Genomic DNA, 71,393 nt, shown 5'->3' on the forward strand with positions numbered 1-71,393 from the left:
TTAGCGTGATAGCACCTATTGATCTTTCATTAGAATGAGAAGAAAGTCTTTTGATCTTTTATCTGCCAATAGAATGCTTAAAATTTGTATTGAATGGTTACAACAGATCAATCCTATTAGAGCTCTGGTTATCAGGTAATTATGACTGCGTGATGAAAGTTGGTGGTAGAGCTATTCATCTCTTTCCTTTGATAGGGGTTTTGGTGTCGGGGAATAAACCACCACCCGCGGCAAGATCAGAAACAATGCCATCGCTAAACACAGTCACAAGGTATTGTGACATTAGTAGCATGTTTGTCATATTCATATTGGCAGAACCTATTATCATATTCATATCGTCCAGTGAGGAAAAACACAACAACCAACCAGCGGCACCCCCTTCTCGCTCCGGTGGTGGCGATGAGTCCTCTTCGAATGAAAATAGAAGGGTTGAGGGGAAAGAGACGAGAGTTTGAAAATGGAGAGAGAGACAGAGGTGGAGGGGGAGGTCTTAAAAGATACAGAGTGGGGGCTCAACGTACAAGGGTAATATTGGGTTTTAAAATTTTGTATAGGTCACATGTGCATAGATTGTGATGGAGCATTAACATTAACAATTGGGGTAGAGTTAGTTAATTTGCAGTTTCTTAAAAGCATACTTAATCAATTAGCTAAACCATAAGAACAATTTAAAAAATTTGACGTTTCTTAAAAGCAAATATTAAGAACATCTCTCCATACAAGTGCAGAAATATTCGTAATGTATGATTAGATGTTATATTCTTAGAGTGTTCATATACTTTTGTGAGTTCAAATACTTTTTTTTTTTGATAGCAAGATTTGTGCTCCATTTGTGCAATGTTTATGAAAACAAAAAAGGGGCTCTATTGATTCTTCCACTTTACTTGAAAGTGGGGAATATATGGATGGGATTTGAAGCAATAGAGATGATCGTGCGTTTAATGTATGACTCCTGATATTCATGATGGATTTCAAACTGTTAACAGTGACAATAAGAAAAGCTTTGCTCCATGTCCCAAATCAGAAAAGTAAACTTATTTGAAAGAAAAGTTGGAGAGACTAGAGAGGGTGGTTGGGTTAAAACCGCAGTTTTCCTTCACTCATCTTCAAATCTCTTTCTCTCATTTCTGCATTGATTTACCATTTAGGGAGCATTCCTTTTTTGGATTTTGAGAGGAAAAAATTTGGTGAATAGGATTTTTGTTTATATTGATTAAAATTTTATATTCATTTTTTTTAGATTTATGTGAAAATCAGGGAAGAAAATTTTATTTTTCTGAGTATCATTTACACATATGTGATAATTAACTTTTATGTTATGAAAAAATTATCAACACTTAAATGAAACAAAAATATATTTTTTAATAATAAAATTTTAATGATTAAAATAATTATTATTTTATTTAACCGAAAAACAAAAGAATATGAATAAATACAGTTATCCGAATAAATATTTCTTTTACCGGAATAAATGAGTTTACTCAAATAAATAATTTATCGAAAAACAAACAGGGACTTAAAATCGGTTGGATCGATCTATAAGCTGATTTCTTATTTCTCCTTGCAGCGTTGTACTGAACTAAGATTCTTCTCTACCTTACAAGCAAAGCCTTTGGTTGGAGGCGAAATCCTTTTGGGTAATTAGTCCAATAAGTGGGACCCAGTAAAAGGTGGCCATGCATATGCATGTGCGCCACTTATAAAGCGCAAATAGGAAATTGGAAGGTCCTGACTCTGACTCTTGATTCCTGACAAGTACTCTCTCTTTCTCTCTCCTAAATTTAACTTCACTGTCAAACAGTAACTGTAAAAGTCTATAACTGTATATGGAACAGATAAAAATCCAAGGTGCCAGCAAGTTCAAGCTATATCGTAGAACTCAGAACTCAGAGCCACACGACGTCGAACACCTTTTGACACTCGGTGTAATATTTATTCCAGCTGTTGAGTTGGTGTTGATTTGATTCAAAGTTGGGTTCTTTCCTCTTTGCGAGCAGCCTTCACTCGCTGCATCATGAGCAGAAATATTATTCTTCAAGTAAGCTATTTTTTGCCTTGTAAAAGAAGCATAGAAGGCTGTAGACGGGAGTGAACGTGACAGGCACCATTAAGCTCCGTCATGATGACGATGATACTTATCTTTTTTTTTTGTTAATATATAAATAAGCAAAATCAAAAGAGAGAGAGAGAGAGAGAGGGAGGGAGACAAATATCGTAGGATTTGATCCTCAAGTCAGTCGGTCGCCTTCAATTTTTTGATCTGAAATAAGTCTGTCAGAGGAATTGGGAACAAATCAAATAAGTTGTTCCAAAATAATTAAGGATGAAATCAGACTTCACCCCTGAAGCCGCAGAGAAGTAAGTTTCCTCTTTTAGGGTCTCAAGTGTGGTGTCAGTGGAGTCTCTCTGTTGGCTTACACCAAGCTAGCTAGGATCCTATACTAAAACGCGGATTGATTAATGATGAATGATGAATGATGAATGGATGGAGCTCTCAACTATGCTACATAACATACATAGACAACTCGCTTTTGGTTTTGGGGTATCTGGAATTCCAGTTCCACCATAGACGACCCGTCCAGCCTTGCAAACTTTTACCTAACCAACACAGTTTTCAGGAATTTTCCAAGAAGGCTAGGCTGGCCCCTCTGCCCTGTCTGGCTTATTAATACAGAATGGGGCCTACACCTCTTAATTAAATTTGTATTTAAGGAGTAAATTACATATCAAACACTCAATAATAATAGCGCCTGGTCTCTTTTTATATGGAGGAGTCCACTTTCCTCTGTCGAGAGAGAGAGAGAATGGCGTCTACTGCGACTGGAGTAGGCATCCAAAGGGATCGCATTGATCCCGACTTTGAGCCGAAGCAACGTTAGGTTTTGATGAATCTGGATCATGCAATCCCTTTAGAATCCTACTCTAGTTGCTCCTGACTTCGGATACGGTGGATACTCTCTTATCCTGCGCCCACATTTATTATGATCCATAACAACACGGCCATCAACGGCAAAGCTCATCGGAATATCATCCGATCGAGGACGGTTTCGCCAGGCCAGCTTAGATCACAAGTACTTGCTCGTTTTCCTTTACCTTGCATATTTTGTTGCTTCGCATTACACTTTCGCGCGGTCTTTCCCTCCACTCCCCCCTTTTTGTAGATTTTTTTTGGTTCATTATCTTCATTGCTATCATCAACAAAAATATTTATTTTCTTCTTCTCCCTCCTCCTCCAACTCCGACTCTGAGAATAATGATCTTTACAATATCCACTCCACTTGCTAGTATGTAAATTTGCTTGGATCGATCTGCATGTTTTGTTATGTTAATCTGACAGAACAAAATGGACTTTTGGCTGGGATTTTCGGATAAACTGCTTATGCCAAGTTTAAAAATTATTCCTACGTTTTGCTTATGCGTGGAAGTTTGGATCAGACTCGTGACCCCAGATGAAGACACATGGGTCCTAATCTCTAGGGCACAACGAAACTCAACCACAGAAGAGGGAGGTAGGTGTAAACAAACTTCAAACTACAGTACACACGCAGAGAGAGAGAGAGAGAGAGAGAGAGAGAGAGAGACTGGTCGTTTCCTTTTTTTGCTTCATGGGGCTACACTCATAGAGACTGTTGTTAACTTGTTATTGTACCCTCACCTCTCTCTCTCTCTCTCGTATGTATTTTATTTCTACTTTTATTTTTATTGGCCTTGCGGCCCTTGCCCGATACATTAGAGTTTTATTTAGATTTTTGGTTTTCCTTTCGTAAGTTGTCGGTTAGGAACTTGAGGAAATTTGCAGTTCTGTCTTCTATTTTTCCCTCTTATGATCTTATCCATTCCATTTGTAGATAGGCGCATAGATTTTCACATTGAGATTGATGAAAGCAATTAAAAACACTCGTATGACGATTTTGATTCACATGTTTGGCGTACTTGTTAAGATGGAAAAGAAATGATAAAGGATTAATTCCCCCCCTTTTATATCCAGATGCAGTATTCTTTCGGGTATCTCATAGACAGTTAACCTTACGAATGGACCATATTAAGCTCCAGCCATGTGGCAAGTTTCAGCCATTCATTCAGAACGTATAAGCACCATACTCGAGCCCAGAATCGGTTTTTTTTTATGGATTCTGGAACGTTGATTTGGAATCTTAACACTATCCATGCCTGAAGGAAACTCATCTAGCTTTTGCCAAGTTGGTGGCGTATATGGTTCAGTCTTCCCTTGGTCTGGCCCAAAGAAAGGAAAAAGTAAAATGACAAAACTGGATTGAGATAACCGTCCCAGAATAAAGGTTTACTATTTACATGAAGCAGATGGAATAAAGGTTTACTGTTTGCATGAGGTAGATGGAATAAAGGTTTACTGTTTACATGGACGATGATGGCAAGTGGCAATAGCATCATGATACATCAATAACTAATGTAATGAGAGGTAGAGCTAGAGCTACAAAAATGCAAAAAGCCATTTTCCAATGTAACAGTGAGTGGCTTTTATTTATCTGACAAGTTGTTAGCTGTAAGTTTCAAATCATTACACATCTTTCAATCAATTTGCTTCCGCTTTTCACATTGAAAAAGAGAAAGCAGAAACAAATCTTCACCCCATGCAATCAATTTGCCTGGTTAAGCTATTCTCCTCTCGCACAGTTCAATTGGACTTGGACTATCGCGTATGAAACAATACAACAGCCCTCGACTTCCCACCCTCTCTCAAGTCTCACCCTTCGCTTTGCCCGAGAAGAGAGGATAGTGAGTTAATTTCTTTTTTGATAATCGGATAGAGAGAGTTGGGAGTTGGGACAACTCAACAGAGACTCGTTTTCTGAAACCAAAGGAATAATAGATCACCTCGATACTCGATATATCTCACCAAACAGTTCTTTTAAAGGTAATGGAATTTTGTGATGATATCAAAACTTAATTCTCACCATCCTATTCCACCTCTCTGCCTCTCACATTCACCTCATTGTTGAGCAGAAGATTGATAATTAATATAGGTAGATTGATTTTGTTGAGAAATGGCAGAGTTTCGTGTTGATCTAGTATATGTTTGGCATCCATGATGCAGATACAGAACTGTTTTATGAAAAAATAGTGTTTTTTTTTTTTTGGAAAAGTTGCTGCGAGGTAGAAAGTTTTTTCAACTAATATTATCATTTTCTGTTTGTAATCAATGCTCTATATCTATTTTCAACATTAGTACCTATTATAGAAAGTTCAAATCACTATTACATCTAGTCTTCAGTGGCAACAATGAGCTGCAATATGAGAAATCGTCAAATTTGGCATTGCTCTAAACCATGCATTTTCGATTTCCAAAACGTGACTTAGAGCAATGTTTTTTATAGAAAAAACGGTTCCAAATATATTGGTGTTTCATGGAGCACCCATTTTCTAGAGGAACGGTAATAACATCGGTAAAGATGGTTGGGCTGTTGAACAGAGCTGTGGTGAGTAAGAAGGTACACTAAAAGGGGAAGGCTTCCTTAGGTGCTGCTTTAATTTGTAGGCAGAGTTGAAAAAAATCATCTGGAGCTCACTATGATTGTGGACTGAATTCAGAAGGGTTGATGTTATCTGTTCCATTCCTCTGATCTTTCTGCTACCATAGATAGGAGAATATATGCTGCAAAATCTGCCTAATTTTCACACAAATTTAGCGATCCAATGGGTTGTTCCCAGCCTAGGGTTCCTCAGAGCATCAACCATTCCTTCAGTTTTTCTTCAATTTCTGGGTTGAAATATATAATTACTTTGAATTCTTATCAATTTTAGTAATTTCTACTTTTTCGTTGAAATATATTTCTTTTAATTTTTACCAACTTGTTTTTGTTCTGCAATTTTTTTGGACAAATTAATGATTCTCCCACCTCCCAATTTTGTCAATGTTTGTAAGACATGTGGGGAATCTGACACAATTCATGGGGTAGGTGGGCGATAAGTGGGGGTTTTACAAAATAAATAAATAAATAAAAATTTTTGAGGTGAGATAGACTATAATTTTCACATTTTTATCAATTTGTATTTTTTTTCTATAAGCTTTTGCGTTTTTTCTACAAATTTATTATTTTCCATGTTTTTATTATTTTTTGTGCGTTTTTAATATTTTTATTCTTTTTATTTGACTGAGATGTTTGTGTTTTCTTAATATTTGCATGGGGTTAGTGTAGTGGGCCATATGTGTGGGTTAGGGTGGGTCAGGATCAAGGTGGGTTGTGACCCACTAACACCAAATTAATATGGGTGGGTTAGTACGCAACCCACATCAACCCAACTCAATCCATCCATTTGCCACCCTTAGGTGTGGAATGGTTCCTATATGTCTTTAGATTCTTTTGTTTTTTCTTTTTATTTTTTCTTTGGGTCGTCGCTGGCAAGCTGATGAGATTTATATAACTTTTGATTCCCATTGATTAGGAAATCTATGTTCTTTTTTTCGATTTATGACGGTCGGGTCTACAGAAATTTTCTTGGATATCTCCTAGGCAGGGGGGGAAGTTGATAATACTTGGGTGGGACAAAATTACCTCTTTTAATAATAGATTTTTATTCTTAAAATGGTTTTTTTATGTATCTAAAAAATAAAAGAGATGGATAAATGCACTTACCCAAATTAGTGTTTCTTAAAAATATTTATCTAAATAAGTATAGGTAAATTTACCCAAATTATACTAAAGCAATAGTAGGTATAACGTAAGAATGAGATCTGGGTTCTGTAGAACAAACTAATCTCGCCAATAAATGAATTCCTGTTGCTCTATTATAGTTAACAGTCAGGTTTGGAAATTGGATCACCCAGTGAGCACTGAGTGTGTAGATGGGTAGGTGGGCTGGAGATGGTGCCAGGTATGGGCCCACAACTGAGTATAAGCCACTAGTGAGGTGGGTGTTGGACTCTAGGTGGGCAATAGAATGAATATATGGACAAGAGTGTACAAGTTAGTCTTGTTTAAATGGGAAGGTATGTAGGAGGGTGTCCCCCTCCTACACTACAAAGGAATTATGAATTCCACAAAAAGGGCCAAGACTCCAGGAATATAATTTTCATTTTTCATATTGGTGTGGTGAGTGTGGATGAAGCCACCACTACTTGCCTTGGCTCCATTTTTTCCACCCAAATCACTAATTCAGTCGTGCTTAATTAAACAACAAACACCAATTAATTAGTACTTGAATCCTTTCTTTTGTTTCTTTGCTTCTGTGACTCAGTTTGGAAGGAATACAAATACAAATGTGTAGAGTGGAAAATCCTATATTTTGTATTGTTTTTATGTATTTGTACTGTAGATATTTGTATTTATTCTTTTTTCCAAATTGAACCTTTGTTTTTTCTTTCATTTTTTTTCTTTTTCCTATGAAATTTATTGAGTTGCATGTGCATTTACACTTAAGAGAAAGAGAATGGACTAAAGTTTTTCCTTTTTGTGTGGGATGATTTTTTTTTTTTTTTTTGAGAATTTAGAGACTCTCTTGTACTTTGGGCTTGGGGCAAGGCCCGCTATGTCTTCCCCTGTATCTTTTTTATAATGATTTGCTTTTAATACAATTTTAAAGTTGCTGCTCCTTCACTTAGAGTTAAGTTTGAGGCTAAAAAAAGAGAGAAAGAATGGACTAAAGTTTTTAGAATTGCCGTCTTAACGTGAGGATGTCTTTCATTATTTATTTAGCTACTTTTTCGAAAATAATAATAATAATAATAATAATAATAATAATAATAATATAAAACAAGGTGTTATACCAACTACATCCACCCAAGTTCTGTTTTGGCTTCCTTACCTCATCTTAAATCCTGAGCTAGCAACTAGCGTTACATCATATTATATCATTCGTGAATAGGTGGTTTAACCACAACAATAAAGATATGGTCTAGTCTATAGAATATAGGGTCAATGAGGCTTGGGACCCGACTTGTGGATATATGAGAAATCAAATGACTGATCCAGATCATCCATCAAGTAGAGCATCCTCAGATGACATGAGTCATCAAATATTGATACATCAGCGTATATTGGAGTTTCTATCAAATCAAATGACATAAGTCATTCAAATCTTCATCTTCAAGACAAAAGGATGGCTTAGAATGATGGCAAGAAATTTGTATAAAACAGAAAATGTACCTGGTGGAATTGTATCCAAGGGCCTGCTTTTAAGTTCCTCATCATGCTCTAGTTTGATTTGGGGCAAATTTCAAGACATATTAAATCCAAGCTATGTGTCTAGCACCTAATTTTTTTTTTTTGAAAAAAAAATGTATATATGATATTTTTTTATATTGGGATATAAATATTTTCAGTAAATTATTAAAAAAAAAAGGTTATTCAATGTGATCTCTTCAATGTAGCATTTAATTTAAACATGTCTCTTAAGTGTATGAATTCGTAAGGTAAACCCCAACTTCAGGCCCAAATTTTGAGTATGAGCATAGGCTAGAGAGGACTCTACTAGAAGGTTTATGTTAAAGAAGAAGAAGCATTACTGGGGATAATCACTATTAACAAATTTGAAATGCTTTACTAGAAAAACTAGTTCATATTATTTTCAAAGGAGAGAACCTGATTTCTTGAGCAAATCACAATCTAATTGGACAATTATAATTTCTAAAAATTGGGACATGCAAGGGAATTTTTTAATTTAGTGCCCAGAATCTGCATGTTATTTTGAATTGATTTTTGAAATCCAAGCAAAAATTCCAGTGTAATCAGACCACCATATTCATCTTTTTTTTAGCTTGGAAAATTATGATAAGGCAGGTCCATTAACAGGCCCATGCATATATCGATGCATGGATGATGCCACAGAGCCCATTTGCAAGAATCTGTGATGGGCCTTCCCGTATAAGAATTTAAGTTAATAGTGTGGGCCGTGGTCATGCAACACAGTTGAATTTTTAAGGCATTAAAAACGGTCTTTTTCTGAATCAATTGAAAGTAAGTATATGTTTGGCACCGGTGCTGCCAACGTGTGAGTTCTTAGCACCATTTTCTAAAAAATAGTGTCTTTTTTTTGTTGTTTGGAATCGTTGATGTTAGATAGGATGTTTTGTGAAGCAACGTCAATTTTTTCTGTTTGATATCAATGCTTCAGAAAACGTTTTTAGCAGTGATACCCATTATCCAGCACCACATCACTGCCACTTCACGTCCCTGTTGGCAGAAACAAGCTGCAGCTCTAGGAAACACCAAATACGGTGTTGCTCCAAGCCACGCCTGGCTTCTTGATTACTAAGGCGTAGCTTGGATCACCATTTCTTTTATGGAGAAACGGTTCCCAACATACGTCTGTTTTCTGGAGAAACGGCAATGATGCCAAACAGACGCTAAATAGATCATGTGATAATTTCAATATGATTGGTTGAAATTTGGGGTTCGACTATGATATGGAAAAGATATGATATCTCCAAAACAACTGATTAATAAATTATAATCATAAACATGATAGCAAATAATACGTTTTTTTTTTTCAAAATTCATAAGTAGATTTTGATTGATTAAAACTCTTTTCATACCATATCTTTCTCGCAATTTTATATTATAAATTGACCAAATAAAACGGTTATAATCAAATATATTGCACTGGATCCATCGATAAAATATGTATGCTCTCTATAAAGTTTTATAGTAAATGAGTTCAGTAAATTCTCGCCGAGCCCAAACAAATCCTTCGTTAACATGCTACTTATTCCCGGATGATGCAGATGCACATAAATTTTAAATAGAGACAACAAGATCTGAAATTCGATTATACTATGGATGGAGCAGGAGCGGGAGAAGCAAAGTCCGTCAAGGAATCAATCAATGGAGCATCTCCATTACTGAGAAGTTCGATCATTTCACGATGCAGGTTGTTACGTTGTGCCTCACATATATCCGGCAAAAATACACCTATTCATATATTGAAAATAAAATAATAAAAGCATTAGATATACAATTTTGCTTGTATTGTATGTATGTATGGTTGGTCCAAAAACACTATCAAAGGTTTTTCCTTCAAGTCTTTTATTTATTTTTTTTAGGTAGGAATTCCTTTGCAGAGAACAATCAGATCCTTTTTCATCTTTTATTTTTTTCTGTAATTTTCTTTTTTCTTTTTAATTTTTATTAAGGTCATTTACTAAAATACCCCTTATAGTTTCTTGATTTAACTAAAACTTACCTTATAGTTTGGGTTTTACTAAAACATCCCTATATTTTACGATCTAATTATTTAATTGACCCTCCATTAAATGACAGTTTTGACCTTGATTTCCATTTGAATAAAATTAATCAAATAAAAAATATCATCTTTTCCCTAATAAGTGTCAAGGTACTCTGAATTAAACAAACATTTTTTAATTAAATAGGCTGCAAACAATAGGGAGTACTGTTTTAGTAAAATGAAAATTATAAGCAATTTTAATTAAATATGTGAAACTATAGAGGTGTTCTAATAAATGACCATTTTTATTACTTTTAAATGCATTTAATAATTTATTCAGGTGACATCTGCCATTAATTATTTGCTTAGAATCAAAGCAAAGAAATCATAACTGATACTTAACAACTCTTTCTTCTCACCCCCTCCCCCTTCTTTTTTTTTTAATTTATTTTATTATTTCTTTGCTTTGAGGATATTGGTATTTGTTAAGTTTGGAGGAAAAGAATAAGTGTTCTCAATCAGCCGCTAGTTGGCGTTGTTGGACTATCACAGAGACCTCAGATCTTTAAATCACAAGAATAGAAAGAATAAACGAGTTTTTTTTTTAATATTTTTTTCTGCAAATACAGAGGAGCTATGGGTTGTTGAATCCTGTACTCTTGTGATATAAAGGTCCCTGACAGCCAAGCATTAATTTGGCCTTTCTTTTAGGGAATTAGTTAAATTAATTTGTAAGAGAACTTAATAAAATCAAGGACATGAAATCTGATGTGTTCATTCTCCTACATGAAGGAATAAAATAAAGAAAAGAATGCATGGGACAATTTTTCCTAGTGGAAGTGTTTATTTTATTTAATTGTTTTCTTCTTTTTATTGGCTGTTTTCTTAAGGTAACGAAAAGTAGTAAAGTAGTGTTTGAGGGTACCTTCTCCTGCAGCCAAATTGAAGTAGAGGTCGACGATGTTGGGGCAGTTATCATAGCAGCCAATAGAGCAAAGCTGAGCAGTGAATTGTGATTCAAGGAGGGCATCCGACGAAATGCCGACGGAGTTCCTATCCAACCCACAAGCCTGGATGCACTCATCCGTCTCAATCCAACCAGCCATATTCTCCACGCTCACGTTGGATGTCCTGCATTGATATTCTACGTTTCCGTCCTGTGCCGCGTACGTCTCCAATGTGCATCTCTGTCCGGAGGATGATATGGAGAAGGCGCAGATGTTTTTCGGCAATTCCTCACATACAATCCCTTCGCCTAAACATCTCAAACACCATGCATGCATCATTCACAATTAATGAGAGAGAGAAAAAACAAAAAGAATATTTTGTAATCAAATAAAAACTATATATATTAATAGAAGATTGAGAAAGGCTTTCAAGTAAAGCTAGATTACGTACCTACACCTCCATGGACATAGGTTGCGAGAGCAAACAAGAAGGTCAATATATTTTCGGAGGCAGAAGCCATGAATGGATCGATCAAAGAAAACTGGTATTCGTTTGGGTTTGTTCTCTGTGTTCGATCGAGAGATGATGAATGAATGGAGGTGAGAAATGAACGTATGCGAAGGGGACGAGGGTGGTGCTGATAGAAATATAACGAAACAGATCGGACCGCCACCTACTCGGGGTCAGGGCTCTGTCTCTTAACACCAAGGGAGATATATTCCAATTTTCCAAGTACCAACGAGACTCGGCCTCTAAATTTGGGCAGGCGTTGCACGGTTGGACGTCCTTTTCTGGATGCCGTCCCCTATGGCGGAGCTGAGCTCACGCGCACCCTCGGTGCTGTAACAAGTAACAACTTGAGACGTGTTCGGATCAAGGTCCCAACTTTGAATCAATCGTGGGACTTGGGGATGGGGATCAGATATTATTCCCAATCCTGCCATGATCATCGCAATCCAACGGTTGATTCGGAGGTAGTATGTATATATGGAATTTACAATACGCACTAATCTACGCAATCTTCGTTCGTGTGCAGCAAGAGTGCAAAACAAATAGGTGGAAGGTGATGGATCAACGTGTCAACCAGAACCGGAAAAGTAGAGTGGTTTCTGGAGACTGGTAAGTTAGTTGACCTCTCAATTGGACACAATTGACCGCTCAGCCAACGGCCCGACGTGTCTATTTATTACACTTCTTTCTCAGCGTAAAACATAAGCTTATAGAGAAATTGTTGAGCCAAAACAAAATGCGTATTAACTAATATTAGACCGGGAGGATTCCGCTCCCTCACAAGTAGTAACATGTGTAAACAATCTACAGTACTGGCTAGGCTGTTTGAACCAGTTGAAGGGTCCCATAGCGCAACTACAATGACCCATACATGCAAGGTTAACAACTTTACCCTAGTGGGGCAGACTCACCCATTGGAGTGCAAATTGGGCGGCCTGAGTTGGGTTTATGGTCAACCCTGGCCTAACCAAATCATGAGCCCGAGGTTAAGTCCATTCTTTCCAACCTGGGCCCAATCCATCCATCTTGAAATTTGATGCATTTGAGGTTGGCCCCAGGCAGCACTCAGATTTGTTAATGAACCCATTTAAAAATTTGACACACCTGTATGCATTTATTCAAATATGTATGCAAATTTGTAAATATACATTTATATAGTCAAGCCAACTCAGGTTGAAATAAAGTCGAACTGAGTTCAGGCTATCTAATGGTTAGGCCCAGGCCCAACCAAAAAATTAAGAAAACAAACAAATGGGCTTGGATTGGACCCGCCCAAGTTAAATCTCTACGCACCCCGACGAGGCGACGACTAAAAGACAAACCATCTTATCACTTATTAGGAGGTTGTTTAGCTGTAGCATATCCTTTTACGCCCCCTAGCGTGTGAGTGGGGGTTTTGAGTTGCGCACCAACTGAACTTGGACTGTTGGACAGGCACAGACACAGCTAGTGGTGGCTCCTAACTTGAAAGAATAATGCCTTTTCAAAAAAACAAAAAAAAAAGAAGAAAGAAAAGAAAGAATAATGCCTTTTGACTTATTCACACCGCAACGGTATACTGAGAATGTTCTAGATATAACTTCCTTTATCCATTCTTTTCGTCTGACTCAATTAAAGCTGATAAAGCCAGACCCGCGTAAAAGGACTATATTTCGTTTCCTGGGCCAGGTTGGGCCTGAGCCTAGATCAAGCCCCTAATGCAAGATGAAATGCCCGGCCCATTCCATGACCCCTAGCGCCCAGTCCATTAGAAATCTGAAATCAACCTGAAGCAGGGATTTAGAGCAAGTCTTATCTTATAGACTTATAATAACTAGTTAAAATCTCTAGTTTAAAAAATTCTCAAGATATGGAAATATCCTCGATGTAGACATGTGGAATGTGGAGCAAGGCTTTGAACAATTCAGGCGTGTTTACAAAGGTTGTTCTGTGCTTTTTCCCCTTGAATGAGGGAATCATGAACATGTGGACGAATCATAATACCATGGGGAATTATGAAGGCAACATTTATATATGCTAGTGTATGACATACGTGGTCTACATTTACATGAGTGATTTAAACAAAACTGCTGCAAAAAAGTGATTTATTTTGCCACTTGTCAACATGAGAGGGTAAAGTGGAAATGCATGGAACCATTTCTGGGTTCACTACTTGAGCACAACATAGAAGATCCCTATGAGGTATTCATTCCCTGCGACTGTGTTGTGTTGGGACCAGTGTGGAAGTGGAGGTGCAAGAGAAAATGAAGCGACCAACGCCCCATGTTTCTAGGATTTTAATATTTGGGTTCATTTCAACAGCAGATCCAGATTCAACAACTGATATATTGTAATTCTGATCCCCCTTTTATCTCTATTTTTCAAACACAGCTTAAATGTCAAGGTCGACTAGTATGTTGGCTAGCATTATTAATAAAACAGCTAAACAACATCTAGGATTTAAAAGAGGCCACTTTGGGCCAGGACAAGATCAACCTGATCTAAATATTTTCTAAAGAGTTATGAATTGGAGTCAGGCCCTAAGTTGGGGTAATTTACTTGGTCTAAGGCTATATAACCTAGTTTGGTTTAGGCATTATGGATTTGGGATGGCCCTTGTTCATGTAAACTTCAAAGAGGAACCGTATAAGTTTTTCTTTTTTTAGGTGGCTTCTACTCTCGTATTTTTTAGAGAGGAAAAACTCTGGCTGTTGGGGGCCTTTTGAGAAAGTTTTTGGGTTGGGCACGTTAGCATGAGAGTGGGCAGAGAAGCCCACTAGATTCCACATGGCAACTTGTTTTTGGACCGTATAGAGTTTGGCTTCAGTCAGGACACACCCTACGCGCACAGCCAACAGAAAAGGCTGTTGGCCCCAGGTTCTCAATTCAACTCCAGACTAGACCGAGCTACACTTGCCATTTTACTTATACCTCCAAGAGATTTCGTTGGTTGTGCTTGTGCAATGAGCACCAGTGATATTTTTACTTGCAAGAGTTTTCATCGATTTGCCTTCATAAAAAAAAAAAAAAGTGTAACGTCAATAAACTTCTCCCAGTAAAGGAGGATCACAAAATGGAACATACAAAGGAGGAAGGAGGATAAGTGGGGGCCCATTAGAATAGAAAATCTTCGCCAGCCTCACAGACGCTACCTAGCTTCAGAATTGGAAAAGAGAGAAAAACATTAATTGAAACTCGGACGAGGACTCGTAGCTAGCTCACAAGAAAAAAAAAATCAGGAAAGAGAACGATAGGGTAGTCATGGTTGCAGCAATCTCAGCAACGTGGTCTCAACTCCTTTTCTCAAGCTCTCGTTCTTCTATCTCTCGTCTCTCTCCTTTCCATTTATGTGTTTCCGAGGCTAAGAAGCTCTTTGCATGTCCCGCCACCAGCAAAAGTCATGGCTGCACCGGGGGATCCACAGCCGGAATCCGGTGCTCGGCTGTTGGAACTGAACCTGCCACAGAGACAAAGAAGAGAGGCGGATACGAAATTCAAACATTAACCAGCTGGTTATTGAAACAGGAACAAACAGGGAACATAGACGCGGAACTCACGATTGTTATCTCTAGCATCTCCATGGCGTGTAAGCAAATAGCGGCGCTAGTGCAGAGGGCTAGCATTTCGAACTTGACAGGAGTCCAGGGTGCCGTTAACGTGTAAGGCGAAGACCAGAAGAAGCTCGACGTCGTCTCCAACGAGGTTCGTAACTCGTAGCTGTGATTTGTGAATGCGTAATCAGAAACCACAAGAAATTACTACCATAAGTAGAACTAACAAACCGTCCTTTGTATTCCATCTAAGTGGCAAAACCAGACAAAGAATAACGCTAGAAGATTGATCGATAGGAGGATACGTAACAGTCAGAACCAGTAGAGAAATAACCATCCTTAATTTGCAGTTGATTGGCCATTAATTTCCTGTTTTCCTTCTTTCTAAGATTATTCTGTTGCCAAGTGTCAACGCGTCTCCTGTTCAATTATTAACATTTGTTTGGTCATTATCGGACAATGGCAAGGAGATTAGGAGTTCACTTTTGGCTCCTTTCGAAAAGGGAGAAAATCCTCCGTTTCACGGTGATAGTAAAACCACATCACTAGTGTTACGATGAAATTTCTAAATTTCTTCTAAAACAAGGGAGACCTGGCTCTGTTATCCACTGTCAAAAACAGGATTTCCTAGCAGAAGTTTTCTTACTAGCGACGATGCTGTATGGGGGACCCATTTATATCATTGACCATTCTCTGTTGTTTTTAATTATTCAGGTGTTCTCTAATTGCTTGAAATCAAGCGGGAGAACGGGGATTATAGCATCAGAGGAAGAGGACGTGCCGGTTGCGGTGGAAGAAAGTTACACCGGCAACTACATTGTCGTATTCGACCCTCTCGACGGATCTTCCAACATCGACGCCGCTGTTTCAACTGGTTCCATCTTCGGCATTTACAGCCCCAACGATGAATGCCTCGCCGACGCCGGTGATGACTCCACGGTTCATACATCTCTCTCCGATATATCACTTGTTAATTTGCATATATATATAACTTTAAGTTAAATTCTCATTTTGACACGTGGCAACAATGCAGCTGGACCAAGTGGAGCAGAGGTGTGTGGTGAGTGTATGCCAACCTGGCAGTAACCTATTGGCAGCAGGGTACTGTATGTACTCGAGCTCGGTGATATTCGTGCTATCGATCGGAAAGGGAGTGTTCGCGTTCACACTGGACCCCATGTACGGGGAGTTCGTTCTAACCCAAGAGAACATCCAGATACCAAAATCGGGGAAGATCTACGCGTTCAACGAAGGGAACTACCAGCTGTGGGATGATAAACTGAAGAAGTATATCGATGACTTAAAGGATCCGGGTCCCACCGGCAAGCCCTACTCCGCCCGATACATCGGCAGCCTCGTCGGCGATTTCCACCGGACGCTTCTCTACGGTGGAATCTACGGATACCCAAGAGACAAGAAGAGCAAGAATGGGAAACTAAGGCTACTGTACGAGTGCGCACCCATGAGCTTTATAGTGGAACAAGCTGGTGGCAAAGGATCAGATGGTCACCAGAGAATACTCGATATTGAACCAGTCGAGGTAACCAACTAACTTAACTACCTAATTAACTAACATTTTGTTTTTGCATGTGCTTATCATTTTATCAATACAATCTCCTTCAAAGTTCAAGTACGAAGCAAGAGCAAATTGACTTGCAGGTCAATTTGGTTATTGACCATATATAGTGTAACTTTGGTGAATTATATAGTTACCAAGATCATATCATTTTTAATCACGATGGTTTCTGGTTTGCTTTGGCAGATTCATCAGCGTGTTCCGCTTTACATTGGAAGCCTAGAAGAAGTTGAGAAGTTAGAGAAGTTTTTGGCTTGATTTGATAATGTCCTCAAAACTTAAGACAGATAATCCTTATTTTGATCATGAAAAGGCTTATCAAGTTTTTGATTGGCTAGATAAGCTTAATAACTTAGAAGAGGCTTATCAAGTTATTATTTATTTATTTATTTTGTATGTATCATATCTTATCATGTAATCTCATATCCAATATACTTCCTATACATTTCCTCCAATTTATTATTCGGTCATGAAAAAAGAGTATAGATTTTAATTTTACAAAATTTATTAACAACTTTCTATCAATATGAATGATTTCAGATTAGTTACCAACACACAGGTGCCAACTGTCCCAACTAGCCATGGCTTTTCCAGGAGATATTCTCAATGTGTGTCTGCAGTGGCCTTTGTTGGTAGCAGATCCCTACCGAATATGGACATGATATAATGCTTTATAATTGCAGAATTATTATAAGAATATCTCGAATAAGATGATTTCAACAGTCAGATGATTCAAAGGGTATGGTTTCTTCTCTCTGCATCGGATTCTCTCAATCAAAATAAATCGGCTAATTAAATCTTAAAAATCATAATATATTAATTGAAAAGCGTAACTAGAGAGCTGAAACATAGCCTTCATATCTGCGAAGAACAAGTTACATCAATCTAAAATCTCTGTTTAAATAATGAAATTTTAAAAGTTGAAGACTAACTCGAGTCTAAAGGAACACTCGATGGTGCTGATAATCTTAAGATTAATGATCAAAATTTTTGTGACAAAACCAAAAGAAAAGAAAATGACAAGAAATTGAGAACGTGGCTTAGCATTTTGCTTGGATTTTAAAAACGACCCGGAGACCGAATCGGTCAGGGGTTCAGTTATTGGGCCAAATGGTCTGAATGGTCGGTCTGTTCAAACAAAAAATAAAAAAATAAAAAATGATCAAAACCGTTTGGACGATTAACCGTTCAGGTCAGCAGTTTACTGATCAAAATCAATGGTTTTAAACAAATTTCTAATTTTGGGGAAAACCGAAACCAATCACCTGACTTTTTCCAATCCGACTGTCCGATCCGATGGATTTTGAAAACCATGAAATTTTATGTATACATTCACAAAAAGATCCTTGTGAAATTCACATCGAATACAGCCCTAACAAACAAAATCATCGAATTAGGGTTTTCGAAGTTTTTCATCGGAATACAGTTGAGAATACAAAAAGTAGATTAAATACCAAAAATTTCGATATGCAGACCGGAACTCACCCCTTTGCCGTTGTTTTAATGTTAAGATGAGATTTTTAAACCATCTACTTTTCCTATGAATGCAGCGCAAAAAAAAATGTATCTGATACCAACAAAATGCTACCAATCCTGTCCCAACAAACCACTGCAGCCTCACATTGGAAACATCTCTTTATCATGCATGCCGAGATGTTCCCGATGGCCCGTTGGGACCCTGTTAGAATCTTCTATTGGTAGTTGATCTGAACTCCTACTTGTATTGTTTTAATTTTTACATTTCACTAAAAGCATTTTGGAACCAAAAACAAATAGGAGGTTGATTGTTTCGATTGGTTTGTATTGTTAATTGAGTTGGGATTTTCTGCCAATAAAATACATTCTAATTCTCTACTAATTTTATCTAATACCACACATCTTATCATGAGACTGGAACTGGAATCAGGCTGATAGAGGGTTGGAACGTGTTTTATTGACAAGTGATCGGCCTCTTGTTAATTTGCTTTAAATATGGGTAAATCATGGTTTTTAAAACCGAACTGGTGACCGAAACAGTTCGGTTATCGGTTCAAACAGTCCAAATGGTTAATCGGTCGGTTCAGCGGTTTGTTGACCAAAATCAACTGTTTTGGGGAAAAAAGCAGTTCAGGCAGAAAATGGAACTGATCAAGTGACCGGTTCCTGGTTTTTCCGGTTCGGCCATCAGGTCCGGTCCAGTTTTGAAAATCATAGGGTAAATTACAAGGAATTACCCTATATTTTGGACAATGTTTTCAATACCAGATTAGACTGGAAGGCCAGATTGGAAAAACAAAAAACCGGTCACCTGATCTGTTTCATTTTACCCCAAAACCATCTTTTGACCAAAAACCATTGATTTAGTCAACAAACCGCTGACTCGAGTGTTCGGACGATTTGTTCAATTCAAAAGTCGGACCGTTAGACCAAAAAACGGAACTTGAAAATCAGGTTCGATTTTAAAAACCTTGATTTTGGGAATGATGACACTTATGTCCTGAGCTCTCACTTCCGAGTCTCGACAACCTACCCAATACTTTTAGATTCCAACGCTCCGCTCCCTCTCTCTTAGCAGGTCTCATGGTAAGGTTAAATTTATCAAAATGCCCATTCAAAATATAGGGTACTCTGTATTTTACCTTTTTCCATTTTTTTATCCAATAAAAACAAAAATAAGAAAAACACTCTGCAACCATTCCTATAAACCCCGAGGCCAAGACCAACCTGGTTTCTCCAAGGTTACAGTATTAGAAATTGAAAAGTCAGTTACAGGAGACCTCTGCCGCTGCACTAGTTATTGGCCCATTAGCTGATGTTTGCAAAAGCTTTGTAGCTGATGTTGATTTAGGGGACCTGGGCCTCAACTGTTTTTGGAGAAAGGATGAGAATAAAGATGAGATATTGAGTAAATTACCCTTCTACGGCCATGGTACTGAAATATGTTCCTTTCCTAAGCTTTTGAAAAGGGAACTTAAGTCCAAATTAGTTTTTGATTTCAATGAGTATTATTGGTACAGTGCTACCAGTATTGAGGAACTTCAGTCTATTGAAAACTGAAGATGGAAACCCGGTAAAACTTGCTGTTGGTAAGGAGCAAAGGAAAGGGGTAGGTTACTATAATAAGGAATTAAGACTCATTTAAAAAAATTACAAATACAAATATATACGATGTAAATATATATAAAATATATGATTTTGCACTCTATATATTTGTATTTATACCCCTTCCAAACTGAGCCTAAACCATTACATTGGGATAGCCCTAAAAGTTGCTAATTAGGTCGCTGAAGTGAGCACTAGAGATGTGCACGTCACCTGTTTGAATAAAGACATTCTGTTAATGTTGTCTTCCCGTTAACCGGGTGAATATGGTTCACCCAGTCAGAAAAAGACAAAAATGATTTAAAATTCTCATTTTGAATCATTCGAATTCCCCTTCCCCTATTTTTTCAATAGACTCCTAGCCCTAGATCAAGAGGCCACCGGCGATTCCGAATACAACTGAACTCCGGCGTGGCAAGAATCAACTGGTGGTAATAAATAACCGGTGATGAGCATCTGTTCGTTTGAGAGAACGAAGTTACTATTTGAATCTTCAAACTGCAAAGATTTTGCTTGCAAGTATCTTCTAAGAATAGTCTCCACCTCCACCATGGAATAACAGAATTAATTCTTTCTACACAAGGGGAAGAAACAAACTAATGATCCATTTTTCAGCAGGGGAAATGATGTATCTGATTCCATTAACAAGAAACAAAGAAAGAAAGAATGTTCTTTCTTCATCAACTTCTTGAAAATTGTACACAGAGACAAGATGATTTTATTCTGCTGAAAGTTGAAATTACATCATCAAATGATAAGGGCCATTATACACAAACTGATAAACGCCAGTGGTTTCGGGTATTAATTTCTCAACTCCACGAAATCAAAATAATAACAAACTAATGATCCCTGTGCAACCGTCACGTGGGCTACCAGAGTAATCGGCCAGGATTCCTTGCAAGAGCGGCTAGAGCTTCCCTTGCTCGTGCAAGCTCACCACATCTTAGGCTCCTCCGATGTATTTCCCCTTTCAAGAGCACCCAAGGGGCACCGAGTCCGAGGGCCTAGAGGGATCCGTGGACTATTGAGGCAGAGGGTTTGAGGAGCGCAGGATGTACTGCAGACGAGGACTGGTGAAGTCTGCTTGAGGTTGGCTGAGGTCGGAAGGGGCCGAGTACTTGCGAGGAAGGGAATATCAGAGGCTCTGGATGATAATCCGATGTGGGGATTCCAATAGTTAAGTTAATGAGGATATAGCAAAGAAGGCGGACACGGCCCAAGGAGCTTGGACGAGATTGCCAAAAAGTTAGAGAAAAAGAGGGTTTGGAGAAAATGAAAAATCTGGCCCCTTATCTTGGGAAAATCATGCCCTACTTGTACTTGAGGTCAATTAAAGGGAGATGGATGCGGACAGTTAGGATGTGATCCGGCCGTGGGTGGGTGGTCATCCCAACCCACCGTGCGTAATTACACCATTGGTCTCGCGCTGGATACTGACTTCTACCCTGCCAAATGCTCTGTTTGGTTTTGCCCTTAACCACGTGTCAGTGTGTCAAATACCTGTTGTCTTTTTTTGACAGGGTGAACCGTATTCACCCGCTTAAGAGGAAAACTAAACAACATAAACATTAACAGAAGTGGCTTCATTCAAATAGGTCACGTGCACGCCTACTGTTGGTGGGTATACGCTCACCCTAAATCGATGGGTTCACTGGATTTGTTCTCTCAATTTGCTGGTTGATGTTTAACCTTGACTTATTCGATAATTTTGCTGGATAGAACTTAAAAAAACTTAACAATCACTATACCAGAAATTGAAAATAGGGTGAAAAGGACTTCAAATGGCGCGTGGGTTCGAGAAAGTAAGGCAAAATGGTGTGAATGGTTGTTGTACTTAGAAGATTGCAGAAATTTAGCGACGGACAAAAACGCAAAGGAATAGATGCGAAAGATAGATGGGACGTGAGAGGCATGAAATAGTTGAAGAGATGATCCAAATTACACAAGTGTAGAACAATAAAAGAAAATAAAAAGAAAGAAAGTAAACCAACCTGGAATCTTAAGGCAAAGATTTAATAGAATAATATTCAACAAAGAGCCCAACTAATCGCAGTAAACACAGATAGGTCCTAATGGAATCAACACCATTAGGTTCCTCTAAGAGTTGTCAGTTATTATAGATGGAGTTAGCACCTTCATAAGTTGGAGTCACAAACTTCATTCAATTCATTCATCATCTCAAAATAGTCTTAATTTACAAAAGTATACATTGATGAGTATTCAATCCTCTTTGTGATTTAAAATATAATTACCTTCATAAAAGGATGTAACTAAACCAGAAAAAAAAATTTAAAGGTAAATTGCTGAAACCTCCCCTTAAGTGTCTGACTATTGTTGAAATCTCCCTTAAACTTTTTACTATAGTTGTAAGTAGATCCTTTCTATTAGAATTTTCAAAATAAAAGCATGAAATATCTAAAATACCTATGCGATTACTATTAAGGTTGGTTTCTATAATATAAAAAAAAAGCAATACATGAATAATAAATATTTTTATTAAAAGTAACTGTATGGGTATTTTAGACACTTTTATGACTTTTTTTAGAAGATTCTATCGGAAGGAATTTACTTACAAGTATGTCAAAAAATTCAAGAAAATGATTGCAATTATCAAACTTGAGGGAAGTTTCAACAATTTACCAAAATTTAATATATCTTTTCAATTTTTTATGGATATGATGTCAAATTAAATATTTAATTGATAGAATTCGCATGAACCTCAAATCTTTGATTGAGATCGAGAATTTATAGGGGCCCAATTTTAGTGGGCCATAAGCCCATAACTGTTGAAATGGACCCAATGCACGGGCTTCGACCCATAGTCTTGAGATTAGATCTTTTTCTTAGTCTGTTCCTTTTCTCCATCACATCTCCCCAGATTGAAAGAGTTCCACTCTATCGAGTGTAAGGATGGTGATGAAGGAAGATTTGGCCCGACCTCACAGTTATGCGATACGTGGCAAAAGCAACAGCTCGGCACAAAAGCAAGCCTAAGGCGCAAGCACCAAGGGGAGAAACCAACGGTTCGAACTCCCTACTAGGGGCCTGAACTCACCTTACCCCAAACCAGAAAGTAATCTGAACTGGCCTGCCTTGTAACAGCTCGGGATACCCCTCGCCGAACTGACCTGCCTTGTAACAGCTCGGGATACACCTCGCCGAACTGGCCTACCTTGTAACAGTTCGGGATGTACCTCGCCGAACTGGCCTACAACAGCTCGGGATACCCCTCGCCGAACTGACCTGCCCTATACATACCTCCGAACTCAAGACTTCGCCTCGCTCATCACTCCACCACATCACCTTCAGGGCACCAAAATCAAACAAACCGTACTATGCCTGACACTCAGGAAGTCATTACCCGAGGGCGCCGCACTTGACTGACTTGGGATTTGACGCCTGACGGCCGCACTCTAAACGGCCACCTACCACCGCCTCCTGACACCGCCATCTCCAGTTGGAGAGACGGTTAGGCAGTGACGGTTCCGTCCCAACAAAAAGGACGACGGTTGAATTGACAGACGCAAGGGTAATCATACCCGACCTGAAAAGGGCCTCGGAGCAAGTGCGCGAAGTGATTATAAAAGCCCCCTGCCCCCAACAAACAAGGTATGTGAACTTTGCATTATCTGGTCTACACTTCGCCTTTGAGAGATTACTGACTTGAGCTTCGGAGCTATCCCACCGGGTTCCCCCCGGAGTTCTCCCATCTTTCCCATTTCAGGCTCCCCGATGCTCCAGCCCAGAGGCGAGTTCGTTGACAGCTAAGACCGGCTGGTTTGCGCTCCATCAATTGGCGCCGTCTGTGGGAAAGCTTCCAAAAGCCTCCCTCTAAATCTCTTTTACCTACCCTTCTTTCAAAAACTCCAACACCCACTCCAACACCGAAATGGCCTCCTCCAACAGTGCTGGACGTGGAACCGAAACAGCCACTACCGGAGAACAACTTCATGTTCCGACAGTGTGCATTGGGCAGTTCACCATCCCCCTTTCAGTGGATGGGATCCCAAGTCTGAATGTGCCACAGGCGGTGGCACCTTTGAACACTCCCTCGCTGAACATTCCCCTTCCACCCCCCATCAAAACGAACTTCGCGGAACCAACTGCTGTCCCACTAGCAGCCCACCAAAACCAATTAGATGACCTCATGCAATGCATGCGGGCAATGCAGGCCCAAATGCAGCAATTCCAGCAGCACCAACTCCAGCAACACCAGGTGTTGCACCACCTCTCCCAACACCATTATCAACAACAGTTCCCTCAGCTACCCTTGAACCAACCACTGCTTCCACCCCAGCACCCTGTTTCAAAGCCAGTCAAGGCCTCCCCTCAAAGTGGACGACCTCACCAAGGAGAGGCTTCCCGACCACAGAACCCCCCTAATATCCAAGCCTCATCCCCGGGCTGAAAGCAAAGAAAGATCACCCCCGCCTCGCAGCCCGCGAGTGGGTCAAGAACCTCGCCAACAAAGTCACCTCGGCCCTCCAAGCCCGAGTTCCCACTCACGGAGAACCGCTTCAACGCCTTAGCAGCAGGCCAGCATTCCGGGCCCATCGAGCTCGGTAACACGGAGGCAAGCAGCACCAGCACCAGGCCCACTCAAAGAAGGCACCGGTGAAGTCGCCGAACTGCTACCCGCATGCTACCCAAGCTCAGAGGCAAGGAAGAAACGAGCTCGGGCGAGGTAAAAACCGTCCCCATTCTCTCAGTTCCTTCCCCCCTTTCAACAGAACTTTTGGCAGTCCCCTTGCCTAGAGATTTCAAACTCCCTTCTCTGGACAAGTATGATGGGTCCTTTGACCCCAACGACCACGTCGATGCGTTTCAGTCGCAAATGCACATCGCTAGGGCAAGTGAGTCGTGCATGTGTGTGGCCTTCACCGCCACCTTCAGAGGGGTGGTCCGCACCTAGTACCAGAACCTAGCTTCCGGGTCAATAAGAAGCTGGCCCCAGTTCGTGCAGATCTTCACTGCGCACTTTGTTACCTGCAAAAGGTGTCCCAGAACCGAGGAAAATATCTTCAGGGTAATCCAAAGAGAGGGAGAACCCATCCGGAGCTACATCAGACGGTTCAATGAGGCATGCTTGCAGATCTCTCGGTTAGACCCTGCGGTACAGCTCGCAGCGGCCAAAAGAGGGGTGACGCACAAAGAGTTCAAGTGGCACATGGTGGCCAGCCAGCCAACAACCGTGGCCGACTTCCTCAAGCTCGCGGACAAGTTTATGAGAACAGAGGAAGAGATAAACCAGAGAAATGAAGGCGGGGTTGAAAAAAGAAAAAGAGAAGGCGAGCCTCCAACCCCAGCGACAGAAGAGGCCAGAACCGAGAGGCGAAGCCAAGCCAGCCGTCCCGAGCCCCCTTAGCAGTTCGAACGGATTACACGCCATTGAACACAAGGCGGACCGAGATCCTGATGACGATCAAGGACGCCCCTTACGTAAAGTGGCCACCTCGCCTGAAGAGCAACCCCAACGAGAGGAACGAAAATTTATATTGTAGTTTTCATAAAGATCACGGTCATAGCATCGAGCAATGTAATAATCTCCGCGACGAGATAGAAGGACTCATCCATCGCGGGTACTTAAGAAATTTTGTACATTATGACAATAGTAATAAAGCAGGTCGGCAAGGGGAACACGGGAAGGATGTCCCCGAGCCGAGCAACAGACCGACCGAAGCCTTGCAGCGACCTCCCCCAGAAGAAAGGCCAGACCGGGGTACCATCCATGTGATAGTGGGCAGTTAGGTGATGGCAGGATGCACTTCGGCGACAGCAAGGACGTCATTTTGCAAAGCAGCCCGAGAGGAGAAGAACCCTCCCAAGAGGCCGAAGAAGGAAGAACCGATCTTTTTTACAGAAGATGACGTGCGAGGTGTTCACTACCTGGTGGACTCAGGTAGTTCGGCGGACATCCTATTCAAATCGGTGTTCGACCAATTGCAGTTGCAGAAAAGCGATTTGAAACCCGCTCACACTCCTCTGGTAGGCTTCAGCGGAGAGGAAGTCAGGCCCTTGGGAAAAATAACAGTACCTGTGGAAGTCGGCACATGGCCATGCGCAGTAAGACTCAACCACGATTTCCTGGTGGTCGCAACCCCCTCCCCATACAATGCCATAATAGGGCGACCAATTTCGCATATTCTACGTGTGGTGGTCTCCACCTATTACCTGGCAATGAAGTTCCCCACGGGCTATGGTGTGGGGGTAGCGCGGGGCGACCAACTTGAGTCCCGCAAGTGCTATGTTGCCGCCCTAAAGGGAAAAACCAAGGTAGCCAACAATCTCGAACTAGAGCAACCTGCAGAGCAGGGCGAGGAACGAGCTTCGCCCACTGAGGAAACAGTCGCAGTCCCGGCCTCGGCTACAGATCCGGCGCGAACACTACAAATCGGTGCCTTCGTCAACGAGCCTTTGCGAACTGAACTAGTGAGTTTCTTACTCCAAATTTTAGATATTTTTGCATGGTCCGTGGCAGATATGCCCGGTATTGACCCTGGTCTTATAACTCACAAGCTTAACACTGACCCAATAGTCAGACCCATTAGACAAAAGAAACACAACTTACCCCCGGAGCGCTGGAGGGCGGTCGACGAAGAAGTCAAAAAGCTCTTCGCAGCGGACTTCATAAGGGAAGTTCATTACCCGAGCTGGGTAGCCAACCCAGTGCTGGTGAAAAAAGCCAACGGCAAGTGAAACATGTGCGTCTACACCGACCTGAACCGAGCTTGCCCAAAAGACTGATTCCCCCTGCTCCGAATTGACTGCCTGGTGGACACAACCTCGGGGCACGAGCTGCTAAGCTTCCTGGACGCCTACTCAGGCTACAACCAGATCAAGATGGACTAGTCCGACCAAGAAAAAACCAGCTTCATTACCGAGTTCGGCCTGTACTATTACAAGGTCATGCCCTTCGGGCTAAAGAATGCTGGTGCGACCTTTCAAAGACTTGTAAATAAACTTTTTCGGCCTTTGATTGGCACGAAAATCAAATGTTATGTAGACAACATGGTCGTCAAAACACAGTTTTCACGAGAATTAATAAAAGACTTGGATTCTGTCTTCCAAATCCTGCATCAATATAACATGAGACTAAACCCAAACAAGTGTGTCTTCGGTGTCACCTCGGGTAAGTTTCTAGGATACATTGTCAATCGGCGCGGTATTGAGGCCAACCCGGACAAAATAAAGGCCATCCTTGATATGAGACCTCCTAGGAAAGTAAAAGAAGTTCAAAGGCTAAACGGCCGCATAGCCGCTCTGAGCTGCTTCATGTCCACGTCGGCAGACCGTTGCCTACCTTTCTTCAAGGCAATCAAAGGCAAAGGGTTCGAATGGACCCGAGATTGCCAGCTCGCGTTCGATGAGCTAAAAACTTACCCCGCCACCGTACCAACCTTAGCCAGACCCAAGGAGGGCGAGGTCTTAGAATCGTACCTCTCGACGAGCGACAAAGTGGTCAGTTCGGTATTTGTAAAACAAGTAGATCGGGTCCAGCGGCCCGTCTATTATGTTAGTAAAATTTTGTAGGGAGTAGAAACAAGGTACCCGCAGATAGAAAAAATTGCCTATGCACTGGTGATATCAGCTCGGAAACTCCGCCCGTACTTCCAAGCTCACACCATCGTCGTCTTAACCGACAAACCCCTAAGACAAGTCTTGCTGAAGCCTGAGGTCTCCGGTAGGCTGACGAAGTGGGCCATCGAACTCAGTGAGTACGATCTCCAGTACAAACCACGGACCACAATTAAGGCCCAAGCTTTGGCAGATTTTATCGCCAAGTGCATTTTCAGCCACGAAGTCCTATAGGTTGAGCCCGAGGTCCCCAGTTCAGGCGAACCCAGAGCTCCCGAGCCAATAGAGTTTGAACCCCGTGAAGTAGTAGCCAGTGTAGCATCTCTCCTGGTCAGGTGAAACGCTAACGGGGATGAGGAGCCCTGGATCCTTCACGTGTATGGTTCCTCGAACAAGCAAGGCAGTGGGGCTGGAATAGTCTTATGCGGCCCGGGCGGCACAAAATTAGAATACGCACTACGCTTCGAGTTCGCGGCATTCAACAACGAGACAGAGTATAAAGCACTGATAGCCGAGCTGAACCTAGCGCAAAAGGTAAAGGCAAAGCACTTAGTCATCTGCAGCGATTCTCAGCTCGTGGTCAACCAAGTTACGGGCGAGTATGAAGCACGCGATCTCTCCATGATCACATATTTGGCGAAAGTAAAAGAGGCCCTGCTCAACTTCTAGTCATACTTCATCAGGCAAATCCTGAGGTCAGAGAACATTGAGGCCGACACTCTGTCCCGGTTAGCCAGCACAAGTCACAACAACATGAGAACCGTGTACATAGAGGATTTACCTCGGCCTAGTATTCTCGGGGGGGGGGGGGGGGGCAGAGGAGGTCACTCCCGTCCTCAAAGCAAAACCGAGCTGGATCAACCCACTCGCGAGCTTCTTGATAGACGGAACCCTCCCTGCAGAACGCAATGCGGCCAAGAGGGTGCAGTGCCCGGCAGCCAAATATGTCATAATAGACGAACAGTTATACCGACGGTCCTACACGCTCCCCTACTTGCGTTTCCTGCAACCTGCTGAAGCTGAGTTCGTACTCCGCGACACTCATGAAGGTCTGTGCGGCAGACACTTGGGGGGGTAGAGCACTCGCCCAAAAAGCACTTCGACAAGGATATTACGGGCCAATGATGAAGGCAGAAGCTGTCGAGCTCGTCAGAAAATGCAACAAGTGTTAGAAGCACGCCAATATCCACCATCAGCCTGCTTCCGACCTCAAATACCTCGCCAGCCCGTGGCCCTTTGCACAATGGGGCATCGACCTCCTGGGGCCATTTCCGCCAGCAACAGGTGGAAGAAAATTCCTAGTTGTTGCAGTAGATTACTTCACGAAGTGGATAGAAGTTGAACCACTGGCAATTGTTACGGCCCGAAACATACAGAACTTCTTTTGGAAGAACATAGTATGTCGTTTCGGGTTACCTCGGGTACTAATTTTCGACAATGGAAAGCAGTTCGAGGATATCAAGTTCCAAGAATGGTGCTAGGACATGGGGATTCGGCGAAACTTCACATTAGTCGCGCACCCGCAGGCAAATGGTCAGACAGAAGTAATGAACAGAGCTATCCTGTGCGGACTGAAAGCACGTCTAGATCAAGCTAAGGGATTGTGGGCCGAAGAGCTACCAAGTGTCTTATGGGCTCACCGAACTACAGAAATAACCGCCACGGGAGAAACTCCCTTCAACCTCACCTACGGCACTGAAGCAGTGATCCCGGCGGAAATCGAAGTACCAACATTGCGACTAGAAATATACAACGATCGAACAAACGGAGAGGAATTACGTACCAACCTTGACCTACTTGACGAGGTAAGGGACCTCGCGCACATCCGAACAGTGGCCTACTAGCAGTAGGTAGCTCGCTACTACAATGGCAGAGTAAAGCAACGAAGCTTCCGAGTCGACAACCTGGTCCTTCGTAAGATTATGGTGCCCGAACCCAGCGTGGGCAAACTTGGACCAAACTGGGAAGGGCCCTACAAAGTAAAGAGAGCGCTCGGGGGGGCATACGAGCTCGAAACCTTAGAAGGCAAACAAGTACCTCAAGCATGGAACATCATGAATTTATGGCGATACTACCTATAAACCGCCAAGTGAAGTGGACGAAATCGCTATAAGGTCCTATGGGCCACGATGCAAAGCCAAGAGGAACATCGGCGTAAACAAGCAAAGAAAAGTCGGGCATATTATCAGCTCGGCAAAAAATCAGTTCGTTTCAAAAGCCTTAGCAGCAAAACAGGTCGCAGAAGTATAATAACCCGGACAAGAAACAGTGGCATATTATCAATTCGACAAAGAATCAGTTCGGGAAAAGGAACACTTCGGCGTCAACACGCTCCTGAACTCCCCTTGAGCTCCCGAGCCCGAGGGCCCAACTCGCGTATGAGCGGACCTAGAGTGAGTAGGAGCACTGGAATATGCAGGAGCACCCGTATGAGTGGTCTCAGCGTAAGGCGCCCCGGTAGTTTCATACATCGGCGGAGTCACCTTGAGCTCCCTCGGTAGATCCGCCGGCGTGTGGCCTGGAACTTGAGGCTCCTCATCCGGGGGTAGCTCGGTACGAGTTCGCTTGGCGACCCGCTTCCTCCTCTTCATGCCCTGGAACAGGCGCCACCCACGAGTTCTCTTCGCATCCCTCACAACTGTAGAAGTAGTCCCGCTTCCATGCCGGGACCTTATTAGGAAGATCATGCAGAAGCTTAAATCCCGGGCGAGGAGAAAGGTAATACGCCCGTCTTCCCCCAGGAAGAGAACCCGCTTGTCTCTTAAGCATCAAGATGGAGGAGAATATCTCCAAGTCTAAAGGGAAATTCTGCTCGCAGAAAAGGGAGATTGTCCCCACTAGGTTCCGAATAGAGTTCGGGTGAAGCTGGCCAATGGTAACGCCAAAGTGGTTTATGACTTCGACTAAAAGGGGGTGGAAAGGCAGTCGCAGCCCCGCGGCGAGCTGCTCTCGAAAAATCACGATTTCATCAAGACCATGTTCCCATGGAAAACTACCCGCGGGAATGAAATATGTATACCCCCCCAGGCAGATTGTAAGACATGAGTATAGATTGGAGCCCCCCAGGCGTCATGGTTGAGGGACCAAACCTATCTAGCATCCGACCTCGGCGAGAGGTAGACGCCAAACTGCCCGAAGCGGCTTGGCCTACGGGTTCATAGTCATCCTCAAGTTCCATCTCGGGATCACTATGGAAGTCGGGGGATACGGCTCGGTTTGTAGAACCTACATCAGTCCTACTTGAAGAGTCATCTGAGCCATCAAAGCTAGACATCGAGGAAAATAGGTGGATTCAGGAAGGTACTCACCGGAAGAAAGTTTTGAAGGCTTCGGAGACGGGAACAAGCCAAAAAACCTTGGAGTGACAAATCGACTGGGGTCCCCCACTATTTATAGCTACAGTAACCAAGAACCAACTGTGCAGATCAAAGATGATCTGACGGCCCACATTCGCGCTGACCGCACGTCCCCTGAGGTCGAAATGTGATTGGCGCATGTCTTTCCGAAAAGAGCGAAACGTCAGTGCACGTCTTTTGAAACCGACGTCGCACCGGCGCACGTCTTTCTGAAACTGACTGCGCCGCACGTCTCCCTACAACTGGCAAAAACCGCCAGTGCATGTCCCTTCAGAACGGCAGTGGCGCGCTTTTTTCAAATTTAAATGACCCGCTGTCACGTCCCAGCGACAAAAGCAACTCGCACAGTCACGACTGTCAACATTTATGAGCAGTGGGCACGTTTCCCGCCTTCTCAGAACCGAAGAACCCTGGCAAAAGCAACTCGCACAGTCAAGATTCGAAGAACAGGACAAATCCACCTACCACCTCGCAAAACTACTCGCACCAGGGCAAGACCCTTGGCGCGAGGAGTGGGGGGCAATTGATGAAGGAAGATTTGGCCCGACCTCACAGTTATGCGACACGTGGCAAAAGCAACAGCTCGGCACAAAAGCAAGCCTAAGGTGCAAGCACCAAGGGGAGAAACCAGCGGTCCGAACTCCCTACTAGGGGCCCAAACTCACCTTGCCCCAAACCAGAAAGTATTCCAAACAGGACTGCCTTGTAACAGCTCAGAATGCACCTCGCCGAACTAGCCTGCAATAGCTCGGGATACCCCTCGCCGAACTAACCTGCCCTATACATACCTCCGAACTCAAGACTTCGCCTCGCTCACCACTCCACCACATCACCTTCAGGGCACCAAAACCAAACAAATCGTACTATTCCTGACACTCAGGAAGTCTTTACCCGAGGGCGCCGCACCTGACTGACTTGGGATCTAACGCCTGACGGCCGCACTCTAAACGGCCACCTGCCACTGCCTCCTAACACCGCCATCTCCAGTTGGAGAGACGGTTAGGCAGTGACGGTTCCGTCCCAAGGCCGAATTGACAGACGCAAGGGTAATCATACCCGACGTGACAAGGGCCTCAGAGCAAGTGCGCAAAGTGATTATAAAAGCCCCCTTCCCCCAACAAACAAGGTATGTGAGCTTTGCGCTATCTGGTCTACACTTCGCCTTTGAGAGATTACTGACTTGAGCTTCGGAGCTATCCCACCAGGTTCCCCCCGGAGTTCTCCCGTCTTTCCTGTTTTAGGCTCCACGACGCTCCAGCCCAGAGGCGAGTTCGTTGACAACTAAGACCGGCCGGATTACGCTCCATCAGATGACATTACTCTTACAACTCTGGATTTTAATGTGTTGGAAATCCATAGAAATAACATAAGGTTCAAAGTATCAATATAATATTCCCCATCATATTGGATGTATCATATCGTATTGTCAAGCTTCCAGTATTTCAAGTAAGAGGTGTTTTCGGATTTCGGGGTGTTTCAGGAAGTAGACATGCATAAAACCAACTCCTCAATCAATTTTGAAGAAAAACTAAAAAAAGTTCATAATTGTTGAAACACCCAATACACTTTGTTCGTATGTAATGAAGGAAGATTTGGCCCGACCTCACAGTTATGTGACACGTGGCAAAGACAACAGCTCGGCACAAAAGCAAGCCTAAAGCGCGAACACCAAGGGGACACCAACGGACCGAACTCCCTACTGGGGGCCCGAACTCACCCTTGGCCCCAAACCAGAAAGTAATCCGAGCTGGCCTACCTTGTAACAGTTCAGGATACACCTCGCCGAACTGGCCAATCTTGTAACAGTTCGGAATACACATCGCCGAACTGGCCAACCTTGTTACAGTTCGGGATATACCTCGCCGAACTGGCCAACCCGGTAAACAGTTCGGGATACACACCGAACTGGCCTACCTTATCAGTTCGGGATATACCTCGCCGAACTGGCCAACCTTGTAGCAGTTCGGGATACACCTCGCCGAACTGGCCCGCCCTATACATACCTCCGAACTCAAGGCTTCGCCTCGTTCACCACTCCGCATCACCGTCTGGGCACCAAAACCAAACAAGTCATACCACGCCTAGCACTGAGGAAGTCCGTACCCGAGGGCGCCGCACCCGACTGACTTGGGATCTGACGCTTGACGGCCGCACTCTAAAACAGCCACCTGCCATCGCCACCTGACACCGCCATCTCCAGTTAGAGAGACGGTTAGGCAGTGGCGGTTCTATCCCAGTAGAATGGACGACGACCGAGTTGACGGACGCAAGAGTAATCATACCCGACCTGACAAGGGCCTCGGAGCGAGTGCGCGAAGTGATTATAAGAACCCCCTGCCCCCAACAAACAAGGTATGTGAACTTTGCGCTATCTGATCTACACTTTGCCTTTGAGAGATTACTGACTTGACTTCGGAGTTATCACACCGGGTTCCCCTCGGAGCTCTCTTCTTTCCCGTTTCAGGCTCCCCAACGCTCCAGCTCAAAGACGAATTCGTTGACAGCTAAGGCCGACCGGATTGCGCTCCATCAATATGTATTGAGTGTATGAATATTTTAAACCTTAAATCCAAAGTACAATTATAAATAAACTTGGCCCTTCCACTTAACAAGAAACTTCCGATAATTGTCATTCCGGCCTGCGGGTGGACACCAATTAATAAAGAGCCAAATCATCAACATTAAAAGTGGGACTAATATTTAATTCATAGGCAATTGCAAATCATGTGTATTTTAATTTACCCTTTAATTTTTAAAAACTTTAAGGATGATAACCTTCTCTCTCTCATACACCAAATGCTACAATTTAAAAGTTATGGTCGGCTTAAGGCAAATGCTACAATGTAAAAACTGATTATGAAGCAAAAGCATAAACAAATGAAAATGTGAGACATCGCAATTGATGAATAAACCGCATAAAATGTGAATAACTGAAATTAATTTGAGCCCTATACTAAAAAGAGCCATAGCACTGTAGAGCTTAGTTGCATGGAGCGAGGCCGTGGCCCAAAATAGTTGAACGTGTTCACTCTTATCTTCCTATGCTCGTTTGGCATACCGCATAAGTTATCACGTGACAGGAGTATAATGGCCGGTTTACAGTTCATGAGATGAGATTGACGTAAATATGCACGTAACACATTAGCATTAGACAAGCCGGCCCCATCCCAACGAAGCAAGAGAGAGAGAGACGTGGCTTCATTATCCACGTCAAAAGGAGATAAAGTTTTCCAATAATGCATGTATCCCCAATTCCCAATTCCATTCCCCAGGGAGCAAGAGAGAGAGTGAGAGACGATGGTTGCAGCAATCCCAACGACGACGTCACGGCTTCTCTTCTCCGGTTCTCGCTCTTCTCTAAGTCGTTTATCTCCTTCCCAACTGTGCGCCCTTCGTGCTAAGACTCTCATCTCATATTCACCAAACAACAACAAGATTCATGACGGCCCTGGTGCTGGTGGTGTCTCCGTTGAAGCCCGATGTTCGGCAAGGGCAACAACGACGAGGACTGCGTACGAGATTGAAACCCTAACTACCTGGCTATTGAAGGAAGAAATGGCTGGGAACATCGATTCTGAGCTAGCGATCGTTCTCTCTAGCATCTCATTGGCGTGCAAGCAGATAGCTTCGCTCCTGCAGAGATCCAGCATTACTAACCTCACAGGACTTCAGGGCACCGTCAATGTGCAAGGTGAAGACCAGAAGAAGCTCGACGTCGTCTCCAACGAGGTCCGTCATCCTTAACTCGCTGCAGCTAACCCAACTATGTCTGTTAGGTTGGTTGTTCCCGCGACCAAGTAGCAAATTACACACACATTCATCTGAGTCATTCGTTTGAACAATACGGTTCCCCGGACTCAAAAACCAAACCGTTGATGGTCTGGATCCGGTTCAATTCGATCTGGCTTTAAATTAGGCCATGGCGAGCTCACATCTGCTGCAACTGTAAGCACACATTTGCTTTAAATTCAAAAATTATAATACTGAGTAATCTGCTTCTCTGGTTTGATTACTTGCGCGTCCATGCTGTCCTCTGTCCTCTGTCCTCACTCTAATGAAAGAAACAGTTAATTGGCAAATACGCAGGTGTTCTGTAACTGTCTAAGATCCAGTGGGCGGACAGGGATTATAGCTTCGGAGGAAGAGGATGTACCAGTTGCAGTGGAAGAAACTTATTCTGGGAACTACATTGTCGTCTTCGACCCAATTGATGGATCAGCCAATATAGACACTGCCTTAACCACCGGATGAATTTTTGGTATATACAGGCCTGACGATCAGTGCCTCGTTGACATTGACGATAATGAGTCTGTGGTAACTCTCTCCCTCTTTATAATCTTCATTGAGCTTTAGAGCTAGGGGTTCTCTTCAAAATTCAAATTTCTTTGAGTTGGTCTTACCCTTTAAAGATCTCAATAAGATTCCACATAGCAATTGTGAATCTAAATTGACTCTGCAACTGTGAGCATTGCCCACTTTGTCACGAGGTCAGCAGCAGTGCACCAGCGCTGAGCCACTGACTAAACTACCCTGCCGCCCAATGACATACAAAACAACTCACCTCAATTTCATAGAGAAATGTATGTCCCTAAGCTGAGAGATTAAGAAAACTAATTCAGATGGATATAGATCGACAAATTTAATCATTCAACATTGGGCATGATGTGATGCAGCGTAACCAAGTGGAACAGAAGTGCATTGTTAATGTCTGTCAACCAGGAAGCAACCTATTGGGTGCCGGCTACTGCATGTACTCAAGCTCAGTGATCTTCGCTCTCTCCATAGGGAAAGGGGTATTTGCATTCACCTTGGATCCCTTATACGGGGAGTTTGTTTTGACACAAGAGAACATCAAGGTACCCAAGTCAGGTAAGATCTACTCCTTCAATGAAGGGAATTATGAGCTCTGGGACAGTAAGTTGAAGAAGTACATCGATGATCTTAGGGACCCAAACTCCAACAGAAAGCCCTACTCTGCCCGGTATATTGGCTGCCTTGTAGGTGAAATCCATCGCATGTTGTTTTATGGTGGGATCTATGGGAGCCCAAAGAATAAGAACAGCAAGAATGGTAATCTCAGGCTCTTGTATGAATGTGCACCAATGAGTTATATAGTGGAACAAGCTGGCGGGAAAGCATCTGATGGGCATCAAAGAATCCTAGATATCCATCCGGAAGAGGTAATCACACCATTTCCAGTTCAGCTGGATAATCTCTCCTTTTCTAAATGCATTTCAAAGTCTTAAGTTGATTTTTCATAGGTACTAACCAATTTGGCAACTACTAGGCACTTGAATTAAGAATAGAGTTTAATTGAGTTGCAGAGCCTTGTGCTTCTTGAAAACAAAAAATGAAAAATATCCATGTTTTAATATGTCTTTGCAGATTCACCAGCGCACTCCACTTTTCATTGGAAGCCCAGAAGAAGTGGACAAGTTGGAGAAGTATTTGGCTTGATAAATCACAAGACTAAAGATCTCAGTTTTACAAAGATTGTAATGGCATTCCTGAAGATATATGAAAAATTTAAGTTCAAAGGTCTGAACCTGTAAGAGCCTAACATTTGGTCACTATTCCATTCTTGATCTCAATTTTATATTGATTGTTTTGCTTTCTACTTACTACATATGTGCTCATAAGCAATGAACAAGACGATATGGCATAACAGGATTTGTGTAATCAACCCCAACACCAAAAGCACAAGGTCCAATGAGTTTATACAATGTATACATGTGAATACATCCCTCCCAAGATTGGGTAATGGCCTTTTTATATTTGTAAATCGATAATCCAATCGCACATCAAATCATTGGTTTGCAAACAACCACAAAATTCTATGATAGTTTAGACTAAATAAAAGTAACAAATAATTGTATTCTACAAATAAAATTTTCCATATTATAAGGCTTACAGAGCATTATGTATACACAGACCTTATTATAAGCATTGCTAAAATGTAAACAGGGGATGGCAGGAAACAGAAGCAGTGAGAAAGGGAAGAGGGTAGCGGGAGGGAAGCTGAAGTAGCTGACTTGAATGACTTATTGCTCTTGTTAAAACAGCGACAGAAAGGCAATACCTTCATTTGTTGAGATATGTATGGTAGTATGCCAGATCTAAGAGTTGGCTTAGTTGTTAAACGAGTCTACTTCACGTTGACAGATTCTGTTGCTTGAATTAAGAGCTGCTTCAACTTTTAGCTCCAGCTACAAAAATGAATAACCAATAGCAGCAATTCTAGATCCACCCATTAAGCACAGGGAGCAAGTGGTTTAAAGGAAAATGAAATAGAACCATTACTAGGATTTAAGATTCTAACGCATTCAATTATTCGTATTGATGTTAAAGAATCTCGGCCTATTCATGGATTACCAGAAAATGAAATTTGCTTGATGGCATAACCAATTGAAAGTCGTCCTCCAGATCTGCCATGTCAAAAACAAAAGGGGGATATTATCTAAAACTTATCATGACTTTTTCACGTTTCTCTTAAATTCACCGTGACTGTTTATGGATTAACAGTAATTCACATTTCTGTTGGATTTCCATTATGTCATTGTCAGTGATTATTAACAGGAAGTCCACAGAAGCATTTAAATATTTTACATGACCAAAATACCCCTGAATGGTCAATCAAGCTTATTAAAATATATATTTTAAATATGTGCCGGTTGGGCCTGGTGTGGCCCAGGCCTGGGTTAGGGGTAAGTTTGCCATAAAAATATTTAATAAGGACGAATGACCATTCAGGGGAAGTTTGGTCATGTAAAATACTTAAATGCTTATGTGGACAACTTTTATTAATGATCACTAGCTGGAATCTAGCGGAATGTAAGTTTTGGACAATCACTCTGAATGACAGGGGCTCTCTAGAGGCTTTGAAAAGTCATGGTGAGTTTAAGATAAATATGAAAAGTCCTGATGAGTTCTGGATAATATCTCCCCAAAAAAAAAAATCTATATGCCATAAAGAAGAAAAAAAAAAAAACTTGACACATAAGATGAAAGTTTAGAGTTCAGAAAAAACTTTGTTCTTGTTGTGACTATGTATTTATGGAAAGAAACTTGAAAAAGAATTACAATTTATATTAGAAAAAGTGTTCACATATGCTCTTCCTTTCAACCCCCGATCAACTCAGACATGCCAGTAAAGGAAACAAAATTCAGAACATCTTGCAATCTTTTTTATTAATTTCCTTTACTAGCTTGCCCTGTTTAACTGGAGAAGTGAACTGCCATTTGAAGACAAATTAAAAAGGAGAACAATGGGACAAGAAAATAGTATCCTCAAACCAAGTCAGTAGATCGATCCAAGGCAGGCTGACAATGAAAGCCATTTCCCTCACAGTCGAGATCAATATCAACAATCCCAAAAAGGAGAAATCTGCACCAGCAATAGTAGTAGGTCTGCATTTGGAGACAAGTTAAAAAGGAGCACCATGAGACAAGAAAATATTATCCTCAAACCAAGTCAGTAGATTGATCCAAGGCAGGCTGACAATGAAAGCCATTTCCCTCACAGTCAAGGTCAATATCAACAATCCCAAAAAGGAGAAATCTGCACCAGCAATAGCAGTAGGTCTGCATTTGGAGACAAGTTAAAAAGGAGAACCATGAGACAAGAAAATAGTATCCTCAAACCAAGTCAGTATATTGATCCAAGGCAGGCTGACAATGAAAGCCATTTCCCTCACAGTCGAGATCAATATCAACAGTCCCAAAAAGTATAAATCTGTGCACCAGAAATACCAAAATTAAAGTTATCCATGTCAAAGATACTCTCCCTATTGGGTCCAAAGGTAGAAATTTTATCCGCCGTTGGTTTTAACTTTGAAGCAGATTGGCACATTAGAACCATCAAAATCTGTTCTTCCTTTTACATGATTCCTCTTGCCTGGCCTCTTCGGATTTGTTCTCATAGCAAGGAGCCAAGAATTATGAAATGTAAAGGTTCCTATCCATTGAGTAGGCTATATTTTTGGAAGGGCTAACTTTAACTGTTCCAGACGAAACCATAAAGCATGTTGTCAGTCGAATTAAGAAGGTTAAAACTTTCCAATGGAATAACAGTTTTATGACTTTTATCACTGTGAGAGGACAGAGGTTGAGGAGGTGTGTTAAGACAATCCGATCGACTTGATTCTGCTCGAACAAGCTTTTTGCAACAGGGGGAAACAATGAACCATATCTGTTGGCCATTAGAAAACAAAAAAAATGCAAAATAACATCATGAACAGAAAGCAACCATCCGTTTGGCTGCTTCACTGTGAATTCTATTTATCCGCATTTACCCATTAAATCAAAAGTTTCGAGCACCCATGTCCTTGCTGAATACATACGACATGATATATTCAAGCTATATTTTCTGGGAAGGGAAAAAGGGCCAGAAATCCAACTGAAATATTTCAGCTGTTACTTGTGAGGTAAAACTTTTTAGACTCAAATACTCCAATAATTATTTGGATAAAATACTTAAACATAACCCTGAAAATTGACTTAGATATACCTTGGGTTTTTTCAAGAGTACTTAAACATATCTTATGACTCTTCTGCCCTTTATTTCCTTTCAAATTTTCAAAAATAACAAAACAAAAATCAAACCCATGTGTACAATACTCTATTTTGCTTGCTAAACCAAAAGAGCAAAAAGAATCTCACAAAGGATACTTAAACATGACAATATAGGGTTTGGTCAAAATACAACTGTTAATTGGCAAATCAAAGTGAAACAGCTGTAGCGTCTTCTTGGTTAGGTACGGCTGAGTTTGGAAGGAGTAATGTATTTACGCTGCACATATTTGCATTTGTACTCTTTCCAAACCGAGCCTAGGAACGTCTTTGATCTACCTAAGGTTCAATCAATCTTCCCATCCCAAATCAATTGTACATAAAAAGCTGAGCCTTTACCTTCAATATTCTTTTCTTCTTTGGCCAATAACAATGAGCGAAGGTTTTTGTGATCTTCAATTCTTGTATATCGTTTGCTCTGAGTGTAGATTAAAATCATGAATTATAAAACTCACCCACTCAGGTAATCAAACAAGGTACTAAAGTATTCCAATTCATACTTATTTATTCTTATTTATTGTGATTTTTTATTATATTATTTTTTATTATTGATGTAGAAATATTACTTTTCTAATAATTTTTAGCTTGAAGTCTGTGATTCAAGAAAGATGCTTTCACCCAAAAACTATTTGAGTTATGAGCAAGTCTTGTCTATTAAGGAGTATAGGAGGGCAAAATAGGATTTTAAAATTTTTTATGAGCACATGTGACGTCGCGGCAAGTTTAAGTCCAGTGGGGTCAGTTCATAATGTATATTTAAGTCTTAGAGAAAGTTTAAGTCTGTTGAAGTCTTTTATCCTAACTATTTCTGTCCCCATAAAAAACTTTTTCCACACCTGTTAAGGTCCATTTGATTCACTGGAGTAGGGTTTGGAATTAGAATTGGAATGATCCATTTTGATCCTAACTGTTTGGTTGGAGTGGGGTAAAAAGGGATGCAATCAAGTTGAGCCAAGCCAAACTTTGGCATGTCTTGACTTGATTTGACTAAAATATTACTAGGTTCAAATCCAAACTGGAGTTCAATTCAAACTATATTTTTTGGCTCGAGCTTAGTTTGATTAAATATTCAATAAGTTCAAGTTGGACTTGAAAGCTCAAAAATAAATATTTTTGTATATTATATATAATTTTTTTATAATATATAGTATATTCTTATATCATATAGAAAATAAAAATATATTTTATAATATATGTATGCATGTATTTATGTATGTATGTATGTGTTAATCGAGTCAAGCTTGCAAGCTTTCAAGTAAAACTTTTTTATTAATTGAACTCGAGCTCAAATAATTAATCAATCTTACCCCAAGGTTCAAACTCAAATTGAGCCTAATCAAATTTGAGCCTCAACTATTCCTTTTAAAAAAAATGGCAAAAATATATATTCTGAATATTTTCCTTCCACTTTATGCTGAAAAAAATGGGGTCCGAATAATCAAACAAAATTTTCCTACCCTCCCCAATGGGGCAGGTTTCTATGTTTGAAGAACAAGTTTTAGGGTAGGGACGGATTTTGGGATTCTATAGCTCTTAAAGGCTTCATGACCCACATGTGGTTGGAAAGCATATAAACTTTATGTATTAGGTTTTGAATTTAATAATATTTTGAATTTTATATAAAAAATAATTAATAGTTTATATATTTTTTATATACCTTAATCAAATAATTAAAAATTTTATTATTTATTTATATTATTTTACTTATTTATTACTTATATATAACAAAAATAATAAGAAAATAAATGCAAATGCATTTTCATATATAACGAAAGGATTTGAACTTACAAAACCCGCCCCGTTGCCATTTCCTACCGATATCCTCAGTTCATAATATTTAGTTTTTCAGAATGTGACAGTATAAAAACCCTTCAGTGGTTGTGATGAAGGTAAAACATTAGTAAATAGTAAAAGCTGATAGAGTAACAGGTCAACAAAAGGTAAGCAAAATAAACTTATAGACCTACTTGTGATTATTTTCCTGGTTCTTGTAAATTGTAATTAACTAATTACCTGTTAGGCTGGCATTTCAAATTTTGTTTTTTTCTTTCTCCCGGTCCCGGCACTTCAAAATTCTGAACTTTGGCCATTATCCGAAAAGTCGGGTCCAATTATGTCCATCAGTTGTTCGTTTTAATCCTGCAACCAATTCATCTGCTCTTCTTTTAAGTTTTCGTTGTACTCTTGAGTCTTGACAGCTGAAGATGAAGCAAGGGCTTCTGCTATGGAGTCCTTGCCATCCCTTTCGCTCTTTGTGTTCCTTTCCCTCCCTGTCGTTTTCTCCTCCCTCCATTCGCATTCAGATAAGAAAATGTTGTGCTGTGGTATCCGCAAATCTCGAGTCCGGTAACGGTGGACAGTTGACGGCGAGGGAGAGGAGGCAATTGAGGAACGAGCGGAGACAGAGCAAATCCACCAATTGGAGAGAAGAGGTTGAGGAGAGGCTGTTGAAGAAGCCCAAGAAGAGGTACGCTTCTTGGACCGAAGAGCTCAACCTCGACAACCTCGCTCTCTTGGGTCCTCAATGGTGGGTTGTTCGGGTTTCTAGGGTTACTGGTCAGGAGACTGCGGAAAGACTAGCTCGCTCCCTCGCCAGAAATTTTCCGGACATTGATTTCAAGGTAATTTAGCTTTTAATCTCTTCTCAGTTCTCATGGTCTTGGAGATCTTAAATTTTAGATCCTTTTTTTATTGGTTTTGACGCGAATTCTTTTGACAATGGTATGCGTGTGTGTATGTTGGTATTCATATCCATTTTCAGCTAGGATTTGTTAAACTTGTGCTTATAAGCCTCTTGGTTGATGCGGATTGCATCATGGTTTTGCTTGTCGGAACTAGCTTTCTAATATCAACCTCAAATCAAGCGATTTCTGTTGTCAGATTTAGCTGCAATTGCAATTACATAGATAGCTTCCCCATCTTCTCTTCCTAATCTGTAATTCTATTCATGGTTGTTTAGTTGGACCTTTCTTCTTAAAGCTTTCCTATCTGTTCATTTCCTCATCTTGGTTTTGTTCTTGGGAATTGCTTCTATATATTACTTGGTAGAAAACTATGATATTTAAACCTAAGTGACTATACTATAAGCATTTTTAAGACTGATAGTATGCTTGTTTATGCTCAATGCACTTCAGAAGGTGAAGGATTCATTATTGGGAAATTTCTTGTATGCGTAGCAAAAGGTTCTTACCAAATCCTTTGCTGTCTCTTTTTAGGTATATGCTCCTTCAGTTAAGGTGAAAAGGAAGTTAAAGAATGGCTCCTACTCGGTCAAGCCAAAGCCCCTCTTTCCCGGTTGTGTCTTCTTAAGATGTGTACTGAACAAGGAGATACATGATTTCATCAGAGAGTGTGATGGAGTTGGTGGCTTTGTTGGATCAAAAGTTGGTAATACGTAAGGAACCACTGATTTTGCAACCTGAAAAATAGTGTTTGCTTTAAATTATCTCATAGTCTAACCATTAAGTTTTCGTTCTAATAGATGTATTGCACTTACTTGACATTGAACTCTTACATTTAAAACAAAAAGAAAGAGTTTCTGCGCTTTGTGAGGCATTAAAAGTTAAAACCCTGAAACTCATCTTAAAAGTTATTGGAAATGAGAAAAGACATTAATTTTTCCCTTCTTCTGAACTGAAGACTAATGGCATAACCAAATCTCTTGGGAAAGGAGCAAATCAACAATAGGAATCTATTCAATTTGAAATGTATCTCGATGAGTTAGCATGGTGAAGATTTTATTTCATCATTTTACCAATTCTTGAAGTCCCTGCTAATCTCATTTTCATGTGCATTTTATATAATGGATATTTATTGCTCTAATGCGAGACCATTTTTTATTGATAATGTGAAACCATTCTTCAAAACACAGAAAACGGCAGATCAATAGGCCCAAGCCAGTGTCAATGGATGACATGGAAGCAATCTTCCAACAAGCAAAAGAAGAGCAGGAAAAGACTGATCAAGCATTTGAAGAAGAACAACAAGGAGGAGTCTTCAATGAGGGAGATCTAGATATTCTCTCTCATTCAAATGGCAAAGATGCTATAGGATCCATGGAAGGTGTGAAGCCTAAAAGGCGGACAAAGAAAAGTTCAGAGCCTATTGCAAGTAGCTCATTGACAGTAGATAATGATAAGTTGATTACACCAGGTTCTCGTGTTCAAGTAGTGTCTGGGCCTTTTGCAGAGTTTACTGGAAGCCTTAAAAATTTGGACAGCGAAACAGGAAAGGTATGCCTTATTACATACTACGGTCTTGTAATGAAGGGCTACTTTGAGAAAATGTTATTGCAAATTATATCTAAAATGATCTGCAGGTGCTTTAATAAACTTAACAACTTATGGTGTTATAATATTATCTTTTCAAGAGCCTGAGATTAAGAATGATGCATCATTGTATCCTTGCAGGCAACTGTTGGGTTCATGCTGTTTGGAAAAGAAAGCTTGGTAGAATTAGATGTCAATCAGATTGTTGTAGCACAGACAACATAATGACAGAGTTGCTCATTCCAGAAAATCCAATTCTTTCTTTTTCACAATATGTTCCAAAACATATGAGCCATTGAATGTATAGTGAATTATTATAAATCAATCAAAAATAAATGCATGCAAACCAAGTTACTATTGTTAGCAAAAAGACATCACTATGAATGTAGGACTCCATGCTCCATTTGGAATGTGGGAAATTTCACAATGAACAATTGAACACTTGTTTGTGAAAGACTCAAGCATACAATACAGAAAAGGAAAGTGGTAATGTTCTTTTCTCTTTTTTCTTCCTTTCATTTTTTGATAGGTTAGCCAGGAGGTTTCAGAAGGTGTTAGGCATTTATAGACTGATATTATCATCCGACAAATTCAAACTAGCATTCACTAACTTTTACAAACCTAATTGACAAGCTTAAACTCTTTCAAGAGCTATGAAATTTGAACCTTCAACCTGAATTTGATGTGACAAACTAGGTAAATATTGTTTAGATGCAAGAAGCTTCATCTGTTTATTTTGTTGAAATTGGTTATTACAGTTGGTGCAGACATTAACCACTCAGCTGATATTAGAGAGCTAATAGTGAGACCTAAAATGGCAAATGTTATGGCCAGCTTGCCATATTTACCTATTCGACTTTGACTTCATGGAATTCAAGGAGGTCCAGGTCTGAGGGCCTTCTGTAGTACTTGAGCAAGAGTGAAGAACAGACAACACTTACTGAAGAAGCACCCATGGCAGCACCAGCAATCCATGGTGGCACATGGAATCCAGTAAAAGGGAAGAAAGCCCCAGCAGCTAGGGGTATTGCCATGACATTGTAAGCCAGAGCCCACACATAGTTCAATTTGATCCTGTTGAATGTTTTTCTAGAAAGGTCAATAGCAATAATCACACCTTCAAGGCTGCTCCTCATCAAAACAACATTAGCAGCCTCAATAGCAATGTCGGCACCTGCTCCAATAGCCACTCCTACATCTGCAACAGCCAATGCTGGCGAGTCATTGATCCCATCCCCCACCATTGCCACTATGAACCCTTCCTTCTACAAGAAAAGTATTTGGGAAACAAGTAAGGAGCAAAGTTGAAATGAAAACATCATATGTACTAACTATAGAGCATTGCCATATAGATTGAATTTGATGAATCATAAAATGGATGAGAGGTTTGTGCCACCATGCTGTAGGGACTATTTAGATGATCGCTTTTATTCCAAAGTAGTTTCATAATAAGATGGTTCATCAACATTTTTTTATTATAGATTGATTATATTTCTTGACTGATCAAATCAAACTATACTTGGCTTCCTATTGGTTCCTTATTCATGCATGTTGATCCCCTAGGTGGACCCGAAGAATGATCAGTCGTTCCACTTAGGGGCCATTCTTTTTTGAGATTTTGAGAGGGGGGAAAGTTGGTCAATGGGGTTTTGGTTCCCATTGACCAAGAACCCCATGTTCTTTTTTCAGATTTATGTGGGGACCAGGGAAAGTTTACCCTGCCCCCTAGGTGGGTAAATAACTTTCCCACCTAGAGGGAAAATTGCCAACACTTCAATGGGACAAAAATGCCCCTCTTAATATTTTAATAATGGATTACCATTGGGAAGCTAATCACATTGTTGGAAAAACAACTTGAGACCCATTTCCCAAAAAGGATTTACGTCCTTCCCTAGGCCCAAGCTGTTTTCAGTTTTCTTGGTGCTTTTCTATTATTTTTGTAGGTACAGAGATTATTAATAATCCCTTGAGATCTCATTAAGTCTTAAATCTAACCATAAATAAGGATTGATTGGTTTCAGCTCACCCTTAATTAGTGGGCATTCAGAGGATCAAGACCTAACATATATCAGAGATCAATTGACTCAAAATCAGTACATATAGCTGATCTCTAGTTTTTGGGTTTTGAAGAAATAAAAGAGCTCATATCCAATGGTTAAATATCATCTGATCATGCTGGTTTTTTGTCTTAAAAATCCTTGGCAACATAAATTCCTATGCCAGTTCTGACCCATTGTGCATGAGACATGAATTCAAGTCTGTGCTTTCTTCCCATTAATCCGGGTTTTGTGCTTAATGATGGATCTTCTATATAGTTTAAGTACTCAGCCTTGCCTAACATGCCAAGTATAAAATATTAGTATCTTCAAGACCAAGTTCAGTTTCTTCTCTGAGAAATCAAATATATTGTTTAATCAACCCAAGACTAGCTTAGGTGATCTCCCCCATCTGTACAAAGAATCTAATGTCGACATGTCTTGCATGGAAGATTGAATATGAACGATCAGAGTAGTAAGAGGAGAAGAATGAAGGAAAGATTAGTTAAACACTCGGGTAAATGCACTTACCCGAGTAAATGTTTCCCAGCAAAAATTACCCAGGTAATTGCATTTACCTGGGTAAATAACTTAGTGAAAAGCGGAGGCCTTAAAACATCCACTGAAATTAGCCTTACCTGCAATTCTCCAACTTTCCTAGCTTTATCTTCGGGTTTTGCTTCAGCTACAACAAAATCAGTCTTCACCTCTTTAGCTACTGCATTTGCTGTCACCATGCTGTCTCCAGTGACCATCAGACTTTTCAAACCCATCCTCCTTAAGATGGAAATGATTCCAGACGCCTCCGGCTTCACTGGATCTGAGACTGCAATAACTCCCACAACGTCTTTGTCGACAGATACGAGGACTGCAGTCTGGCCCAGTTTTTGAGATTCATCCATGTAGTTGGAAGCTTCTCTTGGAATTTCGATGTTGCACTCTTGCATGAGACTATTGTTTCCAATGACAATACTTTTTTTGCAGACCATGGCCTTTACTCCATGACCCGTAATAGCCTCAAAGTCATGAGCCTCAGGCCAAAACTGGGTTTCTACAAGGGTCTTTGCATGCTCTACCATAGCCTTTCCAAGTGGGTGCTCACTGTTAACCTGTACCAGTAAAGTTTGAAAGGAATCATGTGCCTTAGATGCATACTGTCGTGGGTTTAGAATACAAGAATCTAATATTTACCTCTGTTGCAGCGACCAACTTATAAAAATCGGGAAGAGATATATCCATAAGCAGCTTTGTACCCACGACTGTTGGCTTTCCCATGGTTAATGTTCCTGTCTTGTCAAACACCACGCAATTGACCTGATAACAAACAATCTTTCTTTAAACAAATAAGAATGACTGTTTTCATTGAGAAATGCAGCTTTTGCCTTCCTAAGCATCAATTGGATGGGGGTTTGCTGCTGCTTGAATAAATTACTTCTAGTGGTAAATCCACTAAGTTGCATTATCATTAAGACCTCACCACTAGTCCCTACTTTTCTTTTGGGTAACCATAGGGAATAAAATACTCAAAGCTGAATGCCACCATTATTAGGTCTCTCTCTTCTCATCTCATTTAATGTATGAGATGTCACATTAACATACAGTTTGAATAGTCAGTTCAAGACCAAAAATGGTTAATAGAGATATGGAGGTGAATGGGTGTGCAGAGCACATGAAATTGCTGTGTCTTTATGAGGACGCACAGAAATTTTATGAGAGAGAATAGAGGAGGGGTGGAGTTGAGTACCTTGTGTGCGCTCTCCAGCGCTTGTCCACTCTTGAGAAGCACGCCATGAGAGGCACCAACGCCAGTTCCTACCATAACTGCCGTGGGCGTAGCCAACCCCAAGGCACACGGACAGGCTACCACCACAACTGAAATTCCAAACTGTAGGGCCATTTCAAACCTGTCCATGTAACCTGGCACCAAATTTCTTGGATACATTTCCAATATCCCAGCCACATACCAGCCCAACCAAGTTGCTATACCGCTACATATCACCTGCACAACATTAACCAATAACATGCATTTCCATCATCACCCCACAGGCCACAGCCTTCTAGAAAAATATGTTGGTTCCACAGAAGCAGAGAAATTGGATACAAGATTTGGTGAACCTAACTGTGCTGGAACCTTAGGCACACAAAGACGCAAGGAAAGAGTTCACTTTTGATACAACATGGTATTGGTGCAAGGCCAAAACTGTGAATCATAGCCTTCGATGTGTTCTTGGATCATAGCAATACATCGAATGCTTTGATTTCAATTTCATGGATAAAAATGGGCCTATTAATGAGTTCAGACCTCATTGAAAACACCTTTCGTGTGTAGTATCTTGTGGGTAGGTATGTGTAGGATTCTTCGTGGGTAGGAGATCGAGATTCCTTAGTAAGTTATTAGCATTCCATATGTTTCGGTCCAAATGATTTATGATTGCGAAATGATAAGAAATAGGAATAAAAATGTGAATCATGGGATCAACTATGATCGCACTTTCTACAAAGTGGATCCGACCATGAACCCCACATTTCACAATTGAGAGAGGCGATGATGATTAAAGGTAGCAAAAGCTGTTCATTCCTTGGCAGTAATTCTATCCCATTAAAAAGAGCATGCTGGTCTTTTCTCCTTTTTAAATAGAATAAGATCCCACAATACCCAGATTTAGAATTCCAACCCAACACACTGAGCTAACTCTAGCTGAACTTCAGTCTCCTAAACGAGTTTGGATTACCTGCCAATAAAATTAGTTCCAACACCCTCGCAATATCATCTAATACTACACATTTTATACATGGTGGGTCTCAGTGTCATCATAAGCTATGTAATGTCAGATCATATTGGAAGAGTGTTGGAATATGTTTTGCTGGCAGGAGATCCCCAACTCCTCCACACCACTGCTTCCTAAAGCTACCTAATTCTTTTAGGATAAATAACTTAAATCACCCATGTAGTTTCTAGCAATTGTTTTAACCTACCCTGAAATTTGAATAGAAACCACCCTCCACATTTAGGATAAATTATACAAATTGACATCTTCCATAATTCCATTAGTTTGAGTAAACAAATGAGTGTTAAATTATAAAGTTACATTCATATCTCCATTGAATTAATAATAATAATAATAATAATAATAATGAATGAGAGATATTATTATTATTATTATTATTATTATTATTATTATTATTATTATTTGTTGTTGGTTAGCACCCTACATCAACCATCCACATGAAGTGAGAGATTCAGTGAATGTGGGAACTGAACTGAATCAACCTATTGACCGGTTTTGTATCTTTGGTTTTTTTTAATATATATTTATAAAATATATAAACATATGATATATTATATATTATTTATATAATTGGTTTTTCCAATTCAGTTTGAATTTTGATTTTTCTGGTTTTTATGAGCATCCCTAGGACATATAGACTTTGCAAAACCAGTTTTGCTATAAACGTGATTTTAGCTCACCACAAAATCAAATCCGATGGCATGTTGTGTCCGCACCTTGAATTAGATGAAGTGACATTGTTGTGGGATTACAATTTAGTCCTCTGCTAAAATCATGTGGTAGCAGAGTGCTAGAGTCCCAATCACCTGCCAACAAAATGCATTTTATTACCCTAGCAATAACATCTAACATTGCACATCTTATACATGACAGGTTCCACTTTTATGGTGGACCCCAATTTTATAGCGAGATGTACCATATCAGATCAAGTTAGTAGGGTGTTAGAACTTGTTTTGTTGGAAGGTGATGTTAGCAGCTATAAAGTAATTTTTACACTTTCTGGCTAATGTGGGGCATTGTTACAGGTAAAGCAATAAATGCATGAGACTAATCCATAATTTTCTCAATGTTTCAATATTCTTAACCCTAAGCAAAATTCAATTTTTTTTTTCACTCAAAAGTATGACATCATATTTTTCCCTTGACATCCAAACATCAAACTAACAACAGAAGAGATGAGGTTCGAAATGTGGAGGGAGTATGAAGGTTTTTGAAGAGGATAAAGTTCAAGAGAGATTAAATCACTTATTAGAAACCGTAGGGGAGGTTTTGCCCATTATTTTATCATGCCAATAGAAGATTCTTTTATTTTTTTTCCTTTCCCCACACAATATTGAATATCGAATACTCAATCGTTCATTTCACGAATAATTGACCACAACCAGTGTGCAAGCAAACACTATTTACTCATCGATCTGAGTCACTGATTTTGACACGCACTATGTTATTTTTTTGTTGTTTTGCATTAGCCCGTTTGGGAGGACATTTGCGTTCATTGAGCCGCTTCTGAAAAGCTACTTAAAAAAAGATAGCTTTACAGAGGACATTTTATGGCTCATGTAGTTCAATTTTAGGCTTTTCGATCCTTTTTATGAAAATATGGTTTCGCTGCTTTTGAATTGCTCAACTCATATAACGCCAAAAGCCGTTGCGTGAAAGCCCTTTTAAACGAGACCGGATCTGTTCCTCACGGAAAACGCCTCACACGCGCCTCATAAGCACATCCTACCATGCATTGTTAACATCTTCAATACTTTTCAGTTAAGTTATTATTCACGGAGAAGTTCCCAATGCACGGTGGATGTGCATGTGAGGCGCCCGACTGTGAAGAGCAGATCTCCTCCCAAACGGACACTACATATTACTGTACTACGTTTGTATAACTCACCACTGGTACGAAATACTTCGAGATACGATCGGCCAGTTTTTGCACCGGCGCCTTTCCAATCTGAGCCCCTTCAACGAGCCGGATGATACGTGCCAACACAGTCTCCGACCCAATGCAAGTCACTCGCACATGCAGCACTCCGGAACCGTTCATCGTACCCCCGATTACCTCATCGCCGACCCTCTTCCGGACCCTCCTCGATTCTCCGGTGACCATACTTTCATCGACGTGGCTCACTCCCAACACCACTGTCCCATCCACGCTAACCTTCTCACCAGGCAAGACCTTCACCACGTCTCCCTTCTCCACTAATCGCCGATCAATCGTCTCCTCCCCAATTACTCTCCCGCTGTCGTCGAAAACCGCCAACCTCGCCATCTCCGGCGTGAGCTTCACGAGCTTCGAAATTGCATCACTCGTCTTTCCCTTTGCCAGTGCCACCAAATACTTGCCGAGGAGGATTAACGAGATTAACATCGTCGCTGTTTCGAAGAAATCCTCGTTATCGAAACGCTTTGAGGTAGAGGATCGTACAATTACGTAGATGGAGTAGAAATACGAAGTGTTGGTACCCACTGCAACCAAACAGTCCATGTTGGTAGAACGTAGCTTCACAGCCTTGTATGCTCCGACGTAAAATCGCCAGCCGATGATAAATTGCACTGGGGTGGACAATGCACACTTCAAGACCTCTCCAACCGAGAGCATGTTAACTACCTTTTTGTCGAGGAACCCAGCTTTAAAGGATGGAATGTACATGAACACCATGGACAACAACAGCATTGGGATGGCGAAAACCAGACTCCAGAGGAAGCTACGGTAGTAGCTCCTCACTTCGCTGTTCTTCAGTCGAGCTTCTTTCTCTCTCTCGTCGACGAGCGATGCTTTGAGTCCGCCGGATTCCACTGCCGAGATTATCTTTCTGGGACCTATGACATCAGGTGAGTAAGAAATAACCAAGGTGGTTTTGTCAGATTGGTCTATTTCTATGTCTTGGATTCCTTGTAACTTTCCAATAATGGTTTGGAGAAGCTCTTTTTCAACCGGGCTTTCCAGTTTGAGGTGGAAGTTGGTGGTGTTTTCGCCGGTGGAGATAATTGAGGCTTCAAAACCCATGTCGTCGATGGCTTGGATTAGTTGGTTGAGGGCAACCATGTTGGCGTCGTACTCGATTTCGGCCACTTGGGTTGCTAAGCCAACGGCAGCGAATCGGACTCCGTTGATGTTCCGGAGGGAGGATTCGATGGTGGTGGAGCACGCAGTGCATGTCATTCCCTGGATGTGGAGACGGCAGGATCGGACGTCGGAGGACTTATCCATGGCTTGCCTAGCTAGAGCTTTGATTCTTAATAATCAGCCGGAATTCGACCCCTCTAGCTTTAGTCTTTCCCTTCCCTCGAGGCACCAGTCAGTATCTGAATTAGCGATGCAACTGCGCTAAACTTGGATACTACTAACACACTTTAGTGAAAGCAACAGCGAACAAATAAAAAAGGTGCACTCCAATAACCTCCATGGTTGGCATTTGGCAAGCTAGCACCCAGTTAAGTTCTGTTATTTATGGGCATCTCCACCACGAAGATCTTCTATTTATTCCATTCCTAGAGTCGGTTAATTATATATAATAGTTAAAAAGAAAACCAGAATGGAGATGATGACATGCGCCCAATAACTGAGCTTTATCGGCGGATCTATATGCCATCAGAATTCAGAAAAAGATGAGAAAGTAATGCAGAGATTGGAAAGGATCGAGGAGCAAAGATTTTAAGAACCCAGGACGGATTAAGGACTAGTTTCACCCAGCCCATGCCCCCCCTCCCCCAAGGTTCGGTCGTATTTCATAGTGGCCATTTATTTTGGCTCTCTGTTCTCCCCATTTTAATTCCTTAGTGCTTAGTCCCATAGAGACTATAGACCACACTTTTTCTGGTATTGATTTCTTAACACTTTAATTTAATTATTTAAGGGTGCTGCTGCTAATGGGTTGGAGTTGGACCATACCCATTGGCAGAAAATAGCGAGCAATAATAATGTAGAGACAGAGATGATTTGGTTGATGACATGGCAATTGATAGCAATACAATGGTGGAATTGCATTGGCGCAGTACGGTTGGGCCCTAATAGTGCTAGCCACTTTGAAGGGTATTGGCTTTGTCCTGTGTATCGACGATCGCAGACTAATCTACGCTGCTGCCAGAGATCGCGTAGAAACTAGAGAACCAAATCTCTCTTCTCTCTTGATCACGAGACAGAAAAATCCCCTCGACCATCGACTAAAATAACAGATTCATTAGCTTTATGGTAGTCTTTGGTTTACCCTTAACAAGAAGCAAAATCGTGATTGATCCACTAAGCAGATTAAATGATTCTTAAAATAACTCCTCCACTTCAATTTGCTTTAGTGAATATAATATATTATTTTCCACCGAAATTGCCATATAGAAAATCCTGTGGAATAGGCTTAGAGGGAAAAGTTCCTCCTTGCCTGGGTCTTTTGTGTCATTATAGGCTTCTTATCAAGATCACGGGAGTGGTCGATCCTGTAGACCATAGATTAAAGTAACATACTCTGAGTTATCCTTAAAAAAGTGGGCATACGTCTTAAGGTTGAGTCTCAAGTATATCAGAAAGTCAATTTTATTAGGCATATTGGGATGCACTTTTTTTTGGTACAACAAGGAGAAAAGCACCAATACAATCTTGGGGTAGTGTGACACTCTGACCCCATCCCCCACCTTCTAAATCATCTAATCTAATCCTTTCACATGCACCTCTGAATGAAAGTGGTCCATATCATCATGGGCTTGATTAGTTAGCTAAGATCAGATAAATGATTGGCCTCTCTATACACACGTCTTCTGTTTATTCTCTTTCCCTTGTCTTCAAACACCTTCTTAATATCTAGGATGATAGTATTTTGTGTGTCACGAGGAGTCAATGTTGCCGAAGATGCTTTCCACTCTTCCTCTAGATCAATATCCATTTTGTCGTGTTAGAAAAATTAATATACTAATAGATACACCAGAAAAGTGGGTCTACATCTTTATGTACTCAATTTACAATACAATACAATCACAACATACAACGAGCATTTTCCCTTTGCCGTAAGGCATGATTTTCCTCTACCGTAAGTTTAAGGTTTAAATTATTAGAAACTCAAAGAGTATCAGAAAGTCAATGTTAAGAGGCATACAGTGATGTGTTAAGGCAAGAAGATAAAATACGCATGGATACACTAGAAATATAAGCATACATATTAAGGCACTCTGATTTACTCTTAGGAAAGTGGGCATACATCTTAGTATACTCAGTGAACAATAAAATTCAATCACAAGTTACAAGGAGTATTTCCCCTATGCCGTAAGGCATGTTACTCCTCTCTCGTAAGGTTAAGGCATTGTAAGCATGTTAAATGGGCATTTTCAAATTCTTTTGACACTTGTCTCTTGAAATACTCTCAATTTACTCTTAAAAAACATTAAAGACAACTTTTAACAATTGTCAAAATATTTATAAAATGTTCACTGAATGTGCTTCCTATGTTGTGCCTAGTGAATCCAGTCCTAATAAAACTAAATAACGGAGAGAATGATCATTGAATTAGATCCACAGCAGGTGATTAATATTTTGAAGGGGTCCAGAGTGATGTTCCTTGGTCTTTGTCTCATGATCTTGGATGAAATCCATTTATGTAAAAAGTATTTTAAGCAATTAATATTTTGTTTTGTAAATAGGCAAGGTAGCTAATGGAGCAGCACGCTTGGTTGCTCATAAGTTAAAAAACATATATAGGAAGCAGACTAGTCTGGATCACCTGCCAATAGAATACATTTCAATAGCCTACAAACATCATCTCACACTGCATACTTTATACATGGCAGGTCCCAGTTTGATGGTGAGATGTATAGTGTTAGATCAAATTGATAGGGGGTTGGAACATGTTTTATTGGCATAAAATCCCAACTCAATGCAGACTCGGTTGTCTTTACTTAAACCTCGAGACTGGTTAAATAAGACTCGATGTTTAAAAATATGGTATACAAGATTTTGCATTGAATATATTTATATTTTCACTTTTTCCAAAAATCAATCATAATAATTTATTGAATTACCAAAAAAAAGCAATTATATAATTACATAAAACATGGCATTTCATGGTGTGGTGGTGGGTTTAGAGAATTTAGTGAGAGTAAATGATACATGAAACTCTATTCCACCCCGGGATACTTTAATTCCTGGTGCAGCTTTTGTCAAGATGCACAATGGATTAAGTCTGGGACACATTCCCACATAAATACAGCAACTAGTCTGTACCTAAGGCACCTTCCTTCGATAGGTAACCAATCCTGAGTGGCTTAATCAATCACCTGGCCAGCCCAGAAATTTGTGGGACTGATGCAGTCCCAGGTCCAGGCTATGCATGAACACAAACCTGGCCCAAGTCTGGAACTTCCAGGATATATATAATATTAGTACAAATTTATATATGCCTTTTTAGTTTATATTGTATGTTTTATATATATCAGCTTCTGCGAATTTATATTTTGTATTATATTTTCAAATGCATATTATATATATATAATGTACTTATAGATAAAAATTACAGGCCTAGAATCAGGCATGGGCCCAGAGTATAGCCCTTACGACAGGTGTAAAGCCTAGTCCATGATCACCCCTAATTGCTACCATAACTCCCCAAAAGAGGTGATCAATCAGATGGTTTCCATCAAAACTCACAAGGTGCTTCCATTGGTCAAAACTCTTCTAATACCATGTCTTTCCAGTACTAAAGATTTTTCCATTCTAAAATCATGCATCACACTATCACCTCTTGGAATAACCCAGTTCAAGTTAGGTAGTTGAAACACTCCATAAAGCATAATCAACTTCTCTAAATTATTCCCACAAACTCTGTATTTATATTCATAACAAATTTTGTTACTGAGAGAGCAAAGAAGAAATACATTAAATCATCTGCACCAAATCAATTGAGTATTGACAATGGATCATGGAAATGAAAAAAGAGAGACATCACAGGAGAAAGTGATACAAATATCACTGCATCAGAATAAAATTATAGCAAATGGTAATGCAAAATCACTTTGCCATGAGTCGTAGCCAAATTGAAATATGAGGGAACTAAAGAGGTGGAGTACTTGTCAGTTTCCATTCCAGGAATTAACATAAGTTTCTTTCCAGTCTCTAGTGAATTAAGAAATCTCCCCAGTGCGCTATGATTCGACAATGATCCACATCTTCTTTTACTAAAAAGAAAGTATTGCTTGCTCGTTTAGGAACAATCAATCTCATGGTTATCGGCATGTAATGGCACTTTAGTATTATTTGTGCAATTGGCCAATCAGAGAGAAATCCTTCCCAGATGGAATCCTTTTATCCTGCTCATGGTCGTCAGTACTTGTAGTAGTGGAAGGGGATTTATGGGATGATGATTCAGAATCGATTGATTATATATATCTTCGTACATCATCTTGTGGCTGTGTGGATTTGTTATTTTGAATTAATGTTGTTTTCCAATCCTTTTCATCTAATCTAGCTAGAGAAGATTTCAAAAATGGAACCCCCACACAACATGAGAAACAAAGATAAGAAGGTTTCTCCTAATAGAATGTTAATTGTACACGCTTTTATGCTTCAATGGAAAGCATTCAAAGGGTATATAATTCAAACACGAGATGTCAATATTAACGTCCAAACTTTTCAAAGGGGAATTTTGTTAAATATGATTTTTTTTCTTTTTGTTTTTAAAAATTAGAAGTGCCACATCATCAATAAAAAAGAAAACCATATTCTTTCTTGATGATGCACGAACTCGCTGAGTCCCCTGCTGGTTTTGACAGCTCGGGTGAAGATTGATGAGGTCGGCAAGCCGGTTCTACAAAGTAAGAATACATTAGAGGGTCCGGCAAGGGAGTTCCGGCAGTCCAGTTAGCACCACTCTAGTAAGCAGAGATTCAGAGTAGAGAGTGAGAGCAAGAGTGTGAGCATACCATTAGAGGGCGAGGAATAGAATGTGGAGTCCGGTCAAAGCGCATCTGGCGTATTCTCGGAGGTGACAGATTTTATTCGTCTGATACTTGTGGGATACTCTTGCACAGTGTCATTAGATGAGGCAATTGTGCGGGTTGGGTTGGGTTCGGTTTGGGTTGAGTTTCAATCCAATTCATCTAATTCGCCAACCTATTAATGACCCAAGTAGATAGAATTAAATGGGTTGGGTTCAACCCAAATCTACCTAAACCCAATCCAACCCATTTAGATAAATTAATGAAAATTACACAAAAATAATAAAAATTGCAGGAAATAAAATAAAAATTAAACAAAAACACAAAAATGCATAAAATTAATAGAAAACACATAAAATTTTGAAAAACAGAAAATTACAAAAAAAAATGAAATTACATAATTATATAATAAAAATTATAGAAAAACATAGAAAATGAAGAAAATAAACTAGAAATTGCAGAAAAAAGAACAGAAATTCGAGAATGATATAAAAAATCACAGAAGAACATAGAGAGTGAAGAAATATAAAAGAAATTGCAGACAATATAAATAGCTACTAGAAAAATTGCAAAAATTTGTAGAAAAACCACCATTGAGCAAAATGCCTCTCATTGTATAAAAGGATACTTGTCGTTTAGATATCTAGCAAACAATAACAGTAGCCCCATTGCACAAACACCTTAATACTATTGATTCTACATTCCAATGAACCTCTTCCCTCAAAAAAAAAAAAAATAGTTGAATGGAGGCAATCCAAGAAAAAACCCTGACTCAAATAATAATGGTTTCTCTTCCTCCAACAGTCGATCTTCTTCCAAACTGATACTACTACCATTAGATGTGTAAAACGGGTTGTGTTGCCCGTGGCCCGGCATGACAGTCTGTGGGCCATGCTAGGCCTGGGGTCTTAGGTCCACGGGTTGGGCTGGCACGACCCATATATATTATTTATATATTTTTGTATATTTATATAATATTATATAAATTAAAATTATATAATAATATATAGTATATAATATATTAATAAAATACGGGAGGGACTGAACTCACTGTTACTAAATATATTATCAAATCAGTAAAGGAAATATAAAAACACAGCACAAACGAGAACTAGAAAATGATCGTTGCTTTTTTGAAAATAGTGATAGGTGGAAGAGTATAAAGTTTTGCATTGATAAAATCGATGTAGTTTTTACATCGATAACTTTAGAGAGCTGATGAGGTTTTACATCGACTATCAACGTAAAATTATACTCCATCCAAATACATGTAAAACTAAATCGAAATATAATTTTATGTCAATAATAATTACACCATCTTTCAAATGCATACAAAATCAAACCAATATAAATTTTACATCAATTCTTGATTTACATCGCATCAAATACAGCCTAATATATAATAATTTTCAGATCAGTATTTACAAAACTCAACTTTTGGATCCTTAAATACAAAAAGAAGCGATTCATGTTCAAGAAGACCCTTTCCCAAGTGATCGGTGTCTACACCCATTTGGTGATAGGCATCACATTAATTACCCCATTCCCCAAAGTCCGTGGTTGTGCCAATCGAATCTGCATGTATGCTAGAACGAACCCCTTGGTTGGCGAAAATTGCCTTAATTATGCTGCAAGTCATAAATTTAGTTTTACAGTATCAATTTTATATATTTTCTCTTTACTTGTATAGCATATACCCTTAAACTATAGCATTCTAATTTGGCAATTACCAGCTAATGTCACCCCGAGAGCTACCAAAGGAATTAAGCTAAAAGCATATTCAGTTTTAAATTCCAAACTGCAGTGTGGATAGAAAATTCCTGAAGAATTTTACCTCATCTTTTTTTATTTCTCTGTTATTTTATGTCAAACTAAACACGACCTAAGGTAATTGAAAGTTGAGTTCAAGATTCAAAATTTCGATATGTCTATTTACAGGTATTTCAAGAATCGGCTTCTATTTAATGAAAAATATGATTAAAAATAGGCCTAAGATCAAATTTTGAAAAAAATAAAAATATAAAAACGTATCATTTTAATTTTAAGTATCGATATACCACTGCCAATATACAAGAGTGTATTGACATTTTGAACCATGGTTGACTTGCATAATAAAGAAGCTAGGTCATCCATAGAGATAGTAAGGGCAATGTTTTTGAACCGTTGTTAATTTGGACAATTGGATCGTTTGGCCCGGGAATCATCCAGACAACCAATTTCATTTTATCCCAAATAGTTGATTCGGGTGGTTGAACCGTCAATCCGTTCAACGGTTTTTTACCATTTTTTGTTCTTTTTTTAATTTTTTTTAATTTTACTGTTAGAATGGACCATCCATTTGAATCGAACAATTAGACTATCGACCCAGAAATCAGTAATCAAAACGATTCCATTTTTATTTTAAATTGATTTTTAAAACGTTGAACAAGGGTTACTTAAAAGACAATAGTGACACCAAATGGGACAAATAAACCACAACAACAAGACGCTTATGGAATTATGGCAGGTAGGTAAGGTAGGAGGTAAATGTAAAAATGCTTTGAATAAAATAAAGGGAATCAAGTATTGTATGCCGATAACATGTATAGTGGAGCAATTATGCCTGAACTGGACCCCAGGACTGTCCTCGGATTTGTTTTCAACAACACCAGTGATCATATCATGAGGACCGAGGTACCACTCCTTTGAAATAATAATAATAATTATTATAATTATAATAAGAATAAGAATAATAATAATATTATTATTATTATTGTTTGACCACATTTACACATTATAAAGCGAAGCGAGCAAATAGTGTAGATGGAGGAGCTGCTGGCCTTCAACATGGTTTTAAAAAAGCAAAAACAAGGTCGTTTTCTGATCTGAAAAAGCAAAATCATATACATCCGCAAACACCTCTTTACTTAATAACTGATAATATTTATTTATTTAACAGGATCTGTTATCCATACAACTTTGAACATGATATACAGCTGCAATGTCCGACTATATAGATAATGTTGGAAACTGTATGGACAGTACTTCGTAAGTAGCAGATTCGGAATCCAATAATCCATCTATAACTCAAAGTGGGCCCACTTCTCCGCAGAGAGACATGTTATGACTCGTCACTTTGGCAACAATTAACAAACTTACAAAACACACCTAGCTGCGCTACAGTGCTGTCCCAATGGAGATGGATGATTCAGATTCTATTTCTAGGTAAAAACACCATACCAGTCACCAGATAGTAGAACAAACTGAAAATAAATGTATAAAAAAAAATTAGGAACACATTATGATTTCTCTTTTCTAATCTTCTCAAGTCACATTGTCTACAAACACTTAACTTTTCTCCGTCCACGTCAGCTCTGCATTTCCTGAAGTAATGGAGCTTTTAATGGGTACTATTGTACAGTTCAAATTTTAGTGTAATACTGATTGTCGGAGGTTCCAATTTTTAATCGATAACATGGAAACATAAGATTTAATTTGATCACGTCATCAGAGTTTTGGAGTTAAAAGGCGAATATGTCCCTTTTGGGGTCAATCCTATCGCCAAGTGGAAAATTCCTGCATCACTGCACTTGTCCCAGTGACATAGGTTGTGTTTGGATAAATTTCAGCATTTATTTATGCATTTAAAGCCCAAAAAAGTCACAATTTTGGGTGTTGTGTGTCGGGGCTTAAAATTACGGAGAGGTACGGACATGTCTAATGCATATTTATGATTTCCACTGCAGATTCAAAATGCCAAAAATCCTCATTCTATACACTATACTTGCTCGTGAATTGGCATCAATTTCGAGCTGATACCTATTCCAAATGTACTTTGAGCTTATAAATTCTGACCCTAGGCTGAATCTTCTTTCTCCCTTAAAATTATTATATATATAAAATACTAGTGGGGATCCATGCACGGGCTTTGTTAAGTGAAAGTTAAACAATAAAACTATAAAGGAATATATAATTGTTTTATATTTTAATTTTTTAATAACCAATCCGATCAAACTCGATCTGAGTTGGCCAGTTTTCTAGTATTTTCAATCCATTTTGGTTTAGCAATTTTTCAACTCGACCGAGTTGGGTCAATTTTGATTTGGCCATTTGTAAACCGACCAAAACTAAACTAACCTGACCATAAATATATATTAATATATTTATATTTTAAATATAATTTTTTAATATGGGAAAAGAAAATTCTCATATTTCATAGTCTAAAATATTTTATATCATAACTTTAATTTTTTAAATTTAATTGTTAATAATACCACTATAATTTATTAAATTTAATTTTAATTTTTAAGATTAAATCTTTTGAACAAATAAACCAAACTAAAAATAAACCCAAACTAGTACAACCCAAGTTGGCGGGGTTTTACTAATGTTCAATCGGTTTCGAGTGACAAACTCTCAACCTAATAAGGTCAATTTGGTTGGGGAAATAGCTTGCAACCAAACTGAACCAATCCTTAAACACTCTTAATTTCAACTAAATTAATAGTCCTAATCTCTGATAAATAGCAATAATTTAACCTCCAATAGTTATGGAAAATTTATAGCAAAAATACACAACTATTGAAAATAAATTTGTAATAAAATACAATAGATATCTAATAAAAATACAATAAATACTGAAAATATATTAAATCAGCCAATAAATAGTATAATCTCAAATAATAGTTTAATCTCTAATATATATTAATCAATAAATTATAAAAATACATAAATACTAAAAATGAGTTTATAACAAAAATACAATAAATACGATAAATTGAATTTCAAAAGTTAAATAAGAGTTGTTTAATCTCCAATTATTATTGATAATTTTCTGTTAAATAACAAAACAAAAATAGATTCATAAATAATTATTGAAAACATATTTATCAAAATATACAATAAATAATTACTAAAAATAAAATAAAATTTAATTTTAGTACATATAAATAAATATATAATGAATATACATTATTATTGTAAAATTATTACTAATAAATAGTTTTTTGAAAGTTATTTTCTATAATTATTAATTGATCTAAGTTATTTAGTTATGTTAAATATTTCGTTATTTAAATAATATGTAAAATATTTAATTTTTTTTATTATTTGAATTTTATTTATTTTAATTTTATTACATAATATTAAATATTTTGTTATATAATTATTTAGTTGTTTTTAATGTTTTGTTATTTAAGATATTTAGTTATTGAAATACTTAAATAATGTTTTATTTTTTAATGTTAAATTTTTATTGTTTTAATAACATTTAAATTGAATAGTTTGTAAAATTGTAATTTATATTGTTACTACATAATTTCTTGATGAATTTTGTAAAAATATAAAATTATTAATAATATGAATATTATTAAATCTTTTATAATTAATTTTTGTGTTTTGAATAAATATTTCAAAATTAGTATATAATTTTGTTGTACTATTTAAATAATTTTGAAACTTTTTAATTGAAACTTTCTTTAGATAAATGTAGATAAAAAGTGGTTGAGAGGATAAATAGGAATTAGGGGCGTTCTTTTTTCTGGATTTTGAGAGGGGGGAAAGTTGGTCAATGGGATTTTGAATCCCATTGACCAAAAATCTCATGTTCTTTTTTTCAGATTTATGTGGGGACCAGGGAAGGTTTATTTTCTTGGGTATCACGAGTAAATGATACCCATCTCCTAAAGTAAAATCTTTCATGGGAAACAATTATCTGGGTAAGTGTTTTTGCCCAGGTAAGTAACTTACCAAAATGTGAATGGGCCTTAGAGATAGTTTAGGAGGGAATCTCTTAAAGTATAGATAATTTAGGAGATAAATAGAAGTTAGAAATAATTTAGGAGATAAATAGGAATTAGAGACAATTTAAGAGAAAATGAGGAAAAGTGATGCCACTTGGCTAAACTTTAGAAAAGCATATTGCTATTTCTTTATGATTGTTAGAAATAGTTAATCCTGTATTATTTCTTTATTGGTTTAATGGATAATTATGTGGAATTAAAAAAATATAAAATTCAAAAAACAAAAATTAGGAAGGAATTATATATTCATGCAAAGAAAGCCATTAAGCCATACCCATATCTAGTAAAAAAATATGGGAAGCCAAAAAAAGCTTTAGTGTTTGTTTAATGTAAAGGAAAAAATAGAGAAAGAGAGGAAAACCTTTAAACCAAACTATATTAGTTAATTTCTCTAAATCGACCCAATCAGTGATTCAGTGCAGCTCAATCAATACAAAAGCCCTCAGAAATATGGCCTTAATTCAAAAGCTTAATTATTCAACCGGAGCCTTAGCTAGATTTACGCTGACGGTCTTACCAAGAGAGTAGCATTAATGGGTGGCCTTTTTTGTATTGAAAATGGGCGGCATCTTTGGTCAGGCCCCTTTATGTTTTTAGTCCTTGTCTTTTTTTTTTTTTTTCTTTCTTACAAAAAAAATGAAAAATAAAAAGTAAGAAAAAGTGAGTTGTTCATTACTCCCGGTCCCAGATGAGCTGATTGCAAAATTATATTTCTGACAATTTCTTCTGTGGTTGAGACTTGAGAGTTGGAATCACTGAAAACTCTCGTCTGTCAAACTCCACCAAACTCCAAAATATTGGTTGCCCTGGGCATTCCTATTTTCATAAAGCAATGATTATTTTAGAAGACAAAAGTGCCCTTATGTATTGATTGTTAGATATGATAGTGTTGGCTACTTTTACATTTTTACTATGGTGTGCATGTGCCCCATTTTATCAATTATCAGTCCCACAAAAACAAATTCACTCTGGCCATATCTCTCGTCGCTCAGTCGTCGTCAACAAACAAATTCGGGGTCACACCACTTTTCTAAGTTTGTGACATTGTGTGTGTATCTATCCTTTCCTGCTCGTCATTGTCCATGCAGGTCGTGTGGGTTGGGCCTTGGATAATTGCACCAGGTCTCAACCCAATGTCATATGACGCATCTTTTGGTTCGCAGGAAAAGGGATCTGAAATTGAAATCAGAATGGGTTATTTCAATTTTAATTGTTTGGTCGGGTAGAATCCGAATTCTATTTTATTTTTGTTAGAATGACATTCTCCCATTTAAGATTATGTTTGTCTTGAAGGAAAATGTAGAGAAAAGAAAAGAATTTTTTACAAATTTTGTATTAGTTTCCCTGTCTTTCCTTTCCTTTTCCTACATTTTCCTTCAAACCAAACATAACCCAAGGGAATGGACATTCCTTGCCTCTCTTTTAGGAAGGAAATCTCATTCTTGCTGACTTTATTTTTCATTCTCATTTTTATCCGAATCAAATAGACTATAAGAATAGAGCATTCTAGTTCTGATTCCGATTTCAATTATAAACCAAACGGACCCTAAATTTGTCTACATACCCATGTTAAAAGTAATAAGCTTACGTGTGAGATGGCCAGTAACAAACTTACGTGTGAGATTTGGCCATTTGGTCATGAATATCGACAATTTCACAAAGAACTTGATTCCGAACCTGCCAAGTGCCAAACATAGCAACAAGCCACAACTTTTGATCAGGGTCCACCCGGGGTTTGGGTCTCTGACACTTTTTTCTCTCTTTCATTTGTGAGTTGTGAATAGTGTGAGGTAACCCAATGGACCGGCCCATTTTAAGACAGACTTGGACATGACTTTCGATTCACGGGCTTAGAATCGAGTCCAAAATATGAGGTCCAATCACTTTTCGAGTTGGATTTGAGTTTTCTTAAAAACGCCTAGCCCGATTCCAAATTCGATTTTTAATATATTATATAATAAAATATATATTTTATATATAATATATATAATGCGTTTCTTTTTTGTCATTTTCTCTTTTTTTTTTAAGTAATAGTGAGATCTTTCATTATTTTTGGATTTTGAGGTCTTTTAATATAAATAAAACATTTTTTTATTGAATAAAAAAATCAAATTTCTAATCAGATTCGGGCTTGAGCCTGAGTTTCAGGCTTTATACAAGGATTAGGCTTGGACTTAAGACCTAGGCCTCATAGCCAGGCTGTCCCAAGCTCGGACCTAAAAAACACATTCCATTAATAGAGAGATAAAACCCAACCCATGAATAGGTCTAGGAGAAAGCGGACCGTAGTAGATTAGCCCGATACCCACTGATCAAACCAAATACATGTCCATAAATAATAAATTTGGATCAACTACCAATATACTATACCAATAATGTTCCAACAGACCATTGTAACCATATATTGAGAACATCTTCCAATGATAAAATGTGAGGCTGCAGTTGCGTGTGAGGACAGGACTAGTAACAAATCCCTACCCATGTCTATTTGCTTAATTGTTAAGATTTCAAAGATGAATCTGGATCTATTCCTTACAGAGCTTGCTTTACACTGACCTCACAGCCTGTTCATCCCAATTCCTCAACGATAGGTTGATTGTGTCCTTAAACAAAATTGTTGTATAAAAATCCTATCCCAAGTCCCAAACCGAGAGGGAGAGCACAAAAGCACGCGCATCTTTTTAGTGAAAAAGGCTTTTGTGCATATAAAGCAAGTAAACGCCCGCCCCAAATGATAGTAATAAAAAGGACTGAATAATATCCGTTAGTTTAAGCCTTCCAAAGATTCTTTCACTGAATAAAAAATTAATATATCCATCTTCTAAAGATTCTCTGTATATTTTCTATTTCTCTACTCCTACGAGCGCGCCTACCGCACAAGTAAATACACATATGCACACAACTCGAGTCATGTCGGGACGGGGAGTGGGGGACACAACACAAAAACCACCACGGGGTGCGCATCTAGATCGAGGGGCGCATCTACGCATGGTGCGTGAGTTAGATAACATTAGGGCCTCCCTCTGAATTTAATAATAGTAAACTACACCCGTTTTTTAGGTAAGAGCTTCCCCTTCTTTGGTCCATTCTCTTTTGTCAGCACTCAGCACTTCCCAGTTCCCACCCACTGGAGGCCACTACCATCTCCCTCTCTCAGAAATCAGAATCAATATTCTCAGCCCAGCCAAGCAGCGAAACTGAGATTTTGGAGAAACCAGTAAATGTATTTAATTTTTCACGTCCTTCGAGCTAATACCACCCCCAGCTTCAACCTTCTTTTTCTTTTCTTTTTCCCTCTTCTCCCACCTCACAACCTAAAAGAATAAAAGAAATATCCCTCTGTTCCATCTCTCAAGAACCCTAGCTACAAGACATTAGCCCCCACCAGAACAGACAAGCAGGCCGAGCTCCCGCACTAGCTGTTAATGGAGAAAATTTCCATCCTCAGGTACCCTCTCTCCCTCGCTTTCTTTATCTTCTGTTTCGTGACAACTGCTGCCGAACAGATCTCATCTTTTTCGCTCAAGAAATTCGAGACAAACCCCATTTTCGGCTCACAAGTCTCTCTCTTCGGCGATGCCGAGGTTGTTAATGGTGGTTATTCCGTTAACGTTACTCGTTCGTCGATTCTGAGCGCTGGACGCCTCATGTACAAGCAACCCATTAAGCTTGTTGAAGGGAACCCTAGAAAAGGAGTGTCCTTCTCTACATATTTCTCTTTCTCTATCTCCCCTGACAATGGCGATGGCATCGCTTTCGTGCTTCTTCCAAGTGGGTTTCCTTCCCAATTCTTAGACGGAACCTCCTTTGGGCTCTCCCCGGGATTGGGGAAGTTGGGCTCTCGAGTTCTGGCTGTTGAATTCGACACCTCCATGGACGCCAAGTTTGCTGATCCGAACGGAAACCATGTGGGGATCGACATAGATACCCTCGTCTCTGTCGCTGTGAGCAATGTGTCCTCCCTGGGTTTGGTGCTCAACGGTGGTGACAAACTGCATACGTGGATTGATTACGACGCCAGCTCCAAATACTTGCAAGTTAGGTTGGGCAAATTAGGCAACGTGAGGCCATCTGATCCATTGATTTCTTATCCAATCGATCTGGCAGAAATGTGGAAGGAAGAAGAGGTGTTCGTGGGCTTGAGTTCATCAACCGGGAATTCTTCCCAGACCACAACCGTTCATTCATGGAGCTTTACGTTGAGACGGATTCCTAACTGGATGCATTCACAGCCATTAGACCCTCGAGCTCATTCCGAGCCCAGTAAGCCTCTGACAGTAACAGTAGTCCACAAGAAGAAAGATTGTGTGATCAGAACACTTACTGGAGTTATTTTTGGGACTGCCTGCGGAGCATTGGTAACATTAATTGTGATGGCGTTGTGGAATTTCTTCACAAGCAGGCCTCCGGTGGCTCCGGTGGAGTATCCCGAGCACCCGGTGGAGTTGGGTTACGAAAAGATCAGAATAATTAGAGAAAAAGCTACCACAGATGATAAGAAATAGCTGTGTTCGTTTAGGAGGCACAGGGGATTGAATGTTCCATCTGTTGTAAATTCCTCTTCCTTTATTTTTCTTTTTCTTTTTTATTTGTAATTTTCAAGTGTCTTTTGTATGGTGCTTGATGGAAATTTAGTTGTTTTTCTGCTGAGTTTCATCTCAAATGATGACAAACATTTTATATGCAACTATTGATTGGGAAAATTGGAATTATTTTTGCATGTTAGAAGCTCTTATTTCTAACCAAGCTCCAAAATTCTTGCAGTAACCACTTTTAACACACAAAGGCAGAGCTATTTCACTGACTTGATTACTGCAACCTAGTTGTCTGAGTACAAGAACTAAGAAGGACAATTCTAAGGAAAGTGCTTCAATTAGGATTCAGATTACCTCAAAACCCATCTGGGATGAATAATCCTAGGCTTGTGTACATGAACAGAAACTCCACTCAAACCCTTAATTAATTAATTTGTAGCTAACTGAACAACTGTACAAGGATTTCTAGTTGGAAATCAAGCAGGGGCTTTCAGAAGATTTCTAGTTGAAGCATTTTTTTCTTTTCTTAATGTAAGGCAGAAGGTGTGAGGAGCTTATATATCATTGTGTGTCAAACAAGAAACTTTCCCAAATTAATCAACATGTGAACTGTTTCTGTATGCATGTGTTGACTTTGTTTACAATATCTGTGAAGTTCAGTAATAAAATCTCTGCGCCAATGCAAATTCTCAGTGTTCCGACTAAGAAGTTGGTTGCATTGGAATTTGGATGATGATGCTATCAAAAGATTGATCAGAGCATTTTTCTCATGAACCACTCACAATAAATCACTGCACAGAAAGCTTGAGACTTGAAATGCAAGGCATATTCATGCCCATGTAATGGTGAGAGTGGGGCTACTACCATGGCTGAGACTGACCTTGCTGTTTTACTTATTTTGATCCAAGCATTTGCCTCCCATGTTAGAAGTTAGCACATTAGAAGTGCCCTCACATGCTCCTAATGGTGCCAGTCTGCCAGATGAAACTTATACAAGATGTGGTGTGGATGCAAGGATGTTAGATGTATACTCCAATCTGACAATCGAGAATGGAAGCAGTAAAGCACTTAAGCACCCCTTGAGAGAGTGACAGAGGAAGAAAGCCAGAGATGAATTAGAGAATAGAACAAAATTGGGCCATCTTCTTCTCCTTTGAAAAAATATTAAAATGGAAAAAGAAATCGGGTCCTCCCTTCTGCTAAGTGCTAACCTTCTGTTTGTCCTTTGTTTCAAGAATAAAGGGCCTACCGGTTGAACGATGGAAGTTTCTTCCTTCACCTTTCAGAGTTATCTCACCCGCTATGGTGTGGTCTGGACCTCTGCGATTTGACCAGCTCTTAAATTTTCTCAGCATTAGAGTTGACCATTGACCGAATGTTAAATATTAACCATTGGATGTGCATTTTCCAAAAGTAGGATTAAAACTTCTGTCCCAAATGTGGTAATTGTTAACGTACGACAAAAAGTATTAAAGATACAACGACTCTTCAAGCTGATTTCTGGAGCAGTTCAATCTCCATGGATGGTAGACGTTAATGTGGGCTTGGATCATCTAAATCGATCTGTCATGGCGTGAGGCAACTGTATGCATCTATCTCGTCAGTCGTCATTAAAGGTAGCACTGTGCTTGGACGCGGAATGCCTGAGCCCTGAAACAATTACAAAACAAGACGCTGTGCGTGGACGCGGAATGTTTGAAACAATCCAAAGAATCCGATTGTAAGTTTTCTTGTGTAAATGCTAGATTATCCCAACCAAATTTTTTTTTTTTTTTTTTTTTTTTTTGGGGGGGGGGGGGGGGGGGGAGGGGTAAGAACCGGAGAACTGCATGGCTTTCACTGAGAAAAAATAATGACAAGAGTATAAAGTTTCGTGGTTTTGATGGGAGAGAATGACAGCAGCAGTCAGCAGAGCAAAGAATATCCAACAGTAAATCCCTTTTAACGGGAAGAGGGGAAAATGGGTCAGTGATAACTGATAAGATAGAGTCCATGGGCAACTCCAGAAAAACGACGACTGTGTGCAACTCGTAATAATTTTCATCTTTGCAGAGAAGGAGAAGTAAGGTGAAAGTGGAAGCGGAAGTGGAACCCAATGCCAAATTGCCAAGGGGGCCAAGGCATTATCCACTCCCACTCTTTGCCCAGCATCGTGTCTTTTCTTGAGTCCCACAAAACAATGTCTGGGAAAAGAACACAAAGAGTTGCATATATTCTTCATGTTTTACTATAACATTCCTTCACACAAAAATCAAGAGAGAGACTGGCAGCTAGCTTATGGAAATCTCTGTTACTTTCCCCCCCAAAGACAAAAGCAAAAATTCAGGCGCCAAGAACGGGAAATTCCAATCTCTGATCATATCCTGCAGTCCATATTCTCCTTTCCACTTCCCACTGGTGACGAGAAGTGAAAGTCCAATAAAACTCAGTTCAGAAAACGAGATTCCTACACCGCTACACGCTCATTTTGAACAAACAACTACGGCTGAAATACACTATATAATTGTCCAAGAAAAGGGTAACGTGGGATTTCAGAAAAAAAAAATTCCGATCCAACGGTTAATGCCTATGCTCCCACGGTGGATCCTACGAACAACTTCAAAAATTGTTGGGCCCGGAGGCAACTCCTATTGGTTAGTGAGGCTCAGTTTGAAAGGAGTACAAATACAAATATATATAATGCCAATACATACAAAATAATACAAATTAGATGGTTTTACACTCTATATTTGTATTTGTACTTCTTTCAAACTGAGCCTAAGAAAAAATTAGGCTTTATTTTTTGTTTTTTTTTTTCTTAATGTAGCTAATCCATCATAAAATCATTTTACACTTATAATAAAGGCTCTATTTGTTTGCAGTTCTGTTTAGATTTGAATCATTTGTTTGTAACTATAATTTGCATTTCTATCAGTTGATGCAAATTTTATACTTTTTTGCCTAATTTGCACTCACTGATCCTACAAATTTTGCATCCCAAAAGCATGGTTTTTAAAAATGAACCAGTCAGGGGTCCGGTTATTGATTTGAACGGTCCGATCGTTCGACCCGAACAGCAGGCCCGTTCTGACAAAAAAATAAAAATTAAAAAAATTTAAAAACAGTCAAAACTATTCGAATGGTTCAAATGGTTAACCAGTCGGTTCAGCGATTTGTTAACCAAAATCAATGATTTTGAAAGAAAAAACAGTTTTAGAGAAAAACGGAACCAATCCAACCAGTTCCTGGTTCTTCTAGTCCAACCATCCAATCCGGTCCGATTTTGAAAACAGTGCCCAAAAGTGTGAAAACTACCTTCCAATTTTTGTTAACCATTCAAAAGACTTAGTGCCTGATCTTTCACCACATGATCAGTTTGTTGGCCACATTGATTGATAGGTGACATTAACCCACCAACAAGACGCTCTGATTTTTCTTTTGAAATGAAAAGAAGGTAGATCCCTTAGTGGACACGAGTTTTGGTATTAACCTCACATATATTCAATAAAGCTTCAATTTCACATGATGTGATTTTTAACCACAAAGCAGATTAGTATTGGGGTTCTCAAATTGGATTCAACCCAGCTTCACTTACAACCCAACCATTCACATCATTATATCAGAATGGTACAAAACAAGGAACTTACTTACTCCCACTATGTATATTGATGACTCTTTTAATTCAGCTACAGGAAGTACAGGACGAGGATTCGTCATCAAGAATTCCACTGAAGGTCTACAAATTGCAGAAAGAAGTTCATGCTGGGTCATCAACAGTTACGGTGCCGAAATACGGGCGCTTCTAATGGGCCTCAAAGCTGCAATTTGCAACAACATCAGGCATCTTCTAATATTTTCTGATAGTACAGAACTAATAGACCTTGTCAATACAAATCGGCCAGCTAAACATTGGGTGGAACAACTACATCGCAGTAGCATGAGACATCTTATTGCTGACTTTTATATATAAATTTTGTACATATTAACAGACAAAACAATCAAACTGCCCAACTTTTTGCTTATATGTCATGCATGGGGCAGTTACGTATACAACATCACTCCAGATGATCTTTTCATGTAATTTTTTTTATGATCAATTGAAGAAAATTTCCTCTTTTTTGTCAAAAAAAAAGGCAGATTAGTATTCTTTTAGAAAAAAAAAATAGTCTAGTATTTGTCAAAAACCTGAGGAAGAATAGAGATTTTTCCCTAAATCGTATATATGCAAAATCCAAGCCTTTAGAGTTTTTTACCCATTCAGGCCTTAGACTGATATGTTCCTTCTAACATATGATGGTGTATGGATATTTTGAACTCTGATAGGAGATAGATCCATATAAAATGATTTAAAAATTAGCTGGCTATAAATAATCTGATTATACTAACTTTTTGTGTAATGTTTGGGTGGGACAAGTTGGTAATTACATCAATTAATTTATAATCAATTTAGCCAGCCAGATTTTATGAACTCCAGTCATGATTGCTACGCCAAGACTGATCTACTGCTGTTCAAAGAGTGGAAGAATTATAGATACAAAGTTCCAATAGTACAATTTCTCCCTTTTCAAAAGATAGGCATTAAGTGGAGTTGCAAAATATTGATTAAGCCGCATTTGGCATTACTTATTTTAAGGATTCATCTTCTTTTTATAATTAAAAACTTAGTATTAATAGGGATATTTTTATTATAAAAAGGACGAATAACATCAGTGTTTACTTATAAAATTTTTGCCATGGGCCATATTTTTTTTAGAATGAAAAAAGTTTCTGATGCGGCGCAATTCAGTCATTCCTAGTTGGCACTCGTGTGG

The 71,393-nt window shown here is 39.4% G+C and overlaps 5 protein-coding genes, 1 long non-coding RNA gene and 1 pseudogene across 11 annotated transcripts; 5 read left to right on the forward strand and 2 right to left on the reverse strand.

Annotated features, from left to right (window-relative positions):
- The first annotated feature begins 2,790 nt into the window (after positions 1–2,790).
- On the forward strand, positions 2,791–3,824 carry LOC148868843 (uncharacterized). The gene is made up of 2 exons (XR_016108032.1): positions 2,791–3,071; positions 3,338–3,824. It is a non-coding gene; the product is annotated as an uncharacterized LOC148868843 (long non-coding RNA).
- A 5,763-nt stretch (positions 3,825–9,587) lies between these two features.
- LOC148868844 (uncharacterized) lies at positions 9,588–11,986 on the reverse strand. Its single transcript, XM_088970499.1, has 3 exons — positions 11,539–11,986; positions 11,066–11,395; positions 9,588–9,887 (listed from the first exon to the last, which is right to left on the reverse strand). Exons 1-3 carry the CDS (start codon positions 11,606–11,608, stop codon positions 9,745–9,747), a joined length of 543 nt encoding a protein of 180 aa, XP_088826625.1. The 5' UTR covers positions 11,609–11,986; the 3' UTR covers positions 9,588–9,744.
- A 2,852-nt stretch (positions 11,987–14,838) lies between these two features.
- Positions 14,839–17,140, forward strand: LOC148868845 (fructose-1,6-bisphosphatase, chloroplastic-like; annotated as a pseudogene). Its single transcript, XR_016107958.1, has 4 exons — positions 14,839–15,279; positions 15,843–16,067; positions 16,162–16,668; positions 16,891–17,140. The product of XR_016107958.1 is annotated as a fructose-1,6-bisphosphatase, chloroplastic-like (transcript).
- A 16,785-nt stretch (positions 17,141–33,925) lies between these two features.
- Positions 33,926–36,345, forward strand: LOC148868846 (fructose-1,6-bisphosphatase, chloroplastic-like). 5 transcript variants are annotated; one of them, XM_088972064.1, is made up of 4 exons: positions 33,926–34,445; positions 34,803–35,030; positions 35,390–35,896; positions 36,102–36,345. In XM_088972064.1, exons 1-2 carry the CDS (start codon positions 34,014–34,016, stop codon positions 34,965–34,967), a joined length of 597 nt encoding a protein of 198 aa, XP_088828190.1. In that variant the 5' UTR covers positions 33,926–34,013; the 3' UTR covers positions 34,968–35,030; positions 35,390–35,896; positions 36,102–36,345. The 5 variants fall into 5 exon arrangements, with proteins under 5 accessions (XP_088828190.1, XP_088828191.1, XP_088828192.1 ...); XM_088972065.1 differs by having other exon boundaries at positions 33,928–34,661; positions 34,784–35,030; XM_088972066.1 differs by having other exon boundaries at positions 33,928–34,661.
- A 4,734-nt stretch (positions 36,346–41,079) lies between these two features.
- Positions 41,080–44,006, forward strand: PTAC13 (plastid transcriptionally active 13). Its single transcript, XM_088971148.1, has 4 exons — positions 41,080–41,905; positions 42,500–42,678; positions 43,156–43,516; positions 43,694–44,006. Exons 1-4 carry the CDS (start codon positions 41,489–41,491, stop codon positions 43,775–43,777), a joined length of 1,041 nt encoding a protein of 346 aa, XP_088827274.1. The 5' UTR covers positions 41,080–41,488; the 3' UTR covers positions 43,778–44,006.
- A 252-nt stretch (positions 44,007–44,258) lies between these two features.
- LOC148868848 (putative copper-transporting ATPase HMA5) lies at positions 44,259–52,150 on the reverse strand. Its single transcript, XM_088971147.1, has 5 exons — positions 50,266–52,150; positions 47,333–47,587; positions 46,780–46,902; positions 46,227–46,697; positions 44,259–44,817 (listed from the first exon to the last, which is right to left on the reverse strand). Exons 1-5 carry the CDS (start codon positions 51,583–51,585, stop codon positions 44,401–44,403), a joined length of 2,586 nt encoding a protein of 861 aa, XP_088827273.1. The 5' UTR covers positions 51,586–52,150; the 3' UTR covers positions 44,259–44,400.
- A 12,833-nt stretch (positions 52,151–64,983) lies between these two features.
- On the forward strand, positions 64,984–66,780 carry LOC148868849 (L-type lectin-domain containing receptor kinase VIII.2-like). The gene has a single exon (XM_088973654.1). The coding sequence runs from the start codon at positions 65,494–65,496 to the stop codon at positions 66,571–66,573; it is 1,080 nt and encodes a 359-aa protein (XP_088829780.1). The 5' UTR covers positions 64,984–65,493; the 3' UTR covers positions 66,574–66,780.
- The last annotated feature ends 4,613 nt before the right edge of the window (positions 66,781–71,393 follow it).

This window comes from Nelumbo lutea, chromosome 2 (genome assembly GCF_056320005.1).
Source record: "Nelumbo lutea isolate HS-2025 chromosome 2, American lotus-T2T, whole genome shotgun sequence".
In the NCBI taxonomy this organism is placed as follows: domain Eukaryota; kingdom Viridiplantae; phylum Streptophyta; class Magnoliopsida; order Proteales; family Nelumbonaceae; genus Nelumbo; species Nelumbo lutea.

Coding starts and splice junctions, on each gene's coding strand:
- LOC148868846 (XM_088972064.1), top strand. CDS start 34,014: ATGGTTGCAGCAATCCCAACGACGACGTCACGGCTTCTCTTCTCCGGT. Junction 34,446..34,802: donor TCGACGTCGTCTCCAACGAG/GTCCGTCATCCT, acceptor GCAAATACGCAG/GTGTTCTGTAACTGTCTAAG.
- LOC148868848 (XM_088971147.1), bottom strand. CDS start 51,585: ATGGATAAGTCCTCCGACGTCCGATCCTGCCGTCTCCACATCCAGGGA. Junction 47,588..50,265: donor CGAAGTATTTCGTACCAGTG/GTGAGTTATACA, acceptor AATGTTGTGCAG/GTGATATGTAGCGGTATAGC. Junction 46,903..47,332: donor CGCTGGAGAGCGCACACAAG/GTACTCAACTCC, acceptor GTTTGTTATCAG/GTCAATTGCGTGGTGTTTGA.
- PTAC13 (XM_088971148.1), top strand. CDS start 41,489: ATGAAGCAAGGGCTTCTGCTATGGAGTCCTTGCCATCCCTTTCGCTCT. Junction 41,906..42,499: donor TTCCGGACATTGATTTCAAG/GTAATTTAGCTT, acceptor GTCTCTTTTTAG/GTATATGCTCCTTCAGTTAA. Junction 42,679..43,155: donor GGATCAAAAGTTGGTAATAC/GTAAGGAACCAC, acceptor TTCAAAACACAG/AAAACGGCAGATCAATAGGC.
- LOC148868849 (XM_088973654.1), top strand. CDS start 65,494: ATGGAGAAAATTTCCATCCTCAGGTACCCTCTCTCCCTCGCTTTCTTT.
- LOC148868844 (XM_088970499.1), bottom strand. CDS start 11,608: ATGGCTTCTGCCTCCGAAAATATATTGACCTTCTTGTTTGCTCTCGCA. Junction 11,396..11,538: donor CTATGTCCATGGAGGTGTAG/GTACGTAATCTA, acceptor TGAGATGTTTAG/GCGAAGGGATTGTATGTGAG. Junction 9,888..11,065: donor CAATTTGGCTGCAGGAGAAG/GTACCCTCAAAC, acceptor ATATATGAATAG/GTGTATTTTTGCCGGATATA.